This window comes from Conger conger, chromosome 2 (genome assembly GCF_963514075.1).
Source record: "Conger conger chromosome 2, fConCon1.1, whole genome shotgun sequence".
Classification (NCBI taxonomy): domain Eukaryota; kingdom Metazoa; phylum Chordata; class Actinopteri; order Anguilliformes; family Congridae; genus Conger; species Conger conger.
In genome coordinates, this window is record NC_083761.1 from 77,584,602 (window position 1) to 77,656,690 (window position 72,089).

At 45.2% G+C, this 72,089-nt stretch overlaps 1 protein-coding gene across 5 annotated transcripts; it reads right to left on the reverse strand.

The window, feature by feature from the left end:
* Positions 1–4,348: 4,348 nt before the first annotated feature.
* On the reverse strand, positions 4,349–38,307 carry LOC133112142 (KN motif and ankyrin repeat domain-containing protein 2-like). Of its 5 annotated transcripts, XM_061222865.1 has the most exons (13): positions 29,328–29,533; positions 26,362–26,572; positions 24,682–24,762; positions 23,188–24,468; positions 22,210–22,416; positions 18,676–18,781; positions 17,747–18,133; positions 16,018–16,105; positions 12,557–12,776; positions 10,718–10,860; positions 9,980–10,180; positions 8,318–8,416; positions 4,349–6,685 (listed from the first exon to the last, which is right to left on the reverse strand). In XM_061222865.1, exons 3-13 carry the CDS (start codon positions 24,716–24,718, stop codon positions 6,626–6,628), a joined length of 2,829 nt encoding a protein of 942 aa, XP_061078849.1. In that variant the 5' UTR covers positions 24,719–24,762; positions 26,362–26,572; positions 29,328–29,533; the 3' UTR covers positions 4,349–6,625. The 5 variants fall into 5 exon arrangements, 4 of the variants coding, with proteins under 4 accessions (XP_061078849.1, XP_061078850.1, XP_061078844.1 ...); XM_061222866.1 differs by lacking the exons at positions 26,362–26,572; positions 29,328–29,533 and adding an exon at positions 38,209–38,307; XM_061222860.1 differs by lacking the exon at positions 26,362–26,572.
* Positions 38,308–72,089: the final 33,782 nt, after the last annotated feature.

Here is a 72,089-nt window from a genome sequence, read left to right on the forward strand (position 1 = left end):
TTTTGGGGATCTGCTACACTGTAGCTTCATGTGGAGAGAGACGGGGCTCATTCCAGTCCCTTATTTTTCTCCTATTTTTTTTTTCTTGCTTTTTATCTACTCCTAGCTCCACCCATGGGAATGGGCTAATAAAAGTGACAAGAAAAATAAATTAAGAAGGAAAAGTCGATAATGTGAATTAGTCAAATGGAAATGCCCTTGCTCCATTCGAACGTCAGTTCAAAGCTGCGTCAGTTACAGACGTGGCAGATGGGGAGAGGTGGATCCACAGGTCGGTCTTTTATATGTCATGAAGAAAAATACTTCCGCAAAGGATGCGCTGATGTTTTTTGCTCAAAGGAAAGATTGGGAGTACCTAACATCAACTTCTCTCTTCTAGAAGGAACATTTAAGGGGTTGGAATGTCCTTAAAGATGGCGGACCTCTGGGACAGAGCAATAAAAGGAAAAGAGTGGAGAATGGTAAATGGTTAGAATTTATATAGCGCCTTTATCCAAAGCGCTGTACAATCGATGCTTCTCATTCACCCACACACACACACACACACACCAACGGTGATTGGCTGCCTTGCAAGGCACCAACCAGCTTGTCAGGATCATATGGGGGTTAGGCGTCTTGCTCAGGGACACTTCGACAGACGCAGGGCAAGTGAGGAACCCTCCGACCGCCAGACGACTGCGTTTACCGCCTGAGCCGATGTCGCCCAACGTCACCTCAGCCAATGTGGAGAAACATAAGAGAGTGGAACGGCCCCAGGGTTTCAGTGAGGACGACCATTTATCATCACAGAACAGAGACCCCCACTGGCCAATCAGGCACCGCGAGTCTGTACCAGCTACACAGGAGGGCAGAAAATGAGTCAGCCAGTCTAACAACATAGCCCTGCTACCAAAAGCTGGAGACTCCAGACGTAGAGAGAAAGCGCCCTCCCTGGAATTCTGTTCCAATCACCCGGATCTGCACATTAGCGCTAATTCAGGCTCATTATTGAAATAAGCCGAGTTGATCACATGGCAGGACTTTTATTTTCTGACCCCTGGACTTAGGGTGGAGTGAGTGCATCAGCCCATCTGTAGCAGCCCTTATATGGGCACGGGCCGCTCAGGCCTGACTCAAGACGCACAACTGGGCCGAGTCCAAATTTGGACAGGAGATGAGTCATGAAAATAAAAAAGGTATAAATAAATTGGCATAAACGGCAGCTCGAGTGAAAACCGAACAGCAGACCAATCTCTGCAAACCCTCTCCACCGTTTCACAGATTCAAATGAACGAACCCAAGATTACACAATGTCAACACCACTTTCAGGTAGTATTTATGAATTGCGTTGAGCTGTATTATCGTTATTATTAGTAGTAGTCATAGTAGTAAAAGAAGTAGAATATCCATCCATCCATCCATTATCTGAACCCGCTTATCCCGAACAGGGTCGCAGGGGGCTGGAGCCTATCCCAGCATACATTGGGCGAAAGGCAGGAATACACCCTGGACAGGTCGCCAGTCCATCGCAGGGCACACACACCATTCACTCACACACTCATACACTCATACCTATGGGCAATTTTAGACTCTCCAATCAGCCTAACCTGCATGTCTTTGGACTGTGGGAGGAAACCGGAGTACCCGGAGGAAACCCACGCAGACACGGGGAGAACATGCAAACTCCGCACAGAGAGGCCCCGGCCGACGGGGATTCGAACCCAGGACCTCCTTGCTGTGAGGCGGCAGTGCTACCCACTGCACCATCCGTGCCGCCAGAAGTAGAATATTATTTTTGTTATTGTTATTTACTTGTTTTGTATGTACCAATATTTTGATGCTAGGTGATACTCAGCCCATAACAATCATTTGATAAGGTACTGGGGCGATATTATTTCAGATTACTGTTGCAGAATTGAGAACTTTTGACCGAGCAGAAACGTGCGCAGGTAGTCTCCGTAATACTGAATGAAGATAAACAGGAACTCTCTGTAATACTGAATAGAGATACTCGGGAACTCTCTGTAATACTGAATGAAGATAAACAGGAACTCTCTGTAATACTGAATAAAGACACACAGGAACTCTCCGTAATACTGAATAAAGATACATAGGAACTCTCCGTGGTCCTGTACAAACCTGCACATGAACTCAGCTGTGCAGATGAAACCTGCGTGTGAACTGTCCGTGGTACTGAATAAACCTGCAGCTCTTCTGGACCGAGTGGGCCGCCATGCAGGAGCTCTCCATGGTGCTGACCAAAGCTGCAGACGGTCCAAAACACCTAAATCCAGGAAAAGTCCCCTGGCTATGCTCCAAAAGGGCTGGAGACATTTTTTCATTCAGATTGATCCGAAGTTCGCTGACAGAATGCAAATGCAATAGAAAAGGTTTCCACTGGGTTTGAGAAGCTCTAGAGAGAGAAAAAAATCTCTCTCTCTCTCTCTTTCTCAAGAAAAAACCTCAAATGGCTCCCACCAGATCACAAACATGTGACTAGAATGTACGTAATGTAACATTCTAATGCTGATGTCACAATGGCACAATGGCGTTCTAGTACACTAACATAGAATCTTTTCAACAACAAAAAACTCTGCAAAGGGTGAATGTCATGGCATGTCTGTCTCATCACTGGGAGCTGGGTTAGGAGGTGGACATGTCTCATCACTGGGAGCTGGGTTAGGAGGTGGACATGTCTCCCCCCTGGGAGCTGGGTTAGGAGGTGGACATGTCTCATCACTGGGAGCTGGGTTAGGAGGTGGACATGTCTCCTCACTGGGAGCTGGGTTAGGAGGTGGACATGTCTCCCCCCTGGGAGCTGGGTAAGGGAGTGGGTGAAAGACAAGCCAGTGTCTCCCTGTCCTCCATGTGGAGACCCACAGCAGAGTTCAACAGGAGTGAACTGTCCATACTGATTAGTGCTATGTCCCACTGTTCTAAAATGCACATTAATAGGGTAATGTATATTCTAATAATGTGAACAGAGGAAGATATAAGAGAGAGCAAGATGGGGAGAGAATGCGAGAGAGATGTGAGAGTCAGGGAGAGGGAGACGGGGAGAGACAGAGAGAGAGTGTATGCATAGGGAGAAGCAGTGTGTTCCACCCCCAGAATGGAACATTACTGCCTGTCTTTGCCCTTTCTGAATAATTCATGAGAGGCAGGGAGGGAGCGAAGTAGCGTGAGAGAGAGAGAGAGAGAGAGAGAGAGAGAGAGAGAGAGCTGGAGGAGAAAATAGAGAGGGAGCGAGGGGGGAGGGAGGCCATATTAGAGAGGAGGGATCTGAAGAGGCGGGGTTGTGGCTGAGAGTCGTGACCTCAGCCTCCGGTGCTCCACACCGGACCCGGGGTTCCACCAAATATCCGGCTGCAGGTCCGACTCCTGGGCCGGACTGAACCCGGAGTCCAGCTTAAATCCCGGGGGAGAGAGGGCGTGTGTTCCGTCCGCAGCGCTGGGCTCCTCTTTCACCCCCGCAGGTTTGAGGGGTCACCGACGCGTGATTGGCCTCCGACGGGAGACACGTTTATGTTCATACCTGGACATTCTATTGCTGATGAAACAATCAATCGCTCTGGTGACTGACAGCACTGGAGTTCTAGAACACCGAATTAGAACAGTGAAGAGAAACCATTCCAAAACACCTGCTTTCAAAGGGTTATATCACAGCCTGGCAATGTTCCCCTTTCCCACCACTGATGTGTTAAAAGTTTGCCTAAAAGCTAAATAGTATCTAGCACTGTATCAAGCCTGGTCTTGAAAGCCCCCAGTATTTTTACCTCCACTACATGTCCCGGCAAGATATCCTAATGTCTGTGTCTGTTCATGTTTTTTAATTTGCTCATGACCATGTTGGTTTTGCAGATTATGCCTCTCATTCCACCTCTTGTTTTATTATTGTTTTTTTACATTTTCATTTTTACGCATCAATTATATCTTTTATTTTATGTATTTGTGTAAAGCATCTTGCACAAGTGTGTGAAAAACATACAAGGAAAGTAAAGGCATCGTTGAACAAACAGGAGTTGGTGAACAAGCCCTGTAATTTTCTGTGCAAAAAAACCCCCAAAATGAGATCAGCACATGACTGCATACCACCGGATGAAAAAAAAGGTGGAATTTACACTCTGCACACTCCATGAAAACGGAGGCTGAGCCATTCTGATTCACGGATGTTATTGTATAATTCATACCATATAATTGGATTCTTTTCTCATTATTATCCATTCTGAGTCCAGGGCATTGCTTGAAAATATCTCCCGTGGTCAAATGAATGAGGTCACATTGTTATTAGCTCACCTGCTCTACCAGACCCCACACTCGGCCAAATTCAATCACAATGTTGGAGAAAAACAATACCCCCAAAAGCAGGGAAAGTACAAAACATTTATTTATCTTGGAAAAAAGAACCAGGATGAACTGGGACAGTACGAAAAGATCATTATTAAGTGACAATATCACATAATAAGTTGAATTAACATTGCAATAGCTGTACCTATAGATACATACTGGAGACAGTTGATAAACAGACAAAGATATAAAGTTATAGATAAATAAACAGATATAAAAGATTATAAAACAGATATATATTCAAAAACTTGTGGATAAGAAAGAAATGTAAAAACAAAAATCAAATTTTGCGTTCTTTATACAAATTTGCAGATGTTCAAAAATATATCATATTGCTTCGATTCAAACATTTCACCAGACACACTTTTCAACTGAAAATGTACTCTTGAGTTTTAACACATACCGCTCTTATTTTGATGTACATACTGCTCTTATTTTGACATACATACACTGTAACTTGTACCTCACATTTCTGCTTCCTGATAATGGCTAACGAGCTAGCACACCCTGAACATAGGCAGAACACTTTTACGGTTTAATGGTCTCTACACCCGAAAATGGTCTAAAATCTTTCTTTCCCATTTTCCAACTATGTTACCCTCCATTGCCATTGTCCCGCTGAGGGGATACCTCACATATCCTCCCGAGACTCGCAGAAGAACAAAAGTTTTTTATTCTAACTGACATAACACTAGTAAGTGTATTTGATTGTATTTGAAAAACGTGAAAAACTGTGAAAATATTATCAAAAGCATCATTTCAATTTATTTATACCAAATATCCCTTGTAATGCAGGTCTCGGCATAGTATAAAAGGTAAAACGGATGTTTCGGGAACGGCGAAAGCTAAATGTAAGCAAACTACGAGGCGGTTTAAATAATAAAAAATAAAAAAGGTTTAAATACATAGCTATATGCTGAATCGGACGGAATTTCAATTCGTAAAAACTTTCAATTAGTTTTTAGATCGTTGAGATAGGCTACAACTCAGTCTCCCATAATGCTTTCCCTTTTATAGTGATGACATTTCCACTACTGGACCATCCTAATGCCACCATTACATTACATTACATTACATGGCATTGAGCAGACGTACAAGGAAGTGACGTAACGACATACAATAACCGACAGTGGTGTTTGTACTCATCTATCGTCCCGATTTGTGCGATTTTAAAAATCCGACTTAAACTGCATATTAATTTATAAACTCGATTACAAATAGGATACATTTGTGTAATCAGTAGTTTATCGATGACAGCCAGCAACCGACATCAAGCGCAATTGTGCCTATGGGCGCAAATGTGTGCGTCCCATGAGACTTGTCAGCCAACTTCATCTTTGTTGTTGCGTTTGGTACACAAATCTGACCGTGCACTTGTAACTACGATATTTTAAGGAACTAGTGAAAAGCTGCATTGCGATAATTTGCGGATCATGTGCAGCCTTGTAATTTTGTGGTTGCAGAACGATTTAATACTTATTTGCATATATATGAAGTTGTCGCTGCTGCCGTCTATGATGAAATGCGCTACCGTAGAATTTAGATGTATACCGGAAATTATATTCTGTGGGACATCCGCTCTGCCTCCCCATAAAGGCTTCTTGACATTAGGACTACGGACCAGGGACCAGAGATGTACATCCCCTTCAGGAGACAAAAATGAAATGCCAGATCTCGGGAGGACATTACAGTTTCAACTAAAGCAACGCATCACTCTTTGAACTCTCAACCACAGATTTACACTCCTACACTCCAAAACTGACTCCATACACCCATAACACTTTGTCTACATCCACACACTCACCCTTATACAGACCCTACACACAACCTATGGTCTCCACATCACTGTACTAATCCCTACACACTTGCACTAATCCCTTAAACACCTTCACTAACCCCATACATTTCCGTTAACCTTTAAGAACTTCCGCTAATCCCTGACAAGGCTTATTACTATCTAGCTGGTCTGGATTACATATAGAACAATATGAGCATGGTATTCAACCAAATCTTTTTGCTTAAAAATTTTTTTTTGATGTGCCCATTAATTTGTTAAGAAATACAACCAAAAAAGTCACATATTTGAATAATACATTTCACAATTTATGGCAGGTTTTGGGCAATTTCTTTTTGTAATATTTCCACAACATTCAGAAGAAACCATTTCACTAACAAGAGTGTGACAAAAAAAAGTGTGCACACATACAAACAGACACGCGCAAGCACGCACACACACGCACAAACACGGGTGAAACGGAGCTCTGAGCAGGGGTGAGGCTTGATCCAAACTGTGCTGCAGTTACTTTCTTTCACCAGCAGGGGGAGGTGAAGTTCCCATTTGGTGGGCTTTTGGTGACACCTAGAGGAAAAAAGAGGCATGACACAGAAGCTTTAATTTAGAGCGGTGGAGATGCCAGACCACAGACGCATTGGGACCAGGGCGGCTCATAATTCACACTGTTACATGAGCACATGAGCTATGCATTTTCCTTTCTATACCATTCGTGAAGGATGAACTTGGTGTGAACCGAGTGTGTATCGTTTCCTGCGACACCCTCACCTCTCCTCTACCCTGTAAAAATATGTACCTACCTATATCCTATAACAAGAGCAACAAAGAAAGAGCAAAAGAGAGAATATGGGAGAGAGACAGAGGCAGTTGTGCTAACATCTGTTCCCACGACAGAAACATCTCAAAGACGTTGCCAAGTATGACTAAATAGTCCCAGGCACAAGTGTGAGGGTCTCAGCTGGCAACACCGCGATTTAAAATCTGTGTCGATACGCAAATGCGCTTAAACCGGCCGCAGGAGGCACGCCCTGAGCTGCTAATTCCTGTGTCACGGTGTCTAAGGAGGCGAGGCGAGTCACAGGAAGATAAGAAAATGGCAACTGACTGACTGACTGACTCACTGTCTGACTGACTGACTCTCTGACTGACTCAGTCATATTTAGCAGGCTGAAGATTCTCCACAAGGGGGAGCTATTAGCACATGGTGCTGTGTCCTTGTTAAAGAAGAGAGAGAAGGGTGTCTGGGTGGCGCAGCCTGTAGAGCACTGACCGCATGCTCATTGCGAGCCGCGACGTCGGCGGTTCGAATCCGACCGTCTGACATTTGTCGCATGTCTTCCCCTCTCTCTCGCACCCATTCTTCCTGTCTCTCTATACTATACTGTCCAATAAAGCTGAAAAAGGCCTAAAAAATATCTTTAAAAAAAAAGAAGAGAGAGAAGACAGCCCCCCTTTATGCATCATGTCTGTGTGCAGACAAGGGGGACGCAGGGAGGGCACCATGGGGGAGATCTGACCCACCTTTGTGACGTCATGCCTTTTGTTGCCAGAAGTGGCCAGGGAACACCACACACACACACACACACATACAGCTGTTTGTACAGCTGTTTGTCTCATGTGTTTGTCATTTTAAGAATGTGGGATGTGGCTCGGGGCACATTAGCACAGCTTAATCGGGTTGGCTGCCTTACATCTCCTTCAGCTCCGCCCTGTCTGAGCTTCCCAGAATACACACTGCAATTCCATAAAACCACTTCCTATAAACAAAAAATTCCAGGAAAACCAAGCATGTGTGTGCAATACATGCCTGATGTGTTGACATTGCTGGCTTATATTGCTCAGGTCGAGTTGCATTTTACCACATCCTGTGCTCATAAATATACATATATGTGTCCGCTAAATGTAATGCAATGCAAAAATGTAATAAGTACAGTGCAGTCCTTAAGTATATGGACAGTTACACATTTTGTGTTGTTTTTGCTCTGTACTCCAGCAAACACACAGCTGAAATAAAACAGTCACAAGTGCAGACTCTCAGCTTTAATTTGAGGGTGAACAGTGTCGGAACTGTAGAACCTGTTGAGTCCATGTACCCTAAAATTCTGCTCTAGGACCTGTTGAGGGAATACCCTTAAATGCTGATGCCATTGAGAGTATACCCTTGAATGCTGATGCCGTTGAGAGTGTGTAAACACTTACGGGGGAGGGGGGCTTGGCGAAGTTTAGGTGGGCGTACAGGAGAACTGCGATGTCATTCTGACAGGCTTCCAGGGCAATGGAGAGAGCAGTACTGCCGTCCTGGAACACACAGACACAAGACCTTACCAACCCTGGACCCCAGGAGCACTGGACACACACACCCCACAACCTTAGGACAACCAGAGACCCGGACCCCACAACCACAGGGAGAACCAGACACCTGGACCCCACAACCATAGGAGAATCAGAGACCTGGACCCCACAACCACAGGGAGAACCAGACACCTGGACCCCACAACCATAGGAGAATCAGAGACCTGGACCCCACAACCACAGGGAGAACCAGACACCTGGACCCCACAACCATAGGAGAATCAGAGACCTGGACCCCACAACCACAGGAGAACCAGAGACCTGGACCCCACAACCACAGGAGAACCAGAGACCCGGACCCCACAACCATAGGAGCATTAGAGACCTGGACCCCACAACCATAGAAGAACGGAGACCCCAAATCCACAATGCCAGGGGCACCAGAGAGGAAAGGTCATATAACCAAAGTTTCACAGAGAGATTGAGCCAGACAACACATGGAAAGAATCACTCGGTCCTCAGAAAAAATGTAAGCAGCATTTTCAGTGTTTCTTCACTTTGACAAACATGCAGACACACCCGACAGGGTGGAGAGACAAGCATTCATGCCTGGATGCAACCCATATTTGCTGCATAAACACTGACTTGGAGAAAACGCAAGTGGGAAAGCTGAGTGAAACATTCTGTTCACTCAACCTGCCAGACAGCGCTTGTGAAGAGAAAGATAAGGAGGGAAGAAAAAGAAAAGGAGGGAGCTGCAATTTTTGACCCTAAGGACAAGGGGAGTATACAGAATGTTAAGACTACACAAGGGTTGAGAGAGGGTAAAATAATTTTACATTGGCTCATCTGTGTTCATTGTTAATACTGAATAGTTTCTTATTGTTACAATATAAAGAAAGGGGCTCTTGGCCTGGGTTTGTCTGTCTGTGTATGTATGTGTGTGTATGTGTGTGTGTGTGTGTGTGTGTGTGTGGGGGGGGGGTTATTATTATTTGCTATTTGCACTTAATGTATCTCAGTGCTTTTGCAACATAGTCTGAGTCTTGAGATACTGAGAGACAGAGACAGAGAGAGAGACAGAGAGTGAGAGAGAGAGAAAGAGAGACAGACACAGAGATAGAGAGAGACAGACAGAGCGAGAGACAGATAAAGAGAGAGACAGAGACAGACACACACAGAGAGGAGAGAGAGACAGACACAGAGAGACAGACAGTGAGAGAGACAGACACACAGAGTGAGAGACAGACAGAGAGAGAGACAGACACACAGAGTGAGAGACAGAGAAAAAGAGAGAGAGAGAGACAGACACGCTACGTGCTGAAGCTCACGTTGTCGGTGATGGTGGCGTCACAGCCGGGCGCAGAGAGAGAGAGAGAGAGAGAGAGAGAGAGAGAGAGGGAGAGAGACAGAGAGAGAGAGAGAGAGAGACAGACACACAGAGTGAGAGACTCACGTTGTCGGTGATGGTGGCGTCACAGCCGGGCACAGAGAGAGAGAGAGAGAGAGAGAGAGAGAGAGACAGAGAGAGAGAGAGAGAGAGACAGACACACAGAGAGATAAGCTCACGTTGTCGGTGATGGTGGCGTCACAGCCGGGCGCAGACAGGAGCTGGCGCACGATGTCCACGTGGCCGTGTTCACAGGCGCACATGAGCGCGGTGGAGCCGTCCTCGTCCCGCACGTTCACCTGCGCCCCGCACCTCAGCAGCGCCCGCACCATGTCCCCCCGCCCGTGACTCACCGCCAGCATCAGGGCCGTCTGCCCCGCCTGCCCGGAGACAGGCACGCACGCCCAATCAGAGGAGAGTTAGAGCACTCCCGTCCAATCAGGGGAGAGTGAGAGCACTCCCGTCCAGTTAGAGAAGAGTTACATTAATCACATCCAATCAGAGGAGAATTAGAGTAAATCCATCCTACTGCAATGTAATGAACAGGTGAGAGAGAGAGAGAGAGAGAGAGAGCTGGAGAAAAGGAGAGAGAGAGAGAGCTAAAGAACAGGAGAGAGAGAGAGAGAGAGCTGAAGAACAGGAGAGAGAGAGAGAGTTGAAGAACAGGAGAGAGAGAGGGTTGAAGAACAGGAGAGAGAGAGGGTTGAAGAACAGTAGAGAGAGAACTGAAGAACAGGAGTGAGAGAGTTGAAGAACAGGAGAGAGTAAGAGAGAGAGCTGAAGAACAGGAGAGAGAGAGAGAGAGAGCTGAAGAACAGGAGAGAGAGAGAGTTGAAGAACAGGAGAGAGAGAGGGTGAAGAACAGGAGTGAGATGGTCTGACTGACATTGCAGCAGAACCTTCCAGAGGAGCGGTACCTGGCTGGCCTTGGCGTTGACGTCTCCAGAGTGCAGCAGCTGCAGGATGGTGCGCAGATCGCTGTCCGAGTGGAACGCAGCCAGCGCAGTCAGCATGATGGCTGTGTATCCTGCCCTGTTCTGCTTATCCGCATTACACAGACCTGAGGAGAGACAGAGCTCACTCACTTACACACACACTCACACCTCACACACTCACACACTCACACACACACACACTCACACGCACACACACACAGACCACACACACCACACACACTCACACTCACACACACACACTCACACACACAATCCTGCCCTGTTCTGCTTATCCGCATTACACAGACCTGAGGAGAGACAGAGCTCACTCACTTACACACACACTCACACCTCACACACTCACACACTCACACACACACACACACTCACACGCACACACACACAGACCACACACACCACACACACTCACACACTCACACACTCACACACTCACACACACACACTCACACACACAATCCTGCCCTGTTCTGCTTATCCGCATTACACAGACCTGAGGAGAGACAGAGCTCACTCACTTACACACACACACACACACACACACACACAGACTCACACACACACACACACACACACTCACTCACTTACACACACACACACACACACACTCAGACTCACACACACACACACTCACACTCACACTCACACACACAATCCTGCCCTGTTCTGCTTATCCGCATTACACAGACCTGAGGAGAGACAGAGCTCACTCACTTACACACACACACACACACACACACTCACTCACTTACACACACACACACACACACACTCACTCACTTACACACACACACACACACACACTCAGACTCACACACACACACACTCTCACACTCACACTCACACACACAATCCTGCCCTGTTCTGCTTATCCGCATTACACAGACCTGAGGAGAGACAGAGCTCACTCACTTACACACACACACACACACACACACACACAGACTCACACACACACACACACACACACTCACTCACTTACACACACACACACACACACACTCAGACTCACACACACACACACTCACACTCACACTCACACACACAATCCTGCCCTGTTCTGCTTATCCGCATTACACAGACCTGAGGAGAGACAGAGCTCACTCACTTACACACACACACACACACACACACTCACTCACTTACACACACACACACACACACACTCACTCACTTACACACACACACACACACACACTCAGACTCACACACACACACACTCACACTCACACTCACACACACAATCCTGCCCTGTTCTGCATATCCGCATTACACAGACCTGAGGAGAGACAGAGCTCACTCACTTACACACACACACACACACACACACACAGACTCACACACACACACAGACTCACACTCACACACACACACTCACACTCACACTCACACACACAATCCTGCCCTGTTCTGCTTATCCGCATTACACAGACCTGAGGAGAGAGACAGCTCACTCACTTACACACACACACACGCTCACACACACACACTCATACACACTCACACACACACGGCCTCTCTCTCCCACCCTCCCCACCTCTCTCTCTCACTCTCTCTCCCACCCACCCTCCCTTCCTCTCTCATCGTCCACCAGCTCCTGTCTGCGCCCGGCTGTGACGCCACCATCACCGACAACGTGAGTCTCTCTCTGTGTGTCTCTCTCTCTCTCTGTGTCTGTCTCTCTCTCTCTCTCTCTCTCTCTGTCTCTCTCTCTGTGTGTCTGTCTCTCTCTCTCTCTGTCTCTCTCTCTCTCTCTCTCTGTGTCTCTCTCTCTCTCTCTCTCTCTCTCTCTCTCTCTCTCACCTGTGTCGAGCAGCTGCTTGACCACGGGGAAGTTGGAGTGGGACACGGTGTAGTGCAGAGCCGTGTTGCCGTTGCCGTCGGCCATGTTGACCACAAACTCCAGCAGCTGCGGGGAAACTGAGGCGAAGGCGTCCATGTAGGCTCTGACCACGGCCGTGTCCGCTGCCCTGTGACATGACACACGCAGCCACTCCTGCAGCACCGAGCTGTAGGCCGACTTCTGTACAGGGAGAGGGAGGGAGAGAGAGAGGAGGAGGGGGGAGAGAGAGGGAGGGGGGGAGAGAGGGAGAGAGAGAGAGAGAGGAGGGGGGGAGAGAGGGAGGGAGGGGGAGAGAGAGGAGGAGGGAGGGGGGAGGGGGAGAGAGAGAGGAGGGGGGAGAGAGAGGAGGGGGGGAGGGGGGAGAGAGAGAGCGAGAGAGAGAGGGAGGGAGAGAGAGAGGAGGGGGGAGGGGGGAGGGAGAGGAGGAGGGGGGAGAGAGAGGGAGGGAGAGAGAGAGGAGGAGGGGGGAGAGAGAGGGAGGGAGAGAGAGAGAGGAGGAGGGGGGAGAGAGAGGGAGGGAGAGAGAGAGAGGAGGAGGGGGGAGAGAGAGGGAGGGAGGAAGAGAGAGAGAGGAGGAGGGGGGAGAGAGAGGGAGGGAGTGAGAGAGAGGAGGAGGGGGGAGAGAGAGGGAGGGAGGGAGAGAGAGAAGAGGAGGGGGAGACAGGGAGGGGGGATACAGAGAAGGAGGGGGGAGAGGGAAAAAAGAGAAGGAGGGGGGAGATAGAGGAAGGGGGAGAAATAGAAAAAGGGAGGAGAGAGGGGGGAGAGGAGGGGGAGAGAGTGAGAGAAAGTTTCTTATGAAAATACATTTTCTAAATTATACTGTTTAATTTACATTCATGTTCTAATTATTTATAGATTTCACTGTGTACACTTTGGCAATATTTATAGTATTTGTAATAATGTATTTCGTGCCAATAAAGCATTTTTAATTTGAATTTGAGTGAAACAGACTGAGAAAGTTCAAAGTATAGTCCCTCATGAATCGCTTTGGCCCAATGCTGAAATATTAACAGACTACCTTCCAAATCAGGGACTTGGGAAGTTCTGGGGATTTCCAAAGGAAGAAAACATGACTAGTAAACAGGAAACATGACTTTGGCACACATTTTGAAAAATTATGCGTCAAAGCATCATAAATATTAAATTATGGATCATCTTACCAAATAAATAATTATCAGCACCCACATGCCACTCTTACTAATTACTACAAAAAGAGTACATTTGTCCCATCATGGACTATTAAAACACTGTTCGAGATAAATGAACACTAAACATTTATCTGTGTGCAGTAACACAGTTCACACATGCAGTGTCACTGGCTGTTGCTGCCAGCATGTAAAGGGGCGGTCTTCATGAGTCACGCATCACATGGCTTTCTTTAGCGTTGTGCTCCGAGCACACAGTGCATTCGGATATAGGATGTAGCCAAAACTGAAAGAGAGAGAGAGAGGGAGAGGGAGAGGGAGGGGCGGAACGTAGGAGAGAGGACTAGAGCCAGCGTGTGACATGAAGGAGAGGAAGAGAGAGAAAAAAGAAAGGGAGGACAGGAGGAATAGGGCGGAGAAAGAAGAGAGAGAAAAGAAAACGGGGCGGGAAGAGGGAAGCGGGAGAAAACGAGGGGAGGACGGCAGAGACAGAAACGGAGAGAGAAAGAGAGAGAGACAGAAAGAGAAAGCAAGTGTGGGAGAGAGTGAGAAAGAGAGAGAGGGGGATGGATATACAGCAGAACTGCCTGCCTGCTGTCTCTCCAAAGCCCCAATCGGCAGTGACTGCGTCAGCCGGAAAGGCCCTGATGTTTACATTACATTACATTACATTCATGGCATTTGGCAGACGCTCTTATCCAGACTTGAGTGAAGCTCAACTATTAGACTAAGCAGGAGACAAGGGCCCAACGGCCGCGCGGCTCTTATTGCAGCTGGACCGGGGATCGAACCAACAACTCCGCGGGTCCCAGTTATGCACCTTAACCACTACGCTACAGGCCGCCCATATGTGGCTCAGAGTCCTGATGATAAAAGCAGACACACCATTTGTGCTCTTCATCCCCACAGAGACCACACCAGCAGGGCGGGATGTGTCCTCTAACCCTGGCCTCTCAGTGCGCTGTAATCTGCCCCTCTGCTCTGAGAAATCTCATGTCACTGTATTTATGCTCTTATTTAAGCACCTCTAACCCCTCCCTGGAGGGCTAGTTACTCAGAACTAATTCAGGGTAACAACCACGTCCATCACGGTCACTATACGTGAATTAGTTCTGGACTGGATATTAAAACTCTTTGACACGGTCGTGTACGGTCGTGCAGGAAAGCTGTCTGAACTCAAGCGACACCATTATAAACATAAGCAAACGTCATGATATGTCAGTCTGTTATTATCACAAAGAGAAAAAATTATGTGTCGTGCATGATCATTATTATTACGGTTAACATTACAGAAAAAATGTTCTGATATTTGCTGATATTTTATCTATTGTTTATATTATGATGATAATTATTATTGTGCATTTTTGTTATTTTATTGTTATAAAATGACATTTCTTTGACGGTTACCATGATTACAGATACATATTCACGCGTACATTTTGGCGACTTTTAGCCGCGAGTCTGGCGGTCTCGCGGGCGGCGCAGTCGCGCCCACCCCAGTTGGCGCGGCAACCGCCCGTGAACTGAGACGAGGGCTGTGAAGCCGCACCTCTGCTCGCGTTCCGGAAATATCCGCGCTCGCGCACCGCCCGCGGTCTGGACGGGAGGGGCGGAAGAAGACCGAGGACAGAAATAGACGCTGGCGCGATGAAAGACGCAAATTGCATAGGCCGCATCCGTCAAAAAAAAAAAAAAAAAAAACGGCTTCGCCTCTTTTTAACGTTCTCTGCGGGACACACACGGAGTCACGCGCGTCTGAATGGGAAATTCACTGAAATCAGCAGCGCCGCCCTGTTCTCTCCGGTTAGTGCGCTGAACGGTAACGCGGGAGCACGTAATCCATAATTCAGTGCCAGAGCTCCTGGGGTTTAATCTGGGAGAGCGCTTTCGGCTCCGCCGTCACGTCACGGTGTCCTGCCGTGAGCGGGCTGCTGTCATGTGCACTGCAAGACGGCCCACGTCTTCTTTCACAAAGTCCCATCTCCATCGGGGGGTCTGCCTGGATATGTGAAGATTAAATAAAGAAATGTGCGTCCCACGTCGACGATTTGTCAACTCGCGTCACCGGCAGGGATTATGGGCCCCGAAATACCTCACTTTGGACGGAAACACCCAAGGCCAACCCGATCTGTGCACACTTACAGCACATTATTCTGCATCAGGGCACTCGGAATCGTCGAATAAACGGGCGCATTTAAGCTGTGGAATGGTGATGAATGGTGGAATGGCGAATGACGACAGGTTAAGGAAAAGCTGTCGAAACAGGACCATACCGCCTCCTGCTGGCTGAAGAGAGTCGGCTGGCGCAGGGCTGTCTGGAGCACACGCAAGGACGCCATCATGCCCTCGCTCAGCTGCAGCCTGCAGGAGAGAAAACCCAGCCACACTGTATCACAGACCAGCTTACTACTGTAACACTGCATCACAGACCAGCTTACTACTGTAACACTGTATCACAGACCAGCTTACTACTGTAACACTGTATCACAGACCAGCTTACTACTGTAACACTGTATCACAGACCAGCTTACTACTGTAACACTGCATCACAGACCAGCTTACTACTGTAACACTGCATCACAGACCAGCTTACTACTGTAACACTATCACAGACCAGCTTACTACTGTAACACTGTATCACAGACCAGCTTACTACTGTAACACTGTATCACAGACCAGCTTACTACTGTAACACTGTATCACAGACCAGCTTACTACTGTAACACTGTATCACAGACCAGCTTACTACTGTAACACTGCATCACAGACCAGCTTACTACTGTAACACTGTATCACAGACCAGCTTACTACTGTAACATTGTATCACAGACCAGCTTACTACTGTAACACTGTATCACAGACCAGCTTACTACTGTAACACTGTATCACAGACCAGCTTACTACTGTAACACTGTATCACAGACCAGCTTACTACTGTAACACTATCACAGACCAGCTTACTACTGTAACACTATCACAGACCAGCTTACTACTGTAACACTGCATCACAGACCAGCTTACTACTGTAACACTGTATCACAGACCAGCTTACTACTGTAACACTGTATCACAGACCAGCTTACTACTGTAACACTGTATCACAGACCAGCTTACTACTGTAACACTGCATCACAGACCAGCTTACTACTGTAACACTATCACAGACCAGCTTACTACTGTAACACTGTATCACAGACCAGCTTACTACTGTAACACTATCACAGACCAGCTTACTACTGTAACACTGTATCACAGACCAGCTTACTACTGTATCACTGTATCACAGACCAGCTTACTACTGTATCACTGTATCACAGACCAGTTTACTACTGTAACACTGTATCACAGACCAGCTTACTACTGTAACACTGTATCACAGACCAGCTTACTACTGTAACACTGTATCACAGACCAGCTTACTACTGTATCACTGTATCACAGACCAGCTTACTACTGTAACACTGTATCACAGACCAGCTTACTACTGTAACACTGCATCACAGACCAGCTTACTACTGTAACACTATCACAGACCAGCTTACTACTGTAACACTGTATCACAGACCAGCTTACTACTGTAACACTATCACAGACCAGCTTACTACTGTAACACTGTATCACAGACCAGCTTACTACTGTATCACTGTATCACAGACCAGCTTACTACTGTATCACTGTATCACAGACCAGTTTACTACTGTAACATTGTATCACAGACCAGCTTACTACTGTAACACTGTATCACAGACCAGCTTACTACTGTAACACTGTATCACAGACCAGCTTACTACTGTAACACTGTATCACAGACCAGCTTACTACTGTATCACTGTATCACAGACCAGCTTACTACTGTATCACTGTATCACAGACCAGCTTACTACTGTAACACTGTACCCAACACCAGTTTACTACTGCAACACTAAAACACAGCCACACTGTATCAGATGAGCCCTGGACTGCCTGAGACCCAACGCAGACCAGCTCTCCTGTGTGCTTTACCTGGCTTCCTGAGTGGTGCACGGTCCCGAGATGCCTTTCCCAGGTACCTTCTCCTGGGTCTTAACAGGTGATTGGCTGGCACCCTGTTTGGGGGCGGAGACGATGGACGGAGACACTGAAGCACCAGGTTTAGGGGCGGAGCCGGCAGGTGGTAACTGATTTGTATTCTGTTTGGGGGCGGAGCCGTCGGGTGGTAACAGGCTGGCATGCTGTCTGGGGGCGGAGGCGGGGGCGGTGGATGGTGATTGGACGGTCCCCTGCTTGGGGACTGATTGACAGTGAGTGGGGGTTTCTGGGAGCCTCTCTCTGGCCTCGTGGTATTCGCTGGCATCGCTTTCCTCATCGGAGCTCTCACTGCTGCTGTCCTCTGAGGAGGACGACCCGCACCTGCAGAACACCACACAACACCTGCAGTTTACACCTGCAGAACACCACACAACACCTGGAGTTTACACCTGCAGAACACCACACAACACCTGGAGTTTACACCTGCAGAACACCACACAACACCTGGAGTTTACACCTGCAGAACACCAAACAACACCTGCAGTTTACACACACACCTACAGAACACCAAACAACACCTGGAGTTTACACACACACCTGCAGAACACCATACAACACCTGGAGTTTACACACACACCATGTACTGAACACCATACAACACCTGGAGTTTACACACACACCGTGTACTGAACACACACCCTCAATTTAACTCTCACACTTTGGATTTAACACAAACACTCTGTGTACTGAACACACATACACTGGATTTAACTCTCAAACTCTAGTAGATTTTGCACTGTCATGCAACACCTTTTTCAATTGAATATGCTTAATTTTTATCATAACACACTTATATGCTCAGGCTCAATAGATAATCACACTCGCACACACACACACATACATACTGCAGTACACACTCTCACCCTGTGGGGGCGCTGTTGAGCTGCAGGTCCGGCTTGGCGGAGAGGGTAGCCGCTTGGCTCTCTGCCTTGTGTTCCAGCACTGGACACAGGGGGCGCTGTAGCACAGCTGAGGAGAGAAAAGTAAAGAGCCTGATGAAAATGGAAGAGATTTACGCACTCAAAGATGAGCAGGATATCATGCAGTAGAATGCTCCCTGAAAGGCCAAAGCATACGCATTTTAAAGAAAACGACAAAAATATTTAAGAAATATATATAAAATGTAATGAGAACAAACAGAAAGGGTAGCAGAAACAAAAGAGAGGATGAGAGAGAGAGTTCAAACAAAAACTGCTTCCTCTGTACAAACAAATTTGTCGGTTTTGTGTGTTTGTTTGTGTCTGTTCTTCTTCCCGTCCCCTGATCGGCCATTTCATCTCTGTTTGAAAGACGCGGGTTGCCATTTAACCGGGGGGACACTCGCTTAATGTGACTCACTGGTGAATTGTGGATTTACTTTGTGGATTGTGTGTGTCTGACCTTGTTTTGTTCAGTTTGACTTTGATTCTCATCCAGCCCCTTACAGATCTTTTGCTGAGTGGTTTTTCCGCATTTGACCTCATTCTGCTCGATTCAAACTCAACTCATAGAGGTTTGACATAGAGGAACTCCAGCTAGTTTAGTGATCTAAGCTGGATCGCAAATCCTTTGGGACACTACTTTGTTATTTTGCCTTATTTTACCTTCATGTCTGCAAGTGAATCTGGGTGGAATTCTAAATATACACTAGCATACACCCCCCTAAACAGGCTAAACAGGCTTAAGTTTGCCCTGGCAATAGCCATGTCTCTTACTCAATTACCTTTCACATTATTATCTTGATACGGGCAGACCTAGACCTGTTTCATGAAGCCAGATTACTGACTTAGCTGGATAACTGCACAGAGTAAAACCTAGAATGACTCTTCTTACTTCAGTCCACGTTCCAATTTTATGAGGCTTCCAAACTTTCCAAAGTGTGTAGTCATCCGGCTAACTCAGTAATCCTGCTCAGTGGAATATAGCAGGTTATAATGCATAGAAAAAATACAATAATCTCAGAAGACAATAAAGCTGCTTTCACATGACAAGAATCAAACGTTGCATTCAACGCCAAGTAAGGTGGTGACAGCATATGGGAGGAAGTGAGGGCTGGCAGTTGTTGAAACTTGCCGTCATCCATCCAGGAAGCAGTTCATTAAACTGTGACAAGCCACAACAATATGTGATAATGGCAGGTTGTCTGCGGGTGTAAAACGCTAAATTGTGTACTCGCTTTGTGAAAACAAACATATTGCGCTCATATTGGGTTTAACCCGAGCTAACTCAGTTAGCATGAAATGGTTCTGCCCGGGCTGCGTGTTAGCATAGGCTACATCTGTCCCCTTCATAAAAAAGCTATGATGTGATTAGACAACCTAGGAACTGTCAGCTTCCAACAAGGTTTAAAGGACTGGAACCCGGATGGCTCTCAGATTGGTTTTATTCTGGGCTGTGCGCTACGCCGGGCAAACCGTACCTGGCTTCAGCACTCGCTCCATAGGAATACCATGGCTTGTCGCCACATTACATTACATTAATGGCATTTGGCAGACTCTCTTATCCAGAGCGACGTACAGTTAATTAAACTAAACAGGAGACAATCCTCCCCTGGAGCAATGCAGGGTTAAGGGCCTTGCTCAAGGGCCCAACGGCTGTGCGGATCTTATTGCGGCTACACCAGGGATTAGAACCACCGACCTTCCGTGTCCCTAGTCATTTACCGTAACCACTACGCTACAGGCCGTCCCATGCAACTGCGTCAAACTGTTTCGACGCAGATCACGTGAAGGCAGCTTAAAGCTTGATCTCACATTTAAAACACACAAAAAAATAGAAGAGTGAGAGAACAAAAACGGCTTCCTCTGTACAAACACATTTGTCGGTTTTGTGTGTTTGTTTGTGTCTGTTCTTCTTCCCGTCCCCTGATCGGCCATTTCATCTCTGTTTGAAAGACGCGGGTTGCCATTTAACCGGGGGGACACTCGCTTAATGTGACTCACTGGTGAATTGTGGATTTACTTTGTGGATTGTGTGTGTCTGACCTTGTTTTGTTCAGTTTGACTTTGATTCTCATCCAGCCCCTTACAGATCTTTTGCTGAGTGGTTTTTCCGCATTTGACCTCGTTCTGCTCGATTCAAACTCAACTCATAGAGGTTTGACATAGAGGAACTCCAGTTAGTTTAGTGATCTAAGCTGGATCGCAAATCCTTTGGGACACTACTTTGTTATTTTGCCTTATTTTACCTTTTATGTCTGCAAGTGAATCTGGGTGGAATTCTAAATATACACTAGCATACACCCCCCTAAACAGGCTAAACAGGCTTAAGTTTGCCCTGGCAATAGCCATGTCTCTTACTCAATTACCTTTTACATTATTATCTTGATACGGGCATAACCTAGACATGTTTCATGAAGCCAGATTACTGATTTAGCTGGATAACTGCACAGAGTAAAACCTAGAATGACTCTTCTTACTTCAGTCCACGTTCCAATTTTATGAGGCTTCCAAACTTTCCAAAGTGTGTAGTCATCCGGCTAATTCAGTAATCCTGCTCAGTGGAATATAGCAGGTTATAATGCATAGAAAAAAGACAATAATCACAGAAGACAATAAAGCTGCTTTCACATGACAAGAATCAAACGTTGCATTCAACGCCAAGTAAGGTGGTGACAGCATATGGGAAGAAGTGGGGGCTGGCAGTAGTTGAAACTTGCCGTCATCCATCCAGGAAGCAGTTCATTAAACTGTAACAAGCCACAACAATATGTGATAACGGCAGGTTGTCTGCGGGTGTATAACGCTAAATTGTGTACTCGCTTTGTGAAAACAAACATATTGCGCTCATATTGGGTTTAACCCGAGCTAACTCAGTTAGCATGAAACGGTTCTGCCCGGGCTGCGTGTTAGCATAGGCTACATCTGTGCGCTTCATAAAAAAGCTATGATGTGATTGGACAACCTAGGAACTGTCAGCTTCCAACAAGGTTTAAAGGACTGGAACCCGGGTGGCTCTCAGCTTGGCTTTATTCTGGGCTGTGCGCTACGCCGGGCAAACCGTAGCTGGCTTCAGCACTTGCTCCATAGGAATACCATGGCTTGTCACCACATTACATTACATTAATGGCATTTGGCAGACGCTCTTATCCAGAGCGACGTACAGTTAATTAGACTAAACAGGAGACAATCCTCCCCTGGAGCAATGCAGGGTTAAGGGCCTTGCTCAAGGGCCCAACGGCTGTGCGGATCTTATTGTGGCTACACCGGGATTAGAACCACCGACCTTCCGTGTCCCCAGTCATTTACCGTTACCACTACGCTACAGGCCGTCCCATGCAACTGCGTCAAACTGTTTCGACGCAGATCACGTGAAGGCAGCTCAAAGCTTGATCTCACGTTTAAAACACACAAAAAAATAGAAGAGTGAGAGAACACATTTTCAGGGAGAGAGATGCCACGCCCCGCTCATCCCCTAACCTGGCTGTGACGCGGCCGCGTGTGATTGGCCAACCGGCGGCGGTGACCCCTCCCTCCGCGACGCCCCGCTGCTGGACTTGAGGTCCGCGGTGCTCAGCCTCTCCGCCGCAGAGCCAGAGACGGGCACAGACCTGGACACCTCGCTCCTGTGCAGGACCCCTTGCACCTGCCTGGAGCAGACAGTGAGAGGAAGTGCAGAGGTGGATTCTTAGAGGAGAGAGAGGGGGAGAGAGAGCGACAAGCACCAGGTTACTGGAAGCAACCTCGCTTTTATTCTTCGTATTGTTTCCTTTATTTTTCCAGGAAAATCCAATTTCCATATACACTTTTTTTTTTCCTCATAAAATTTCTAGGCAAGAGGGCAGTGTCAGATTCATTCCAACTGGAGAATCAGCACCCAGAATGCTGTAGAAGCCGTTACTCTGCGAAGTGACCACCTCAGCCAGCAGAGGGCGCCAGGATCACTTTCACAGCTGATAGGAATGTGCTGTAACGGGCTGAACACACAATGTGGTGTGTTATGGCTTTGCCTTTCATTCAGGGCACGGTCAAATTCAGCTTTGACGTGAGGAATGCTAGAGTAATGTCTCTCTGATTTGATAAAAGAAATCAATGTGATTTCTTGAGATTCAAAAGAATATTTCATAGTGGACACAATTTCCCTTTGTACACTGAAAACCTGTTCCCGGAATGGTAATTAAGAATGCATGAAAAGGGTGAAAGGGTTTAAATGCTAAAGACGCACACACAGGCGAACACACACACATACACATATACAGACAGACAGATACGCACACATGCACACATGCAGCCAGTCGGACAGACCCGCATACACACACACACACACACACACACACACACACGCAGACAGACCGACAGACCCAGACACATGTACACACACACACAGACACATAAAGACGTGCATGCACGCACACACACACACACACACACGCACACACACACAGTCGTGTGCCGTACCTGTTGACCTGGCCTCCACCCGGCCGTTCTCAGTGGGCGGGGCGGTGGCTCGCATGCGCGTGGGCTGCTCTAGCGTGTACACCTGGACCCCCACGCTCCTCTGCTCGCGCCGCTGAGGACTCTGGGTAAAGCTGAGCAGCGACTGCAGCGCCGGGGGCGTGGCCGCGGCCGTGGCTCCGCCCAGGAGCTCACGCCAGCCCACGCTGGTGGCCCGGACGGCCGGCTCCGCCTTAGGGGGCGGGGCCTCCGCGGCGCGCAGCTCCTGGAGGGCGGTCTCCAGCTGCCCCACCCTCCTGCGCAGGGTCTCCGCCTCCGGGAGCAGCCCCAGCTCCGCCTCCTCCACGCCGACGCCCACCTCTCGGCTCCGCCCCTCCGCCTCCGGCCCCACCCCCACCGACCTCACCGCCACCTTATCCCGGGCGGGGCTCGCAGGGCCCGGGGTGGGGCTGTTGGATAGTGGGGCGGGGCTAGTGGGTGTCGGGGCGGGGCTGGCAGCGGTTGGAGCCTCGTCCTCAGGGATGTGGATGTGGAGTTCGCCCCTCTGGCCCCGGGCCCTGTTCAGAGCCAGGCTGGGGCCCAGGAACCGGTGGCTCTTCAGCTGGACGCTGAGCTGCCTCTTCTCCTCCTGCAGCACGGAGATCTTGACCTGCAGCACGGGGATGGTCTTCACCTGCTCCTCCAGCTGCCGGATCTTCCGCAGGGCCAGCGCCATCTGCTCGCGCACGTGCTGCAGGAGGGCGGGGCTGGGCGCCGCGGGCGTGGACAGGCCCGAGGACCCGGCCGCGGGGCCCCTGAGGGCCAGCCCGTGCGCGCTGGACAGCGAGGTGTTGGAGCCCGCCACGCTGCTCCGCATGCTGCCCAGGTTGGAGAACTTGCGGCCCTCCTTCTCCCGCTCCCGCTCCTCCTCCAGCCTGCGGCGGGCGTCCAGCAGCGTGCGCTCCACCCGCGCCACGCCCCCCGCCGACGGCCGGGCGCCGTGGTAACCGGGCAGGCAGCAGGAGAAGGACGACTGGCGGCTGTCGGCGCTGGCGTTGGAGCACAGCGACTCGGTGGAGGTCCACCAGGACCCCGTGTAGCCGTAGCCCCGCGGCAGAGAGCCCAGCCGGGGCCGGCGGTGGGCCGCGGCCGGCCTCCTGCGCACAGAGCCGCCCTTCTCGATGTCGTCCACGTACTTCAGGAAGTCCAGGTCCAGCCGGTAGCCATACGGGGTCTCCACCGAATACGGGGGGTCCTCTTTGCCCAGGAAGGACGGCGTGGGGGTGGGGGTGGGGGTAGACTTCCCTGTTCGGGAGGGGGGGGATGTGATAAGTTGGTTGTCTGACAGACAGCCTGGTGCTGAATGCATAGTGATGATCCCTATGCCAAAAGAACGCACTGACGTATATTGTAATGATAATGATAAATATGAAATATATGGTTCTGCAATACATTTTACTTTGGGAATAATATCGGACAGGGCAGGAGGAATACTGGTGGAGAGGCAAGTGGGTGTACCTGGGAAGTTGGAGTCCATTTGCAGCACCTGGGTCATGTTGAGTGTCTGTGGTGGTCACTTCCTCACCTGTAAACTCTTACCTGGAAGACAGAAGCATCGTGCACACCTGTTACAGGATCTCACAGAAGCACACTTAGTACGAGGGTTCTGTGTGGAGATCCACTCAGATTATCACACACACTGTCTGTTCCGCAAAGACATGCACAGCAAGGCACTTCATATTACACACTGAGTCAGTCAGTGTAACACTCACCACCATTTTACACACTGAGTCAGTCAGTGTAACACTCACCACCATATTACACACTGAGTCAGTCAGTGTAACACTCAGCACCATATTGCACACTGAGTCAGTCAGTGTAACACTCACAACCATATTACACACTGAGTCAGTCAGTGTAACAATCACCACCATATTACACACAGAGTCAGTCAGTGTAACAATCACCACCATATTACACACTGAGTCAGTCAGTGTGTAACACACTCACCAACAGTATTGCACACTGAGTCAGTCACTGACTCACAGTGCGTGACGAACACATTCAGAAACAGTTTCTCCCAGAGACACAGTCACTCACAGTAAGGCAAGCAGGGTGGTAGAGTGACATCACATGCATGGAATCCGGGGAGAGCGGGAGTGTGGGAGAGAGGGAGAATGAGAGGAGGAGTGTGGGACAGAGGGAGAGAGAGAGAGAAGGAGGACTGTGAGAGGGGGGTGTGGGCAGGCCTGCTAACGTCCTCAGCTCCCCTCTTCCGAACGCGGACAGCCTTCACACAGCGACCCGAGTCTGGGGAACGAATCCTCAGCCTCGCCCTGTTCGCTCAAAGCGGCTCCGCACAGGACGTCCCCGCCAGACACCGGCTACGGATGTTTAAATCCCACCCCACCCCCACCACTGACAGGGGGGTTTGTGTGAGCGGGATAGGGGGTTGGAGGGGGCAGATTGGGACTAGCCCTAAGGCATGGGGGGCGGGGGGTGGGGGGGGGGTAATTCCGTTTGGGGGTTTTGCAGCGTTTTGGTAAAGTAACGGACAACGGCCCAAAAAGAACAGACTCCTTCTCTCCGCCTGCCTGTTCTAAGGAAAGCCAAGTCTCTCCCTCTCTTCAAGGGGATAAGAGATGGATTCTTTTAATTCAGCTGCAATAAATCAGCCATTAAAAATACAGATCCAAACAGCCCTGAGAATTACAGACTTTTAAGATCTTCACTTCCTTTCAAAAATGCAACAACAAAAAAAAAAAACATTGGCTGAGTTTATTCGATGAGCGCATGAAGCAATTAAGTCTGCCAAGAATTTCCACAGGATGTAAGCACTGATAACTGTATTCACTATTATGAATATACCTCTGAATATATAATATAATATATAAGCTCAACCTTTGCCTGCCTATTCCCATGCTCTGTTTTCAGTATGTTGTTCTGTTAAAAGGTTGATTATGAACCATTCATTTTCTGGGCCCGGTTTGTGTTCCAGAACACTCCGTTACTTTCAGTGATTTTCTCTCATGATCTCACACCACTCACAAAGGGTTGAAACTTGAAACTGCTAAATCTGTCTCTTAGAAACAAGCCTCAGTACAAGAGAACAGCCTGTCTTCTCCTCCCCAAATGTTTTGCCATGGGATATAACCAGATTAGGATCAGCTAGACAGCGCCGGGAAGCAAATTAGTTACCTCTGTCCCATGGACTTCTCTACCGCACTTTTAGGGTATCTCCACTGTAAAGATGAGCCAAAGAATCTTCCTCCCAAAGCGAAGAATAGGGAAAACCAGCAGGAATCACGGCCCTCTGGGACTGGAGTTTAAGATCCCTGATTATCGGCCATGCACGTCAACCCAAAGGTCCTTCTGCGGTCTGCAGTCTCTGAATGGCTTCCTGAGTGTGCTACACATTTGGAAAGGTTATTGGGAAGCAGGGTGGCAGTTTAACCTGGAGTGCAGCTGACTCAGGTCCCGGTGATATGAGAGGAAGCATTATCAGTGGAGATGCTAACGACACTAGGGAATACTCTCTTTAAGAGGGAAAGCTGGGGGTAGAGTGTTTATGTCTGTGGTTGGAGTGGGTGGAGAACAGATGATAAGAAACAATTAATGTCTGCATTTCCGCTGAACAACAGAACATTGCATTGCTCTCAGCGGGTACCCTGCAACTATACTTCACTGTGCAAACTCTCTCGCAGGCATGCATGTGCACACATACACAGGCAAACACACACACACACACACACACAAACATGCATGTACCCACACACACACACAAGCACACACACACACAGGTAAACACACAAAAAAGGACACATAGTGACACATGTTTTGAGGTTAAACATGCATACTTTATCTCTCCTTCTCTCTCACACACACACACACACACACACACACATTCTCAACAGCATCACGCATGCGTTCTCACACACAGGCAGATGCAAAAAAGTCTTCAGTGTCCAAAGCATCATCACAATCCAAGTAACTGGGTCTCCTGCCCCCGCAACCCTAAAAATCCACACCCCTCCAACACAACCCCGCCGACCCACACCCCCGTCAAACTAATAACACACAACCCCCAGCACAGGCCTAATAACCAGGCCCCCCACCAGGACCCAAATAACAAACACCCCCTGCCAACATCAATATGACTGACACCCCCGTGACAAGCCTAATAGTGCTCACAGATCCCCACAGGCCAACGAGCCCCTACCCCATGGCCTCCACAACAAAACAAACAACACAGCACTACCCCTCCACCACAGCCCTAATTACAGATGGACCCACCATGACCCTAATGACTTATGACCCCGTAACAGCCCTAATGACACAACACCGCCAACACATCCCGAAGCCACTGATATTTCAAACACATGCCAAAATAACTAACACACCCCAAAACAGTCCAAATAATACACCCAAGACAACTGAAGACCGCTAACATGTAAAACACATCTCAAATAACGAACACACCTCAAAACAGTCAAAATTCTACCCGCCCATACAACCCAGCGCGAACTAAAATGACTAACATTTCAAACACATCCCAACTGACAAATAATACCTCAAAAGCAACCTAAAATCAGTAACACCTCCAACATAATTACACTACAAATCACTATCGTCCCTCGCACACGCCAAGACGACAGACGACAGTAGTTTAGGGTCATTTATGTGTGATGAATCTGCCCCTTCTGCGCCACCCCTGCCCCCACCATCCCGACCACTTCCGTTTCACCTCCCTGCCATTCCGGACCATCGGAAGTGCCACGTCCCTGAGGAACGCCCCCGCCCACCCTCGGACCGCTAAGATTACAGGTCGAATAAAAGCGGATTCCGCAGATTATCTGGGACTTTATTCCGGGCCTCGGGCGGTCAGTCCTCCGCGCGTTTCCCCGGTCAGAACCCCGAGACGGAGGAGGCCCTGGAACGCCTTTCTTTAGTTCGCATTCATAGACCCACGTCACCGCTTCAAGGAAAAAACAACAACTCATCTCTACTTGAAGAAGGCTGGGGTCAATCAAGGGTGTGAAATGTTGTTTTGATAACTTCTGTTTAGATTCAACTGAGTGTCCCTGGCGCATTTCGACTGAACTTACTAAACAAATCGTGCCACTGCATTCTGCTTTGGGAATACAGGCGGAATATTTCTCTGAGAAGCGCAGCGATCGGCAAGAATTTCGGTGTTTGAAGGGCTGAAGCATCTGAGATAAGGCGTTCCTCCACAGGTTTCCCAGGGCTCAGGTAACCTCCGCACCAGAGGGGGCGCTCTCGAGCCTCGAGATAGGACTAAACCCTGCGGCTGCAGACAGTTACAAGCTAGCCAAAATGGCGCAACCTCACTCCTCTGTGGTGAGGCATTTTCACTTATCCACAGACAGGCATTTTCACTTATCCACAGACAGGCATTTTCACTGATCCACAGACAGGCATTTTCACTTATCCACAGACAGGCATTTTCACTTATCCACAGACAGGCATTTTCACTTAACCACAGACAGGCGTTTTCACTTATCCACAGACAAGCATTTTAACTTAACCACAGACAGGCATTTTCACTTATCCACAGACAGGCATTTTCACTTATCCACAGAGAAGCATTTTCACTTAACCACAGACAGGCATTTTCACTTAACCACAGACAGGCATTTTCACTTATCCACAGACAGGCATTTTCACTTATCCACAGACAGGCATTTTCACTTATCCACAGACAGGCATTTTCACTTATCCACAGACAGGCATTTTCACTTATCCACAGACAGGCATTTTCACTTATCCACAGACAGGCATTTTCACTTATCCACAGGCAGGCATTTTCACTTAACCACAGACAGGCATTTTCACTTATCCACAGACAGGCATTTTCACTTATCCACAGACAGGCATTTTCACTTATCCACAGACAGGCATTTTCACTTATCCACAGGCAGGCATTTTCACTTATCCACAGGCAGGCATTTTCACTTATCCACAGACAGGCATATCATAGCGCCAATGCTGGGAAACAACCTGGAATACGCCAATAAAGCCAAGCAAATTCATTATCCGGTATCCCATGAGAAAACGGAGAGCAGGCGGTGGGAAAGAGGGGTCGGGGGGAAAGAGGGGTCGGTGGGAAAGAGGGGTCGGGGGGAAAGAGGGGTCCGATTTCTTACCAGATACACGCTTCACCACAGCTGTGCAGCCTGCTCACTGCATCTCTTTGGCTTTGGCTCTCCCTTTTTCTATCGCTCTCGAAAACTTATTTTTCTGGTGTCCCTCCCTCTTTGCTCTCTTCTTCTTTTCATCAAAACTCTCTCTCACTCACACGCACACACACACACACAGCACCTCGATCACCTAGGGCAGTAGGGAGAGCAGATTCAAGAGAGCTTCCTGTGTGAAAGAATGAGAGGAAAAGATGCAGACTCTGAACAGGATGAACAAAAGAGACCAAAGAGAAAGAGAGAGAGAGAGAGAGAGAGAGAGGGAGGGAGAGAGAGAAAGGGAGAGAGAGATTGTTTTGTCTTGACTCATGGAGCAATCTGTTCATACTGTACACATACAGAATTGAGAATCGAGCTGGCCTGGCCTGTACACACAGTCTCTAGGAAACCAGCTTCTCCTAAACAGTTTCATCAAATCTGTTAAGTACAATTAGATCACAAATTAAACACTTCTTTTCGGGCTGTTGAAACCTGTCAAGGTCTGTACTAGAGTAGACTTACAGACAGGATCTATAACACTAACACAAAGATCCCTCAGGGAACCTAGTGTAGTCCACCAACCCCCCAACCCCTTTCCACTGGCCCTGTGAAAACAGTGGACAGTGAGTTGTCCCTTGCCCTCCATGGTCCAATGCAAGCCAAATCACATCACCAATGAATCACATCAGACTAACTTTCCATTTGCTAAATCACACCAGAGCGCTGTTCCATGAAGCAAGATCACTGATGACTGCACTGAGCAAAAGCCCGGACCCTCCCTAATCTGGAACAGGGACCAAAGTAAAACGAGCTGTTCTGGTGAAAGGAGGGGGGAGCAGACTGACACAGCTCTGGGGTCGCCCCGGCCAGCAGACTGCAGCTTCTGGTGGGCCGACGGGGGGATAGGGGCTGTCTGGGGCGGGTCACCTCAGCGTTGGCCGGCAGTGCTGCAGGCTACACCCCTCCATATTTAGACTCAACGATCACCAACGGAGCTTACTGCCAGCCGACACACCCCACACTCTCATCACAGCCAAACTGGTCCACAGCGGAGGAGGTCAGGGCGTCTGAGCTAAAGCCTGCCCTGACCCTCCCAAAATGCCAACTCCCCCCTGTGCCCCATGTGGGAATGAGCAGGATCCAAGCCATTAGCCCACCCGAGGACCGGCCATTCAGAAGCAGTACTGAGACAGGAATTACACAGGGCTGACCAATCACAAGCGGCACTCCGGCAGGTCACGCAGAACGTTAACCAATCAGGAGCAGAGTGCAGAGAGAAAACACAGGAGCGGCCACCAATCCTGAGCAGCATTTGGGGTCAGCCTGGAATTTACATTATTTTTGGGAATTCTTTTTCCTTTTTTTAATTAAAAAGGCAAAACACTGGAAAATAAAGGCCTCTCAAAAACGGTCCCACCTGAACAAAAATAAACAAATACCTTGGCAAAAACATTGATATAATTTCTGATCAGGCAGAACACAAAAGATGATTGCTCTGATTGAATAGTTCAAAGAGCTGGACTGAGAACGAAGTCCAAAGCAAAGCTACCACACGGTTACTCAAAACCACCAGCTCAGTGCATCAGCACGTGTGACTGCACCGTGCAGGCAAACGTATCCGAGGGGCCTGAACATGCAGGGAAAGCACGCTCACTGCCAACATGGAGAATGAGCCAAGCAGCTGCTCACAAGGGCCAAAGGTTATCCTGCTTCAGTCCAAGCAGGTCGGACATCTGTAGCCTGGTACCCATGCAAAACCAGAACTGATGTAAAATCATACCAGCTGTAGTCTGATAGTAATCTAAGATCGGACTTGCTGTCGTCTGATGTTAATAATCGGGGACTTTTCACAAATTAAACTAGTGCTTAAAAAGAGAAGGACAATTCAGTGTCATTTGAACCCTGGACCCTCTGATTAAAAGGCCGATGCTTCGTCAACTGAGCTAGCGAAGCCAAGTTCATACGATCTGCTTTGGTGTTATCTACTATAATCTGATCTACAAAATCAGATCTGCTATGGTCTGATACTAATGTAAAAATCAGACCCGATGTTGCCCAATACTAATGTTGAATCCGGTCTGTTAATTTCAGTATAATCACACTGGCAGGAATTTAGAACCACACTGGAAATACATGTTTTGTGGTTTTTGGCTTTGGTGTGCCCGGAGCCCAAACATACATGAGTACGTATGTATTTAAACCCAAAATAAATTCTGCTCCAGTGTAGGTCCATACCTGCCATACTCTCTATACCATGCCAATAATACACCCGCAGATCTGCTGCTGGCTGGCTGGCTTTAGATTAGCATCAGCAGAGAGGGTTACAGGAAAGAGGGCCCCACCCCGGGCCTCCCAGGGGCCCAGCTCTGCCATTTCCTCTGGCCCCGCCCAGCAGCCCCAGAGTGAGCTGCAGCCTCACTGACCTAGCCTGTTCCACACCGCACACTAAACCCCACACTAAACCCCACATCAAACCCCACATCAAACCCCACACTAAACCCCACATTAAACCCCACACCAAACCTCACACTAAACCCCACATTCCCCAACCCCAACACATCCTAGCCTGTTCCACACCGCACACTAAACCCCACACTAAACCCCACACTAAACCCTACATTCCCCAACCCCAACACATCCTAGATTGTTCCACACTGCACATTAAACCCCACACTAAACCGCCCACTAAACCCCACATTAAACCCCACACTAAACCACACACTAAACCCCACATTCCCCAACTTCAACACATCCTAGCCGGTTCCACACGGCACATTAAATCCTAAACACATTAGAAGCGCTGTTGTTGTCGTCGTTGTTGTTTACTCGAGAGAAAAGAGAAAGCGAGAGAAATAAAGAAACAGTGACGGAAAGAGAAAAGTAAGAGACAGTAAAAGAAAGCAGTATGTGTCTTTAGTTTAATCCACTCATTGTTTTACATTTACTTTTTAGCACAGCTGGCCATCCACAAAAAAAATAAAAAAAATAAAATCACAAAAAGAATTTGCTGATACACACGTTGCACAGAGACGGTCACAGTTTATACACCAGGCCTCGGTCTGAGAGTGCACGCACACACACACACACACACAGCATAAACACACACACAGGCGCACACACTCTCTCTCTCTCTCTCTCTCTCACATACACACACTCACACACACACACACACACACTCACACACTCACACTCACACACACACACACACACACACACACACACACACACACACACACACTCACACACACACACACACACACTCACACACACACATACACACACACTCACACACACACACAGGCAGAGTAAGACCTGTTGCGAAACGAGGGCCGGACTGTAGAACTTTCCGCAGCAGATGGCTCCAGCGCTGCGGAGCTCCGGAGGACAGACGGAGGAGACGGAGGGGTCTGGCCGCTCTCCAGACAGACGGTGCCTCGCTCCCCCCCCCACCCCAAAGCCCAAACCGAGCCTGTCAGGGTGACTCAGGGGCTCTCTGCTGGGCCCTGTAACCCTCCCCACTGTGAGTCACACCAGGTTAATACCCCACGCTGGCATCCCAGCCGCGCCCGTGGGAATCTCTTCTTTGTTATTGAACTCTACCGTTCCAGAATCCAGGGATGGAAAACAAAATGGCGCCACACCCTGCCCTGGTCCACCACCCAGCTCCCGCTGAGCACTTTTACCAAATCAACACGCTTCAAACTGCCACCCCATTTCATTTAAAGGGACAGTTCATCTTCACCAGATAAATACATTCATATGTTCACAAGATTCATACAATGAGGTACTGGATGTCACTGGTCCCGTCACTGACTGCCCCGTATGACATTTTTCTTTTTGTGTGTTGAATAGTCAATCAAAAAAAGCATTTCAACATGTCCAGCCACAATTCGGCACTAAAATCTATATGAAATACCGGAAAAAAATGTAATTAAAACCATGTGAGAACAAGTCTCTTTATTTGCATCCATAGAAATGCATCCCCTTAAATGATCTCACTTTCAGAGCAAGTGCACATGATATGACACTGTTTACGTAAAGTCAACATTCTCACATCCAGTTGGTCTGTACGGGGGAAAAGGATTCCTAAACAACTGCAAGAGGTAGAGGCGCTCCCCCTACTTTATCCAGTGCCTCCCAAGGCTCCTCATATCTTCATTCCTCACCCCCGTCACCCCTGGCTTGCTCTGCGGGGGTTTAAGCCTGGGTCCATCGTAAACCGCGTTGCGACAAACCTTTGTGAAATGCGCTCTTGCATACAGTATACAGTAGGGCCCGTAAGTATTTGGACAGTGGTATAATTTATGTTCTTTTGGCTCTGGACTCCGTACAATGACCATGAGGTCATGCAGACTGTCACCTTTAATTTGAGGGTATGTACATCCATATTGGGTGATCCGTGTGGGAATTACATCCCAGTTAATACATAGTCCCTCCAATTCAATTGCTTCCTTAGTGCAGGCATAAGAAAGCTTTTAGCGTCAAATGCTGATACTAGGATTTTGGTTGCCTGTGGAGTCAGCATTACGAGGTTACCAAGACATTAAAAATTACGAGTGCGAGTGAGATCATAAATATGGCATTAGAATGTTCTTAACTGAAAAACAAAACGACTGAAAGCAAGTTCTAGAACACTCAGTTAGAATTTTGAAAAACCTTCCAAAAAAACAAACAACTTTTCATATGGTTAAATCATGGCCCCGGCCAACTGGGGATTATGTGTTCTTCGGCTGGTCATGAGACGACGACCAGCCCCCAGCCTAATCTCCCTCTCCCTGATCAGAGGGTCCAGAAGACGACTCCTTTAGGCTGACGGTGTCGAATTGGCTGTCCCACAACCACTGCTGCTGTTGCACTCAGTGCATTTCAAGCCTTTTTCCACTGAATCAATCCTGACTCCAGGCATATTATTATTATTATTATTATTATTATTATTATTATTATTATTATTATATTATAAATACTAATAATAATAATCATTAAATAATTATAGTAAAGCAATAGTGGCATTATTGCATAATAGTTGCAGCTGGAAAGTTCCCATGGCCATTGTGCCCACAAGCAAGGTGCTTAAACTGGGCCCCGCTTCACGTACATGGCTTCGACAATCCAGGATAATGTGACCCGTGCTGTACCAAACTACCTCGAGAATTACGTTTGGGTTCACTGCATTTCACAAACGTGAATCACCATTTGAATAGTTAGCAGGATCGTGTAACCGGCCAATCAAACATTGCCAGAGCGGCTGAAATCAAAGAGGAAGCCTGGCACTGAATTGCAGATAAATGAAATGCGTGAGAAGGCTTTTATTCACTTAAGAGTGGCTAATCTAATTCTGCTCAATCATAAAGCGGTGGTAAGCCCCTAATTGGACGCTGGTCCTTTCTGATAACATCGGCAAATTCATACACGAAATGATACATTTCTTTTTACTGACCTCCCAGGGAAAAGACACAAGTCATGTTGAGAGCAGTTACAAAAGGTTAAAAAAATGTATATATGTATATATATATATATATATATATATATATATATATATATATATATATATATATATATATTAGATATATAACAGGTAGCCTCTTTAGTGCAGTTCTACATTCTCAACTAGATATAGCAAGTATAGCAAGTGACCCCGGACCAGATCTGTGCCGGTACCAGCAGACTTCGGGCCAGAATCGGGGCATATCTGCCCCGGAGTCGCTAGTAATGACGGGAGAGACAAACGACAGCAAAAAAGGCTGAGGTGAGGAAGACTGTGGGGGCAGGATCAGGCGAGGTCAAGCGTTAAATGCATCCATCGCAACACTCCTAAAGCTGACACGACGCACTGCGAGCTACGTGTGTGCGCGCGTGTGTGTGCGCGTGTGTGTGTGTGCGTGTGTGTGTGCGTGTGTGTGTGTGTGCGTGTGTGTGTGTGCGTGCGCGTGCGTGCGTGTGCGTGAGTGTGTGTGTGCGTGTGTGTGTGCACGTGTGTGTGTGTGTGTGTGTGTGCGTGCGTGTGTGTGTGTGCGCGTGTGTGTGTGTGTGTGTGTGCGTGAGTGTGTGTGTGCGTGTGTGTGTGCACGTGTGTGTGTGTGTGTGCGTGTGTGTGTGTGTGTGCGTGTGTGTGTGTGTGCGTGCGCGTGCGTGCGTGTACTCCCAAACCACAGATAATTTCAGTCAGTATAAACGCTGGTCATTAAGCAACAGAACCACCGGGCACCACAGACATCCGCTCCCTGTGCCATCCTACCTACTTAATGCAGGGCGTCAGACTGCATTCCCGGAGGCTTGCAGTCTGTTGTTTTTTGCTGTGGTTCAGCACGAGTGGCAGCTCTCCTTGCGACTAAAAGTTTTCGATTGGCTGAGGAGTCCATACACCTTGTTCTCACGACCTTAATTGACTGCTGATTGAAAGTAAACCAGAAATACCTGCAAACACTGTGGCCCTCCAGGACTGTAGCTTGACACCCCTGACTCGCAGTGCACTCAATGGCAAACCCAGCTGCCCTGGGGGCATATCGTCCTCTGACTGCCTGCTGTCTGCAACACCAAGAAGCAGGATTACTCAATCAGCCGGATAACTGCGCAGAGTGAAACCCGGAACAGCTGTTCTAACTTCAGTCCGTGTTCCAGATTTGGGAAGGGGCCCGGGTTTTATTCAGTGCTAACTGGGTACTCCTGCTTCGTGGCCACAGTGCTACCCTCACAGGGTTCCACACCTGAAGCCCCAGCCCCGGTGACGGGGTTCGGCTGGCCTGCGCGTGACCCCTGCGTGTGACCCCTGCGCTAACCGCAGTTAGAGCCTGGCATTCCAACGAACCCCACCCTTTAAAGGCTTATAATGGAGGGTCTCAGAGGGTGGTACTGCGCACCCCAGCTGTGCTCCCAGAGAGAGAAGGGGGGGGGGAGAGAGAGAGAGAGAGAGAGAGAGAGAGAGAGGGATGGAGGGAAAGAGAGATCGAGGGGGAGGAAGAGAGAATGGAGGGAGAGAGAGGGATGAGGGAGGGAAAGAGAGAGAGGGGGGACAGAGAGAGAGATGGTACAGCAATAACGCGGTTTGTTTGTGTTTTTTCACTTCATGCACGAATACACAGAGACACACGTAAAAACATAGAAGACAGGGAGGGGGGCAGCCCTTAAAATGCCACCATTAAAAGAAACACAGCACAGTCCCAGTGCTACCTGTGAAATCCCTGTGCCCCAATGTAAAGACACACCAACACAGAGCAGAATCCCCTACATTGGGAACAACAAGCTATCCTGCCTGTTGCGCTTTCCATAGAAACATTGTCCAGAAGTACAGCACATTTCTTGCCAACCGTTTTCCCACCCATTCCGGTTTAAAAAAAACGAACGAACAAAAAACAATCACAATACCTATTCAAATGTGCGAACCACATCATTTACTTGCACTCAGTATATTCGTGCATGAAGGGGAAAAATAAACACACACACACACACACACACACACACACACACACACTTTTAATAGATTTAAAATGTCCATGCACCGGTTCGCATCCGAATGACACACATTATGAAATATATTGCATTATAAATGCTACATGTTGTTTCGACAAAGATTACTAAGCAGCACACATATTTGTATAGATGATGGTGATTTCAACAAGTATTTAACGCTTATTCGATGTTTTAAACATAATAACTACATGCATTTGATTTTTAGTACAATTACTTGGAAACATTAAGTGAACTACACTTGCAGAGACTAATGAGCCATATGCACTGCATGTATGGTAATTGTTTTTAATTCACAAGTATAATTATAGCCCCATATCATATAGCATTGTGCGCTCACATCTCACTAGAAACAGCCATTGTTTATTGGATGCCCTTGTTGTTGTTTCCCCCATCTGGAGATACAGATAATTATTTTCAGAACGCTTAATCAACGGCAAGGGTTTCAAATTTGATCACCCGTTGTGTAACCTAATTGCAATATGCGTCACACACAAAAACATCGCAAATCGGGAACATCTGTAAATAACGGTGACTCAGAAAAGAAACAGACCCACCCTCTCTCCTGTGTTGGGAATAAAAATGAAAAAAATTAATAAATATATATATATATATATATATATACTTTTTCAATGTTCATCGTCAAAGCAGCTTCAAATTGCAATCTGAGTTTGCTTCTTGAACATATAACCTACACGTTAATTTCCGGACAGAGAATATAAAAATACAAAGCGTAACCTATGCTCCGTAGGCACTGTAAGTGACGCTGAAACGTTTTTTTTTTTCTTTCATAGCTAGGCTACCGAATTGAATACCGTCGCGACTCGACTATGGATTATATTTAAACGTCTGTTATTATTCTGTGACATGCGGATCAACCGATATCCCAGTGAACAGAAAATAGATTCCCACTATCCTCGTCACATGAAAACACTGAATATTTTAACAGTCTGAGTTATCTACTGCAGGAGTCGAGAACAGTAAACGTCGGAAGATTTACTGCTAAACCCATCACCCGTATTGTGCGTATCCTTTCATTTTTCTACCCCCCAGTACACGCAATCACAGATATCCCAGCACAATTTCCTAAACGATTTTCACGTTGGGGTAGCAAAAAGAAAACACAAGTTACTCCAGCACACGTGGACGTGTGTAAACAAAGGGAAGCGGGTCGGAGAATAGAGATATCCCAGCTGAATGGGAACAAGCGGATACCGTTCGACTACATCCACCCGTCTCCGGCAAATAGCCGCGAGTGGATGGAGAAAAAAATCTGAATGGCTGATTGTCAAAATTCGAAGAGTTGCCTAATTCGTCACTCCGTTTATTTTAATATTTCAACGCAAACCGATTTTGAAGTTAAGAACGGATTTCCAGATCGCCTTACCTCTCCTTTCGCTGCGCCTCCGTCATTGCCGACCACTCACTCGAGCGCTAGCTAACTGACAGGGAGACAAAACAGAGCCGCAGCCCAACTGAGCCCCCTCCTCTTCGGCTCTTAAAGGGCCACCACGCGGCTTCGGCCTCAGTCCACGACGCGCTTTCCGCCCGTCCACTCCTCACAAAGACTTTTCGCGGGAAGCTAAAATTAAAATAGAGTAGGCAAAATAAATAAATACTTTTCGCTGACAATCTGCTTGGCGTCGCCTTGCTAATGAGAAGCCGGCCGGCAAATAAGGTGACCTCATCGGGGTTGCCGGTCACTCTGGTTCCCAACCTCGAGCTTGGGGACGCCCTGTGCATGTGTGTATGCTGGTTTTCGTTCTGACCACAGTTGCAGTCCTAGAATTTTAACAAGCTGTTAATTTACCCTCGTAAACCACATTATGTCAGAAATAGCTGAGCATTCCATGAACAATTTGACGTTCACGATGTGCTGATTAGCCTATGATATATTGCAAACAATTGCAAAAAAGAGATAACACATTTATTTAACTGATCAAATTAAAGACATCCAAAGCCAGAGTAAATCATGAGACACACATAATAGGAATTAATATATCCCTGTCCCTTTTTCCCTCTTTCTTGATTTGATTGACTTATTTTTATACGATACTTATATATATTATATTATTTGTTTTGTTTTATTTTGTTTATTATTTTGATTGCTCAGCTTGTAAGTGAATATTTATGCATGCAATATTGATTTAATATGTGCCTTGATTGTTTGTTCATAACAAGTGCTTAATAACAAAAGAATACATTCATAAATGGTACACCAAAAAAACAAAAAGTTGCTTGGGGGCGTGATATATTATGGCATTATGGGATATTCCTGCCAGTATAGTGTCCAATGTTCGCATATGCTCTATAATTCGCTAACTATATATTCACAGAATATAGAATATAATATAGTATCCTGGTAGTTTTAACATACCATTCCGTGCAAATATGTTTTCTGACATACTGATACTATTTTGACATACTAAAGCTTGTATGCGATTTGAGATGCTGCCTGTTTTTTCAGGATGAATCTCGCTGCTAACCCAAGTTTCCCCTGTACGTCTGTATGAGAGTTTTGACGTATTTTAATTGAAAGATCAAGTCAAAACCAAGTGACACAGACTTTGAGCTCCGCTAGGAATTGATTTATTTGCGTTATTTTGTCAGATCCCAATTTTCCCCCAGTTTTGGAAAATGTTTGCGCTATTTTTGTAGCCATTGGGGAGAGTGCAGAAAAGCAGACAGCCTCGTCTAAAATCCTGTAAATCACATGACTGTTCTCTTACGCTTCTGTGGGTTGGCCAGGAGAGGTCACTGCTGAGCGCGGAGACACTCGCTAAATGGCTGATGTGATTAATTAATTTATTTATTTATTAGGTATCTGCCGTTTTTGCACTACACATCACATTTCAAATCCTTCTCATTCACCCAGAGATCATTCATTTGTTCATGTGTCTTTATTCATTAATCAATTATTAATTTATCTGGAGTCACCTTTATTATCATTATCAGATAAGATTGTTCTGTACTGACCATTAAGATCCAGACCCATACCCATAAAGGCTAGCATTATTTCATTAGCCAAATCATTTACATGATCTGTAATTTTTCATCACATGCCGTGATACAAACAGCAGCTGATAGATGTTCTTTTCTTGTAGTATTTTATTGTGGTCTAATTTACGAGTGAATCGGTCATGTTGCTTATGGCCAGGGTAATCTGCATACACACCGGCTCTCCAGGACCGGAGTTGCCCATCCCTGTCTTAGATCATGTTTCCTCAGTCAAAATCCGTCATGAGCTAAAATTAATCCTACTATGGAGTGCTTTATAAAAATGGACCTAGGCTTTATAGGAGAATTCATTATTTGATAGTAAGTAAAACAAAAAAACCCCCACATTGTGTGGTGATTCTCAAGGTCAGACTGTAAGCTAATGCAGCGTTTTTATATCCAGTATGAGGTAAAACCTGGCCTGGAGGCCAATTTAAAGAGGGGAAGGATCAGGCAGCTCTCTTGAGCCGATGTTGACAGTGGAGCGCAGCACATCTGCTTTGCCGCCTGCAGGGGGAGACAGAGAGCTGAGATCAAATCTGTTGCACTGCACAGGGAAGGCTCTTCATTGACTCTACTTCCATAATTAGGCTTACCTACTCGGAGTTAATTCAACCATAACAGTGTTTTATCAAAGTCGGCACTCTGCAGGAGACTAAAATGTACTCTTGTCAGAGTACAGAGTACAGGCAGCAGTGTAATAGGCTATAATCACTTCACATGCGCTTTATTTCTTACTTTTCTGTGGGTGATTTTGATCTTTATGTGTGTGAGATATGTGTGTATATGTGTGTATGTATAAGCTACTGGATGCCTAAAATTTCCCTTGGGATGAATAAAGTATCTATCGATCTATCTATCTATCTATCTATCTATAATTGTTCAGGAACTGAATCGCTTCAGTAATTATCCCACTGTATAAATCAGGGATGGACACTGCAGTTCATATCTATTTCTGGATTTCAGACAAACTTCTGCTCTTACTTATATTACTAGCCCACTAGTTTAAATGATTTAAACTTTTTCAGCACATTTTGTGATATATACACCTGATAATAATAATAATAATAATAATAATAATAATAATAATAATAATAATAATAATAATACTAATAATAATATACTTTAGTGAAACTTGATAGCATCATAGGTCAAGACAGAAAAGAAAACATTAAAATGTCAGACCTCTTTTCGTGATGGTCGAGTGTTCTTGTTAATTAATGTTAATTAATGTCCTTGTCTTGTAGCATTTTACTCTGGACTTATTCACGAGTGGATCGGTCATGATGCATACAGTATGGCTCATTATCTGATTGGGCCAGGGTAAGTGGTGGCAGCACTAAAAACAAACTGACACAGGATGGAGGCGTATAAACTGGTACTGGTATAAACATATAAATGTGTGAAAAAATGCAAACACTGTATAGGTTTCTCTGAATGAAAGAGTCTGCTAAATGCCTGTGGTGTAGTCCTATTTGAGATTTATCACATACAAATATTAAAACTTCAGTTATAGGCACAAGGGGTTACACTGTTAATCCACTCCTCCTACCACACAGAAGCACTGAAATACTACCCTTCAGCCCACATTGATTTTTAGGTATTCTTAGAGGCATCTTCCAGCAGGGGGCGCTGTGTTCCTCTGTGCTCTGTCTCACTGTTACCGCCGGGTCACTTCAGGTCCTGTGTGACACAGTGAGGTGGATTCCCCATCACCCACATGCCGAGGTGTAAAGGCTCTTTTAGACTGGCACAGTGTCCTCACAGTGTCAATCAGCCGTGACTGCAGTGTCCACACACAGCTAGCCCCAGTGCTGTTCAGTGCTCTGCACACACAGCTAGCCCCAGTGCTGTTCAGTGCTCTGCACACACAGCTAGCCCCAGTGTTATTCAGTGCTCTGCACACACAGCTAGCCCCAGTGCTATTCAGGGCTCTGCACACACAGCTAGTCCCAGTGCTATTCAGTGCTCTGCACACACAGCTAGTCCCAGTGCTATTCAGTGCTCTGCACACACAGCTAGCCCCAGTGCTATTCAGGGCTCTGTACACACAGCTAGCCCCAGTGTTATTCAGTGCTCTGTACACACAGCTAGCTCCAGTATTACATTATTAGTTTGTCCCTCTTTCCATCTGAGCAAAGATGAACAAGTCTGCACTGACTTTGTTAGTAAGTTCAAAACTTTTAGTCATGCTCATGCCATATGTCATAAAAATGAAACATTATATTTTGCTCACAATGTATTTCGTTACCTTCAGAAATATCAATATTTCAATGGCTGCACATCAATAAGATATTTTCTAATAAAGCTTAAAAGACTCATTTTACTTTGTTCTTATTTGACGTGTCCACACACAGCTAGTCCCAGTGTTATTCAGTGCTCTGCACACACAGCTAGCCCCAGTGCTATTCAGTGCTCTGCACACACAGCTAGTCCCAGTGCTATTCAGTGTTCTGCACACACAGCTAGCCCCAGTGCTATTCAGTGCTCTGCACACACAGCTAGTCCCAGTGTTATTCAGTGCTGCTCTGTACACACAGCTAGCCCCAGTGTTATTCAGTGCTCTGTACACACAGCTAGCTCCAGTATTACATTATTAGTTTGTCCCTCTTTCCATCTGAGCAAAGATGAACAAGTCTGCACTGACTTTGTTAGTAAGTTCAAAACTTTTAGTCATGCTCATGCCATATGTCATAAAAATGAAACATTATATTTTGCTCACAATGTATTTCGTTACCTTCAGCAATATCAATATTTCAATGGCTGCACATCAATAAGATATTTTCTAATAAAGCTTAAAAGACTCATTTTACTTTGTTCTTATTTGACGTGTCCACACACAGCTAGTCCCAGTGTTATTCAGTGCTCTGCACACACAGCTAGCCCCAGTGCTATTCAGTGCTCTGCACACACAGCTAGTCCCAGTGCTATTCAGTGCTCTGCACACACAGCTAGCCCCAGTGCTATTCAGTGCTCTGCACACACAGCTAGTCCCACTGTTATTCAGTGCTGCTCTGTACACACAGCTAGTCCCAGTGTTATTCAGTGCTGCTCTGTACACACAGCTAGTCCCAGTGTTATTCAGTGCTCTGCACACATAGCTAGTCCCAGTGTTATTCAGTGCTCTGCACACACAGCTAGTCCCAGTGTTATTCAGTGCTCTGCACACACAGCTAGCCCCAGTGCTATTCAGTGCTCTGTATATCAATATTTCAATGATATAAATAAGAGATTTTCTAATAAACTCATGAGACTCAATAGACTCATTTTACTTTGTTCTTATTTTATGTTTTCTACTGTGTATTTATGTATTTATTCATTTGCTTGAAAATGCAGGGATGGGTATGGTCATTAAATGTGTTTTTAAATTTAAATTTAAACTTGAATACAGGAAGAGTAACAGAACTATACAACACTTTAATAATGAAATAACACACTTTAATATCTAATTTAAAACACATGCATGCAGACACATGAAAGCCTATGTCAATTTGCTGTATCAAATACAAGATTCAGTGAGCTGACCTAGAAAAAACACAACGCAATCAAAGGTAACTAACTTAGACTAACATCACAAATGCAGCCTTGGTGCATGAGAAGATCAGGTTCGTTACAGTCTAAAGGCACAGCAACGTCCTGTTCACATTGAGAGCACCCCAAATAAGGATTTCCCCTCCTGCAAGCCGAGGGTCATCACAGAGAAAACTAATCCTTTAAATTCACAGCCTTACAATTTCACATAAGCCCACTGCTCCAGCTTCTGTGAGAAGTACCACATGTTAAATGTCCATTTCCACAGTCCCGTCAGCGTAATGGACAGCTGCTTCATTAGACGGCCCTGTACATCAACAAACACGTGTCAACACAACAGATGAACAGTGCTGCAGCCTGAAACCTGACTCATCACTTTCAGAGGGTAAATCCCCGGAAAAGGACATCACCTGGTCTCCTGTGCCATTTCACACACAGGACGATGGTGGCCAGCAGGAAGGGAGCAGCAGCCAGACCGCACATCATTCTGCCTGTGGAGAGACGCAGAGATTACTCTTTTTATTTTTATTTGGTGCCCAATGAAGGCCTGAGTATGTCCGATTCCCACCCCAGTTTGGAATGACCTATCACTGCAACTGCAGCCGATGAAGGGAGGAGGATGTATGTTTTGCCGTCAGCTGTGACACTAGCTATAATTTTGTTGTTAGTAATGTTTACACAGGTACATCTGTAAATCTCAAGCTGCGTGAGGCGGGAAATTGCTTCGTAACCAAAGCTGATTTAGTGGAATTTCAAGATAACAAGTCCCCTGAAATATCTGAATCAAACTCTCAAATTGCAGGGAATTGCATGATTATTTAAAAAAATGCCATTGGGGTCCACCACAATGGGTGACAGTCTCTCTGGTGTACCGTGGGCGCCATTTTGGCTCTACAGCCAGAGTGGACTTAGGCAGTAGTGTGTAAGCAGACAGACTGGGTCTCTGTTACATTTTCATTTGATTGACTATGGAGATAACAAACCACCCAAACAGAGGGACAAATAACCAGGGCAGTTGGGATTATATTTCTAATTATATTTAGAAAATATTCTCAAGAATAAACAATGGAAAAGCTCTTATGTTCACAGTTATGGTATCAGTATGGGACTAAAAGGTAAATGGTTGGAATTTATTCAAATCACCATTCAATTAATGCTTCTCATTTACCCATTCATACACATACGGCAATTGGCTACCATGCAAGGCACCAACCAGCCGTGCATTTGGGATGTAGGTGTCTTGCTCAGGGATACTGTGAACCGGCAACCCTCCGACTGCCAGACGACCGCTCCTATCGCCTGAGCCAATGTCGTCTAATAAAACTTCCCATGCATTATGGGACCTTGCAGGTTTTAAACACTCTAGAATACCAGTCAGCACTCACCTGTCATCTGTATGTGGTGGGGTAACTGTAGTCTGTTTAACAGCACTCACCTGTTACCTGTATGTGGTGGGGTAACTGTAGTCTGTTTAACAGCACTCACCTGTTACCTGTATGTGGTGGGGTAACTGTAGTCTGTGTACCAGCACTCACCTGTCACCTGTATGTGGATGGGGTAACTGTAGTTTGTGTACCAGCACTCACTTGTCACCTGTATGTGGATGGGGTAACTGTAGACTGTTTAAAAGCACTCACCTGTCACCTGTATGTGGATGGGGTAACTGTAGTTTGTGTACCAGCACTCACCTGTCACCTGTATGTGGACAGGGTGACTGTACTCTGTGTACCAGACTGGGTTCCCTCTCCCTGCTCTGCAGCTGTACTCCCCGGTGTGTGCATAAGCTGCAGCACTGAGGATGTACGAGCCTTCCGCTGTACTGCCAATGCCATCTGATCCATTGGCTTTGTACCAGTAATATTCCCAGCCAGCAGAGGTCACTGTAACCTCACAAGAGAGATTGACGGATTCTCCTGCATGAATCCACCCATGTGGAGAGACAGTCAGGACAGGCCGGGGTTTCTCTGTAAGAGGGAGAACATGTTTCTCCCCATGTTCATAATAATGGTCTCATCAAATATACAGCGCAAACTGGCTTCTTCAGTAGAAGACATTTTGCTTATCCATGTCGTGCATTGTAGCCATGACTCGAGAGAGATAATCATGTTCTGATTAAGGTTACAATAAAGTGTGCCCTGGGCCAGATTACGTAAATGTGTTAAATATGGTCTCTGTGGGACTAGTGAGAAACCTATGTTCACCTGATGACCAGTTTTGACTCACCTGACACGTCCAGTGTGACATTATCACTGTGGGAGCTGGAATCGGCGCACCTGTATGTACCACTGTGTGCAGTAGTAACAGGTGAGATGGTGTAGGTGTGTTCATGGGATTTGTGTTTCAGCATCCAGCCGTTCAATTCAAATTTAACCCATGCGAACCCGGTGAGTACGTCTGGCTGTCCTGAACACCTGAGTGTAACAGTTTCTCCAGTGAAAAACAGGGGCCAGTTTGGCTGCACAGTCAGTGCAGTCTTGGGGCTCCCTGTACAAACAGCACATCGACTGTGTAAGTACATGACTTTTAATGCTCGTGTCAAGATTACAGATCAATGCTATGTTTTCATAGAACAGGAAAGATCTGCTTATTACCGGGATTAGAACCACCGACCTGGTGTGTTAACCACTACGCTACAGGCCGCCCACAAACTCTTTTGCACAGTACTGTATTTTCACCTGTTGACCAGTTTTGACTCACCTGACACGTTCAGTGTGACATCATTACTGTGGGAGCTGGAATCGGCGCACCTGTATGTACCACTGTGTGCAGTCGTAACAGGTGAGATGGTATAGGTGTGTTCATGGGATTTGTGTTTCAGCATCCAGCCGTTCAATTCAAATTTAACCCATGCGAACCCGGTGAGTACGTCTGGCTGTCCCAAACACCTGAGTGTAACAGTTTCTCCAGTGAAAAACAGGGGCCAGTTTGGCTGCACAGTCAGTGCAGTCTTGGGGCTCCCTGTACAAACAGCACATTGAAGGTGTAAGTACACAAGTTTTAATACTCATGTCAAGTTTACAGTGTCCTGATCAATGCTATGTTTTCATAGAACAGGAAAGATCTGCTTCTGTTTGTGACCCATATTTTATGATGGCATTAGACACTACTGTTGACATATGCAGTCAGATCAAACACCTCATAGTGCTGTCATACAGTCATTGTGAATACTAAAATTTTGTTATCAGTTATGAATTTAAGCACATCATAATTCCCATTGCTGTTTGAATACAGTTTAATGTAAATCTTTAGGTGACAGAAGGTGGTGTTTGCTTGAGAATCTGTGAACACTCACCCAATCTGGTCATAAGACTCAGCACTGCAAAATAGAACAGTCAGGAATCATCGGCAGAATCAATATGCGCAAGGAAAAACAAAATTACAATTATGTTTAAAATTTAAAATTGAACAGCCCACACCCTCATTGTTGATATCTGTTCTCATGATATCCCCTGAATGCTGGGCAAACTCAGGCCCCGGCCAGTGAGGGGGTATGAGGCTTAATGGTCAGTTAATGGTCAGTGTGGTTCCATGTCTGTATTCGCATATTTGAATATATTCCACACACATCACTTTCTGTCCATTCTACTCTCCACTACTGTCTACTCAGCACAACATTAAAAAAAAGTGCTTTATCTGTGTTCTTCCCCATCACACCATTGCTCTCTCATACTCAGTAGCATGTGTAAAAATACAACCTCCCTCAGTTATAATTTAAAAATTATATTTCCATTCATTTTCATGTTCAATAACAACTCCTTGCTGTTGTTCCTCGGCAACTAATTCTGAAATGTGTTTGCTTGTTTTAGAATCATGTGACTTTCTAATAGCAACTACACACGCAGTGTTTCATGAATTGAATTCAGCTATTGTTTTAAAACACTATAGCTCAGGCCATTAACATTATTTGGTCCCGTAACACTGTGGCATTGAACACTGACTTCAGTTTGGTTCAATTAGTTATACACTTGCATTATTTTACAGAGACACGACCACAAAGATGCAGGAAATAGGAAATATTCAACTGCCCCAAAACCAGTAAGTTACAAAGTAACAGCAACAAACTACCAATCTGTTTCTCACCACTAAATCAAAGATGCAACAAATCTGACTCTTAATATGATCCAAATCGAAGTCAAACACATTACATCTAGAGCTAATACAAAACTGTGTCTCCATTTGATTATCATTCAAGGTACTTCATCTGCTGAAGAAAAGGCCGATTTCTTCACTTCACATATTTTTCTTCTTTCCCCGTAATGCAGGTCAATACAATGTTTCCCTGATTAATGACTATTTTTGGGTGTGAATTTTAGTGCTAAGAAGGTCACATCAGCTGCAAATGCATTACTATAGGATCAATCAAACGTAAACTTCATCCCAAAAACATGCCTGTGTGCTAAAAATCTTTACATTGCAAGACATTTGGCAGTACTCACAGATCAAAGCAAACCCTATGTTTGCCTGCATGATGAGGCAATTGAACGTCACTGGTCAAATGGTGATACAAACCCCTGGTGGTTTATTTAAGCACAGAAGGTGTGATCTTTTATTTCCTGTTTCCGATGTCAGCAAACCCAGTACGCAGACTATCAGATCACTGCTTTAGCTTCTCTTCTGCTGGAAATTACAGACGTAACTCATTCAGTGTCAATTAAAGGTCAGCCGACTCAGGATGCAGTAATTCCAACTTATTCAACACATATTTCTCATTCATCTTGCAAATTTGCATATATATTCCACAAGGGACAAGCCTTCACTTTCACTTAAATCACAACTCATACTCAGTGGCATGTGTAAAAATACAACCGCCCTCATAGATAGATCCTTTTTCTGATATTAGAAACCTAAAATGTATGCTTGGAGTAAGGACCTTCGGTATACGTTTGTGAAACAAACTCTGCAAACTATCATGAAATAAATTAGTGACGAAATGTTGGTTTTCACTCCACTTTTGGCCTACAAACCTGTACAATTTTGTTAAAATATTCAAATTGTTCAATACACTCTGCTGGATAGACATACCAATTGACAGAGTGGGATCTTTGTACTTTTTGTTTTACAGTACTATTACGAGGGGCAGTTGACTGGTTAAAGCTGTAGAGCTCTGCTTCTGGGATTTCTATAACCTTAATGTCATGCAAATAAGTTTAAGTACAACAACCAATGTGGGTTTTGCTTCATATGTAAAATTACATAGAAACCTACTTAACTACACATTAATGTTCATATTCTTTGAGATATTAAGCAAACTAATCATTAGAATTAAGTTAATTCAACTGGGAGTCTTTTTCTCTTTCTTTTTTTCCACAAAAATATTTTGCAGATTGTTGCTTCAGTATTTCTTATGAATTAATTGTCCATTTTCACGACCAGAAGCAGCGATTTAGATGATTTCACCTTTTTAATCTTGAAATGCTCAGCTTGGCTATCCACGACACACTTAGACAGTCTGTCTTGTGGTTGACAAGTGGCTGCATGACCACTGTGGCTAGCCAGATTAGCGAGCGGACCGCTACATTTTCCACCCAAGGCCTCTCAGCCCTAGATGTCTCACCTTATTTTTAGTGATACCTCTCTCGACATAGACCTGAGCTCACTTCCTGCCTGCTCCTTGCAGAAGTCATGAGCTGCCCTGCTGTAAAACCCAGCTATGCCAGCTCAACCTGTGTGGAAATGGAGCCTGTCAAGCTGGTCATCAACTACCAGCTGTCTCAAAACATAGCTTGAACTGCTTTCAGCAGGGTATGTTGCCACGGAAAAACAAAGTTGACAAATTAAAAAGGCAAAATCCACTAAATGAAAGTTTTTTCTTGATTAGTCAGAAAAGTGTAATTTATAAAAACATACTGAAGCAACTATTTGAAATATGATGTAATTCCTGACATATTGAGTAGCTGAACTGTGCTTCTCTCACTTAACCCATCCCTCTTCCCTGACCTTTGTGCTTCAACTTCAGTGGTGAAAATGAAAAAATACAGAGAGCTAATACACTGTACAATACAGCCAGTGTGTTCTTTTCGGATGCACTCCTTTGGTCAGTAAGTTGCAAATAAATTCTCTCTAGTCCTCCCACTATTGTGGTAATTATAATGAAAATACAGCATAGGGTGTGGCCCGTAAGTATTTGGACAGTGACACAAATGTATTGTGTTGTGCTCCAGCACAATGAGTTTCAAATTAAACCGTCAAATGAAGCCATCATCGCCCAAACACAGACCACATTGGGTACCTGCTGAAGATCACCCACACGTTTCCTGTCTGAGAAAAAAGCCACCAGCAACCCACAGGTGCTCAGAGAGTGCAGCAGAAAATAAATTATCCAAAACTTGCACATGAGCGGCATACAGAACATACAACAGGTAATAGGTATTTTTGTGCTAAAACATACCATTACAAGACCATTGTAAATCCGTTCCTAACAGCTAATGGTGTGTCAATGTCAGTGCGTTCACAGAGAATAATAATAATAATAATAATAATAATAAACTTTATTTATAAAGCACATTTAAAACAACCATGGTTGACCAAAGTGCTGTACAAAACAAAACCAGGCAATAAAATTAAAGATAAAGAGAAGGGGGTGGGATAAACAGTGTTGTGGTTTGAGCGTGTTTGTTCCTCTCTTGACCGTTAGAAGTCCAAAATACCATATTGTACCCTTACAAAAACGATACTTCTGCACCTGTTCCTCATAACCAATCATGCACTCCTGGGACACCACTCTGGCCAATCATCTGCTGCTCTGTGGGTTGACTGAGAGTGCATGATTGGTTAATATGTTGAACAGGCAGTACATGATTGGTTAATATATTTATATTATATATATTTACATATAGATATATGTGTGTGTGTGTGTGTGTGTGTGTGTGTGTGTGTGCGCGCATGTGTTATTATTGTACTATGAAAAAAAATCTGAATAAAAAAATCTGAAATCCAATGTACTGATTTGGGGTAAGAACAATGGAAAGAGCTGAATAACACAGAGTCCTACCTGAGCAGATCAATCCAGCATCCTGTCCATGATCACAGAGTATCCTTGTGACACACACTTTATTTATTGTGGATGCTGATTCTCTGCACAACAGAGCTTCCATCCATATTCTCCCAGACTCTGAGCACCCCCTAGTGCATCTGCAGGAAACCCATCAAGTGCGACGGAAAAATGGCAGTTGGCCTACTTGTGGGCCTGGAAGTAGGTAGCAACATGTCTGCCGCGTTTCTAGATCCATAACCTAGTTTTGAAATCCGTATTTGGACCATAATGTAATATTTTCGAATTAAGGAACAATTACACATGAATGCGGCCTGTTTCTCCGCAACGTGACGATTCCTCTGTGACAGCTCACAACGCCGCATCTGCGTCATAATTCCGATTTCAAACGAACAGAAGTTCAGTGCAGGGTTTACATTTGAAACGCTTCTAACAAGTAAAGCTGTGAGTTCATTACTGCGTTCTTTGGTATACAGGTTGTTATTTTCTCGTCTTATCTTGGTGAGTTTATACAATATACTAGCATTTATAAATCGGATTGCGTCCCAAACAGCCAGTATGCCACTTTGGCGTTGGCTGTTCTTAATTCCGGTCCTTAATTTAAAGGTACCGCAATACGTCGTGATTCTTGAGGATCCCAATCAGTTTTGCAGGGACGAGTATGACGGTAAGAGTAAAATGCTGTATTACATTACATTACATTACGTGGCATTTAGCTGACGCTCTTATCCAGAGCGACGTACAACAAAGTGCAAATCAAACACAAGAACACGTGCAAAAGTGGACCTGAGAGGACAGTACAGTTCCGAGTCCTAGTGTAAACATAAAGAAATTCAGAACCCTTGAAGAGTACAATCAACTTTCAAACTAGCATACCACAGTTGGCAGCTAGAATACAACAATACAACAGCCAATAAAAACAACCTATACAACAATACCTATACAAGTAACGATATCTATACATAAGTGCCATGGATAGATCCAGTGACCGGGGCACAAACTACCACGGGGATTTTGTGTTGATGACATTTCCGCTAGAATAGTGGGTTTGTTTCACTTACGTGAATCACACAAGTTATGTGAAATAAGCCCTACAACGGTTTCACCGTTCTTCCCTCCATTGGAAGGACTTGGTACTGCATGTGGTGAAATCTATGTAGGAATAGATCCCATACATTTTGAAATATGGCGGGTTGTTTTTCTTTTCTTTTTTTATGTGAAAAATGGTCCTGGAGCACCTGTTAAGATAGACTTGATCATGAACACAAGTACATACCAAGATATTTAAATAACAAAACAATGCACCCAAAGCACATACAAAAATAGTTTTCTCATCAGTTTGTCTCTGCAGTGTCATCTGGGGAGTGTTATTTTGTCTCTAAGGTGTGATTTGGGGAGTGTTATTTTGTCTCTAAGGTGTGATTTGGGGAGTGTTATTTTGTTGCTGCAGTGTGATTTGGGGAGTGTTATCTAATCAGAGTGATTTTGTTCTTTTCTCAGTGATTCTGCACCCCAGGACAGTCTGCCATCCGGATGGCCAGCTTGTGAAAGACCAGAGCATCTTACAGATAGGAAGTGTAAGCTACACTGCACACCTGCGTTAATCATATTTGTATTTTCCTGCAGTTCCCTGGCAATTTTCAAAAACACATGGTCAAAGTGTAAAGTCAAATATCAAAGAACTGCATTAACAAATTTGGTTAAAATACATGATTCAGTTTACTGTGGCTGAAGCAAAACAAAAAGAATCTAAAATCTAGAAACAGATATAGCCTCCAGGAATTGGGAATCCATTTTGTTCTCACAAAATCCCATTCTTTCATCATTCATTTTTCAGGAAATGGATTTTGCTGGTGAAAACACAAGAAAAAGCACGGCGTTAGTTCCCATGGGCACGCCCAAAATGCACCTGGACGTTTTCCCATTGCTGTATATCTGTGTTGTATCACATCGCCCATTGACAGGTACCTGCTTCCTGCTACAGCTGTTTCAGTCAGACAAGTCACCAGGAATTTAGCCATGTTTATTGAGGTTTAATGTTTTTATGTTTATTGAGGTTTTAATGTAAATATCTGCCTCTCATCATTCCCTGCTGTTATTAATGGCTGGCATTTATATAGCGCCTTTATCCAAATCGCTGTACAATTGATGCTTCCCATTCACCTACTCATGCACACGCTCACACACCGATGGCGATTGGCTGCCATGCAAGGCACCAACCAGCTCGTCAGGAGCATTTGGGGGTTAGGTGTCTTGCTCAGGGACACTCAGACACACCCAGGGATGGGATCAAACCAGCAACCCTCCGACTGCCAGACGACTGCTCTTAGCACCTGAGCTAATGTCGCGCCAAATTGAAATGCACCTTCTTTGTATTCAGGAACAGTGTCACATGATGAAATGGCTGAGATGAAGGACAGTGTGTCCTCACCGAACTCTGTGACTCTCACCAGTCTACTCCTTCAGATGGAGCTGCATATCCATGCATACTCAGCAAAGGTAATGACTCGCCCTCTTTTATATCGTGCGCATTTCTAGTGTTGTGTTTTCCGGCGTTATCGTTACCCGAGGGGCTTCATGCCATAAGAAGCCTCGGCTAATGGAAGACTCCAGTGACCTCTGACCTCTGACCCCGGTTGTTCCTGTTCAGGTCATCAGCATGCTCCCGCATGATTGGCCGCCCGGCTCCGTCTTCTATCAGTGGGCAAAGATGCTCATGTCCATGACCCCGGCTCTGGATGCACTCATCATTTTGGTCTTTATCTGGAGAAAAGTAAGCGTTTCTTTCATTATTACCAGTGTAAAGTGTCTCTCAGTTCCCACCACATATTGTACTGCATGAAGATCCTTCAGCTGACCAGGATGCTCTACACCCACTTTCACTTTAATGAACATGTCATTTTTATTTAATTTCTATATTTATAATGAATATATTTCATTTGTTTTTCTGATCCCTCCTTTCCATTATCTTTCCATTTCCAGTTTAAAAGCAGGACCAACCAAAGTAAGTTTCTCTATTTTCATGATAGTGTTTAAATGTCAGCCATCATTTCCTGATTTAATGTCTTATGGGCCTGATTACTGTGTGCCAGAATCTCTCATTGTGTCTTTCTTTCTATTTCCATTTCTTAGTGACCAACAATGAAAATCATATGAAAATGTCAGCCCTGAACAAAAAAGTAAGCTTCAGTTTCATTTTATCCCGATAGAAAGTCTTGGGAACACTTGTATTTGTCATAATCAACATGTTTTTACATTTTAGATTCGAGACACGAAAGAAAAAATTAGAAGGACACAAAGATTGCTTCTTTCCTCCCACCGTTATAACAGAAAGCTGAGGGTGAGAAGCAAAACTGAGCAATTTGTCAACCGAATATCGGCCAACACTATCATATACTGTAGACGTGTGTGATTTCTTTCAGATACTTTCAGAATGTGACTTTCTCATGGAATCTATAGCTGACATAGTCCACTTACTGCAACAGCTCCAATTGGAAATGGGCATTCAAACAAAGTTTTTATTTCATATTTCATCAAGGCACGTGTCGGGGAGCTCGACAGGACGTGCAGAAAAACAAGAGAAGAGAGAGACTCACTCAACAGGATGGTGAAGGAGAGAGATGAGAGAATCAGACTGGAGCAGGAGACTTTTAAAAAGGCGTTCAGACAGAGCGAGAAGGATCAACAGCAGTGAGTACCCGGCTGGACGCTGTAACGTCACGTTTCCACCTGGCAGGTGTAGCACTTGTCCCTCCAGCTAGTCTCGCTGAAATAAGCTATGTAGCATTTTGCTAATATTTGCTGGTGAAGCAGATGCTTCGTTCTGTGTCTTTCAAAGTACCAAAAACTGACATTAAAAAAAAAATGTGAACAGTTGCGTGTCTTTCCAGATATTATCCCGTGCTTGAGCGTGTAGATTCACAGAATTGACTGGTGGAGTGCAGCGTTTTGTAGTCTCAATATAAAAACTTGTTTTGCAACTGACTAAATTAGCACGACAGCTTCGAAATTCAAGATTGAGATGTTAACATGGTGTAATTTATGTCACAGAAATGACACCTGTTAAATTTCCCAAGCACAAATTTCAAAGCTGCCATGTGAATGCAACTGGATGGATAGATAGTACTGTGGGTACATGGATACATACCTTTATTAAATTTTTGGATGAACCGCCCCCTTTTATAACACACAATAGCTCCACCCACTGGGGAGCTCATGTAATCATATCCCCATGGTTACAGTAACAGCCGTAGGAGAGGAAAGGTCATGGTTTTGCCTGTAATTTTAGCCGCAGTCATCCTCATGAACAATGGATGGATGCTTATGAAAAAGACACAAGCTGAAATGAGGCTGGAATGATGAAGCGTTTGCTGACGTGCTGGTTTTTATGGAAAGCAGATGGAGTACTGCTGGCTCTGGCCCAGTGTGGGACTGAAGCCGTGTTCTCTGCCCTGCAGGAAGCTGGTGCAGCTGGAGCAGGACTGGAGAGCAGAGCTGAAATGGGCGATGGAGGACAGCAGGGAGTACGGACAGCGTGTGAACAAGGGGGTCCAGGCTCTGCAGGCTGGGCTGTGTACGGTGGTGTTCAAAAATCTGCGCATCCCTGCCCAAAATAACTTTTTCAGTTAGTTTCAGTTCGTAAGTGAACAAAAGGGAATCTGACCTCTAAATGGTACATAGTTAAACATAAATATTAAAGGAACATTACGTTTTATTGACTTTTTTTTACATTTTCAAAATAATAAAATTATTTATTATTATAATCAAAGTGTGGGGCTTTGTAACTCCTCCTTGGGCAGCCGTAACAGCTTGTAAACGCTTCCTGCAGCCGGAGAAGAGTCTTTCAATTCTCGCTTTTGGAATTTCTCCCCGTTCTTCCTGGCAGAACACCTCTAGTATTTCTTTGGTCTGCTCATTAAATGACCATTAAATACTTTTGGGAGGTAAAGCAGAAGTACTACATTTCCGGTACACTGCTTAAATAGAACAGCGAAAGCGAAATATAAGCAAGCTTCGTAGCGTTGAATACCATGGGTTTTCAGTTTGTTTTTAAAGTCCTGTTTTGTGTTTTTAGATCGCTGTGATGGTCTAAAACTTAGTCATCCATAATGCTTTCCGTTTCACAGTGATAACATTTCCTCAATTGGACCAGCCTAATGCCACGTACGATTTAAAAACCCGGCTTAGCCGGAATGACTTTGGCTTAGAAACGTATATATTTGTGTAATCAGTAGCCTGTCGATGTCAGCCTGCAATGGATGTCTAGCGCAATTGGGAAAAAATACCCTCACGGGCACAAATGTTTTTGGTACGTCCCATGAGACTCCCCCAAGATAGATAACGTCATCTTTGTTGTTGTGTTTCAATGGTAAATGTCAAATGTCTGGCATTTATATAGCACCTTTATCCAAAGCGCTGTACAATTGATGCTTCTCATTCACCCATTCATACACACACTCACACACCGACGGCGATTGGCTGCCATGCAAGGCGCCGACCAGCTCGTCAGGAGCATTTGGGGGTTAGGTGTCTTGCTCAAGGACACTTCGACACAGCCTGGGCGGGGGATCGAACCGGCAACCCTCCGACTGCCAGACGTCAGCTCTTACTGCCTGAGCCATGTCGCATGTTTGGTTCACAAATATGACCGTGCGCTTGAAATTACAGTATTTTTAAAAAAGCAATAGAAAGCCGCATGTCGATCACTAGCTTGTGGTTGCAGAACGATGTAATGCTTCATTTGCTGATATGAAGTTGTGGCTGCTGCAGTCTATGATGAAATGTGCTAGCATAGCATTTAGCAGTATACCAGAAATGCCATTCAGTGGGCCATCCGCTTTACCTCATAGTCGCTTTACCTTCCCATCGGGAAGTCCAAGGTACTATCTTCCCTCAGTGACACCAGGAAGGCAGCAGCTTGTCGAACTAAAAAACACATTGCGACATGTTTAGAGAACTAGCTAGTTCAGTAACATAAATACAGATATATTTCATGAAAATATAGAAAAGCTGCTTGCAAAGTACTATGTACACATAACCTGTGGTTGGACTGGACTGGACCGGGCTGGACTGGACCTGGTGCATTCCAGGCGTCACTGAGGGAAGGAGAGAACCGTGGCCCACTGGGATGCAGTCTAATTATACACTGGGAAGCAGTGTTACCCTGCAGTGTTATGAAGCCCACCCCCTGGTGGTCGTTAGGAGAATTGCTCTGATTGGCAGCCCACTCTCAATGTGGAATGAAGGTGTATGAGAATAGTGCTGCTCACACATGGAGACAGATGGGAAAGGAGATGCTTAGAGACCAATGTGCAGCTCGGCCATGAGCGCCAGGAGCATCGTGGCAGAACCAGAACCAGAACCAGAACACAGCTAGATCACACGGCTCCTGCAGACGATTGACAGCAGTGCGGAGCAGAGGAGGTCCCAGCTGCAGGAGAGGAGACATCAGAGAAGATCCAGAGGGAGGTGGGTGAAGAAAAGAGCACAAAGGAGGGAGGAAGACTCCGGGGCCTGAAAGGGAATATTCACACTGCATTTTGCCTCTGCGCTCTCCTCTCCTGGATGATGTCACTCTTCTGAGCTGCATATTCATAAGCACAAGCTGTGTGTATCTTGCCAGCTGGTTTCACACCTCAGGTGAAACTTCAGCAATGGTGTGATGGTGAAGAACACAGATAAAGCACATTTTTATGTTGTGCTGAGTAGACAGTAGTGGAGAGTAGAATGGACAGAAAGTGATGTTTGTGGAATATATTCAAACATGCGAATACAGACATGGAACCACACTGACCATTAACTGACCATTAAGCCTCATACCCCCTCACTGGCCAGGGCCTCAGTTTGCCCAGCATTCAGGGGATATCATGAGAACAGATATCAACAATGAGGGTGTGGGCTGTTCAATTTTAAATTTTAAACATAATTGTAATTTTGTTTTTCCTTTCGCATATTGATTCTGCCGATGATTCCTGACTGTTCTATTTTGCAGTGCTGAGTCTTATGACCAGATTGGGTGAGTGTTCACAGATTCTCAAGCAAACACCACCTTCTGTCACCTAAAGATTTACATTAAACTGGATTCAAACAGCAATGGGAATTATGATGTGCTTAAATTCATAACTGATTTGCTGTTTGTACAGGGAGCCCCAAGACTGCACTGACTGTGCAGCCAAACTGGCCCCTGTTTTTCACTGGAGAAACTGTTACACTCAGGTGTTTGGGACAGCCAGACGTACTCACCGGGTTCGCATGGGTTAAATTTGAATTGAACGGCTGGATGCTGAAACACAAATCCCATGAACACACCTACACCATCTAACCTGTTACTACTGCACACAGTGGTACATACAGGTGCGCCGATTCCAGCTCCCACAGTGATAATGTCACACTGAACGTGTCAGGTGAGTCAAAACTGGTCATCAGGTGAACATAGGTGTCTCACTAGTGCCACAGAGACCATATTTAACACATTTACGTAATCTGGCCCAGGGCACACTTTATTGTAACCTTAATCAGAACATGATTATCTCTCTCGAGTCATGGCTACAATGCACGACACGGATAAGCGAAATGTCTTCTACTGAAGAAGCCAGTTTGCGCTGTATATTTGATGAGACCATTATTATGAACATGGGGAGAAACATGTTCTCGCTCTTACAGAGAAACCCCGGCCTGTCCTGACTGTCTCTCCACATGGGTGGATTCATGCAGGAGAATCCGTCAATCTCTCTTGTGAGGTTACAGTGACCTCTGCTGGCTGGGAATATTACTGGTACAAAGCCAATGGATCAGATGGCATTGGCCAGATTGGCAGTACAGCTGAAGGCTCGTACATCCTCAGTGCTGCAGCTCATGCACACACTGGGGAGTACAGCTGCAGAGCAGGGAGAGGGAACCCAGTCTGGTACACAGAGTACAGTCACCCTGTCCACATACAGGTGACAGGTGAGTGCTGTTAAACAGTCTACAGTTACCCCATCCACATACAGGTGACAGGTGAGTGCTGGTACACAAACTACAGTTACCCCATCCACATACAGGTAACAGGTGAGTGCTGGTACACAGACTACAGTTACCCCACCACATACAAGTAAAAGGTGAGTGCTGTTAAACAGACTACAGTTACCCCACTGTAGGGACTACAACTTCCACATTCCCACAGGAAAAATTCTACGACGTCCACCACGAATGACGTCTAACTTGGTTCAGCTAATCCCGTAATGGCGGGAGCAATAAACGGTCCCGTATAAGAGCAAGACACGTTCTTGGGATCTCTCTCCTGCTTTTTCTGCTTCTTCTGCTTCTCCTCTTCGACGCACCCTTTTTTTTGCCATTCGCTTCAGCTCATCTGCTCCGAGACTCGGACAGAGGCTGAAGGCTGCACAGCGCACTACCAGGCCTACGGACACACCCAGTTACCTCGCGGTAACTACGTGGCCTATAGTGAGTGGAAATTGTTGTACGCGGAACGCTACATCAGTTTACCCCAATAAAGCTCAACAACGAAACAGCAACGAACTTTTACACCTGGAAAAGGACCAGCGGATCAGACGACAACGCGCTGCTAAGACGGGAACACCCCAGCCTGCGCATCTCTCCCGGACACCATTCACAGCACCATCGCCGCTTCTACAAGGACAGCATGTCTTTTGGGTCCAGCAATGCGTATGGACTCAGTAAGAAAACAAACATTCAGGCATAGCCAGTGTTTAGTTTAGTCTTAACTGTTTTTGTGAATCTGTGTTTCGATATTTACCATCCAACCATTGTAATGTGTTTGGTTAGCTACATATATATGTACGTGAATTGATTCGCCGTCTTTTGTGCACATATAGAGTAAAACTACGCAAGTAGTCCCTTCTCACAGCTAACTCTAACTCATTACCACACCCAGAACTCTAGCGACACGCGCGCTTGCGCGCGCCACACACACGCACACACACATACCCAACTAAATTTCCTTACTAACTTCCCGTTAGTTTATCTGCTCTGTGTTTTACGTTTGTTTAATAAATATATTTTATTAAACCCCGGTGTCCGTTTTGGAATCGCATAGACATGAGAGCCGAGTTAAAGCAGTCTTTCGAAGAACTTCCAACCTTCAGGTTATCGGTATGTTTAATCATTAATATTGGTTATTTTAATTATTAATTAAAATACTAAATTCGTGGTTAGATATTCCTGATAATAGTAATTTTATGAGACTGATTACTTTTTGCAGTTATACTGCTACACAACGTTTAACTGGCGCCCCGGTTTCGTAGAGAGTAAAATCCCTGCGTTATTTGGCGGCCGGTGCGAGGACCCTACATAATTTGGAGTCCCGTGCGAGGACCCCTACACCACCACATACAGGTGACAGGTGAGTGCTGACTGGTATTCTAGAGTGTTTAAAACCTGCAAGGTTCCATAATGCATGGGAAGGTTTATTAGACGACATTGGCTCAGGCGATAGGAGCGGTCGTCTGGCAGTCGGAGGGTTGCCGGTTCACAGTATCCCTGAGCAAGACACCTACATCCCAAATGCACGGCTGGTTGGTGCCTTGCATGGTAGCCAATTGCCGTATGTGTATGAATGGGTAAATGAGAAGCATTAATTGAATGGTGATTTGAATAAATGCCAACCATTTACCTTTTAGTCCCATACTGATACCATAACTGTGAACATAAGAGCTTTTACATTGTTTATTCTTGAGAATATTTTCTAAATATAATTAGAAATATAATCCCAACTGCCCTGGTTATTTGTCCCTCTGTTTGGGTGGTTTGTTATCTCCATAGTCAATCAAATGAAAATGTAACAGAGACCCAGTCTGTCTGCTTACACACTACTGCCTAAGTCCACTCTGGCTGTAGAGCCAAAATGGCGCCCATGGTACACCAGAGAGACTGTCCCCCTGAAGTGTGTGGTGGACCCCAATGGAATTTTTTTAAATAATCATGCAATTCCCTGCAATTTGAGAGTTTGATTCAGATATTTCTGGGGACTTGTTATCTTGAAATTCCACTAAATCAGCTTTGGTTACGAAGCAATTTCCCGCCTCACGCAGCTTGAGATTTACAGATGTACCTGTGTAAACATTACTAACAACAAGATTCTAGCTAGTGTCACAGCTGACGGCAAAACATACAAACCCCTCCCTTCATCGGCTGCAGTTGCAGTGATTGGTCATTCCAAACTGGGGTGGGAATCGGACATACTCAGGCCTTCATTGGGCACCAAATAAAAATAAAAAGAGTAATCTCTGCGTCTCTCCACAGGCAGACTGATGTGCGGTCTGGCTGCTGCTCCCCTCCTGCTGGCCACCATCGTCCTGTGTGTGAAATGGCACAGGAGACCAGGTGATGTCCTGGGATTTACCCTCTGAAAGTGATGAGTCAGGTTTCAGGCTGCAGCCCTGTTCATCTGTTGTGTTGACACGTGTTTGTTGATGTACAGGGCCGTCTAATGAAGCAGCTGTCCATTACGCTGACGGGACTGTGGATGCTAAATGCTATGCTAGCACATTTCATCATAGACTGCACCAGCCACAACTTTTTAGAAGCAAATTAAGCATTACATTGTTCTGCAACCACAAGCTAGTGATCGACATGCAGCTTTCCATTGCTTTTTTAAAAATATTGTAATTTCAAGCGCACAGTCATATTTGTGAACCAAACACAACAACAAAGATGACATTATCTATCCTGGGCTGCCGAGTCTCATGGGACGTACCAAAAACATTCGTGCCCGTGAGGGTATTTTTTCCACAATTGCGCTTGACATCCGTTGCAGGCTGACATCGACAGGCTACTGATTACACAAATATATACGTTTCTAAGCCAAAGTCATTCCGGCTATGCCGGGTTTTTAAATCGTACGTGGCATTAGGCTGGTCCAATTGAGGAAATGTTATCACTGTGAAACGGAAAGCATTATGGATGACTACGTTTTAGCCCATCACAGCGATCTAAAAACACAAAACAGGACTTTAAAAACAAACTGAAAACCCATGGTATTCAACGCTACGAAGCTTACTTATATTTCGCTTAAGCTGTTCAATTTAAGCAGTATGCCGGAAATGTAGTACTTCTGCTTTACCTTGCAAAAGCAGTTAATCGTCATTTAATGAGCAGACCGAAGAAATACTCCTGAGCTAGAGGTGTTCTGCCAGGAAGAACGGGGAGAAATTCCAAAAGCGAGAATTGAAAGACTCTTCTCCGGCTGCAGGAAGCGTTTACAAGCTGTTACGGCTGCCCAAGGAGGAGTTACAAAGCACAAAGTCCCACACTTTGATTATAATAATAAATAATTTTATTATTTTGAAACTAAAAAAAAGTCAATAAAAAGTAATGTTCCTTTAATATTTAAAATCATGTTTAACTATGTACCATTTAGAGGTCAGATTCCCTGTTGTTCACTTACAAACTGAAACTAACTGAAAAAGTTATTTCAGGCAGGGATGCGCAGATTTTTGAACACCACCGTACACAGCCCAGCCTGCAGAGCCTGGACCCCCTTGTTCACACGCCGTCCGTACTCCCTGCTGTCCTCCATCGCCCATTTCAGCTCTGCTCTCCAGTCCTGCTCCAGCTGCACCAGCTTCCTGCAGGGCAGAGAACACGGCTTCAGTCCCACACTGGGCCAGAGCCAGCAGTACTCCATCTGCTTTCCATAAAAACCAGCACGTCAGCAAACGCTTCATCATTCCAGCGTCATTTCAGCTTGTGTCTTTTTCAAAAGCATCCATCCATTATTCATGAGGATGACTGCGACTAAAATTACAGGCAAAACGATGACCTTTCCTCTCGTACGGCTGTTACTGTAACCATGGGGATATGATTACATGAGCTCCCCAGTGGGTGGAGCTATTGTGTGTTATAAAAGGGGGCGGTTCATCCAAAAATTTAATAAAAGTATGTATCAATGTACCCACAGTACTGTCTATCCATCCAGATGCATTCACATGGCAGCTTTGAAATTTGTGCTTGGGAAATTTAACAGGTGTAATTTCTGTGACATAAATTACACCATGTTAACATCTCAATCTTGAATTTCGAAGCTGTCGTGCTAATTTAGTCAGTTGCAAAACAAGTTTTTATATTGAGACTACAAAACGCTGCACTCCACCAGTCAATTCTGTGAATCTACACGCTCAAGCACGGGATAATATCTGGAAAGACACGCAACTGTTCACATTTTTTTTTTAATGTCAGTTTTTGGTACTTTGAAAGACACAGAACGAAGCATCTGCTTCACCAGGGTGAACTACAGCAAATATTAGCAAAATGCTACATAGCTTATTTCAGCGAGACTAGCTGGAGGGACAAGTGCTACACCTGCCAGGTGGAAACGTGACGTTACAGCGTCCAGCCGGGTACTCACTGCTGTTGAGCCTTCTCGCTCTGTCTGAACGCCTTTTTAAAAGTCTCCTGCTCCAGTCTGATTCTCTCCTCTCTCTCCTTCACCATCCCGTTGAGTGAGTCTCTCTCTTCTCTTGTTTTTCTGCACGTCCTGTCGAGCTCCCCGACACGTGCCTTGATGAAATATGAAACAAAAACTTTGTTTGAATGCCCATTTCCAATTTGAGCTGTTGGACTACGTCAGCTATAGATTCCATGAGAAAGTCACATTCTGAAAGTAACTGAAAGAAATCACACACGTCTACAGTATATGATAGTGTTGGCCAATATTCGGTTGACAAATTGCTCAGTTTTGCTTCTCACCCTCAGCTTTCTGTTATAACGGTGGGAGGAAAGAAGCAATCTTTGTGTCCTTCTCATTTTTTCTTTCGGGTCTCGAATCTAAAATGTAAAAACATGTTGATTATGACAAATACAAGTGTTCCCAAGACATATGCTTTCTATCGGGATAAAATGAAACTGAAGCTTACTTTTTCGTTCAGGGCTGAAATTTTCATATGATTTTCATTGTTGGTCACTAAGAAATGGAAATAGAAAGAAAGACACAATGAGAGATTCTGGCACACAGTAATCAGGCCCATAAGACATTAAATCAGGAAATGATGGCTGATATTTAAACACTCTCATGAAAATAGAGAAACTTACTTTGGTTGGTCCTGCTTTTAAACTGGAAATGGAAAGATAATGGAAAGGAGGGATCAGAAAAACAAATGAAATATTTCATTATAAATATAGAAATTAAATAAAAATGACATGTTCATTAAAGTGAAAGTGGGTGTAGATCATCCTGCTCAGCTGAAGAATCTTCATGCAGTACAATATGTGGTGGGAACTGAGAGACACTTTACACTGGTAATAATGAAAGAAACGCTTACTTTTCTCCAGATAAAGACCAAAATGATGAGCGCATCCAGAGCCGGGGTCATGGACATGAGCATCTTTGCCCACTGATAGAAGACGGAGCCGGGCGGCCAATCATGCGGGAGCATGCTGATGACCTGAACATGAACAACCGGGGTCAGAGGTCAGAGGTCACGGGAGTCTTCCATTAGCCGAGGCTTCTTATGGCATGAAGCCCCTCGGGTAACGATAACGCCTGAAAACACAACACTAGAAATGCGCACGATATAAAAGAGGGCGAGTCATTACCTTTGCTGAGTATGCATGGATATGCAGCTCCATCTGAAGGAGTAGACTGCTGAGAGTCACAGAGTTCGGTGAGGACACGCTGTCCTTCATCTCAGCCATTTCATCATGTGACACTGTTCCTGAATACAAAGAAGATGCATTTCAATTTGGCGCGACATTAGCTCAGGTGCTAAGAGCAGTCGTCTGGCAGTCGGAGGGTTGCTGGTTTGATCCCATCCCTGGGTGTGTCTGAGTGTCCCTGAGCAAGACACCTAACCCCCAAATGCTCCTGACAAGCTGGTTGGTGCCTTGCATGGCAGCCAATCGCCATCGGTGTGTGAGGGTGTGCATGAGTAGGTGAATGGGAAGCATTAATTGTACAGCGATTTGGATAAATGCGCTATATAAATGCCAGCCATTAATAACAGCAGGGAATAATGAGCCTTGATGCCATTTACATTAAACCTCAATAAACATGGCTAAGTTCCTGGTGACTTGTCTGACTGAAACAGCTGTAGCAGGAAGCAGGTACCTGTCAATGGCCGATGTGATTCAACATAGAGATACGCCAATGGGAAAACGTCCAGGTGCATTTTGGGCGTGCCCATGGGAACTAAGGCTGTGCTTTTTCTTGTGTTTTCACCAGCAAAATCCATTTCCTGAAAAATGAATGATGAAAGAATGGGATTTTGTGAGAACAAAATGGATTCCCAATTCCTGGAGGCCGTATCTGTTTCTAGATTTTAGATTCTTTTTGTTTTGCTTCAGCCACAGTAAACTGAATCATGCATTTTCACCAAATTATTAATGCAGTTCTTTGATATTTGACTTTACACTTTGACCATGTGTTTTTGAAAATTGCCAGGGAACTGCAGGAAAATACAGAATAACCATATTCAATTATGATTAACGCAGGTGTGCAGTGTAGCTTACACTTCCTATCTGTAAGATGCTCTGGTCTTTCACAAGCTGGCCATCCGGATGGCAGACTGTCCTGGGGTGCAGAATCACTGAGAAAAGAACAAAATCACTCTGATTAGATAACACTCCCCAAATCACACTGCAGCAACAAAATAACACTCCCCAAATCACACCTTAGAGACAAAATAACACTCCCCAAATCACACCTTAGAGACAAAATAACACTCCCCAAATCACACCTTAGAGACAAAATAACACTCCCCAGATGACACTGCAGAGACAAACTGATGAGAAAACTATTTTTGTATGTGCTTTGGGTGCATTGTTTTGTTATTTAAATATCTTGGTATGTACTTGTGTTCATCATCAAGTCTATCTTAACAGGTGCTCCAGGACCATTTTTCACATAAAAAAAGAAAAGAAAAACAACCCGCCATATTTCAAAATGTATGGGATCTATTCCTCCCTAGATTTCATCACATGCAGTACCAAGTCCTTCCAATGGAGGGAAGAACGGTGATACCGATGTAGGGCTTATTTCACATAACTTCTGTGATTCACGTAAGTGAAACAAACCCACTATTCTAGCGGAAATGGCATCAACACAAAATCCCCGTGGTAGTTTGTGCCCCGGTCACTGGATCTATCCCTGGCACTTATGTATAGATATCGTTACTTGTATAGGTATTGTTGTTTTTATTGGCTGTTGTATTGTTGTATTCTAGCTGCCAACTGTGGTATGCTAGTTTGAAAGTTGATTGTACTCTTCAAGGGTTCTGAATTTCTTTATGTTTACACTAGGACACGGAACTGTACTGTCCTCTCAGGTCCTCTTTGCACTTGTTCTTGTGTTTGATTTGCACTTTGTTGTACGTCGCTCTGGATAAGAGCGTCAGCTAAATGCCACGTAATATAATGTAATGTAATACAGCATTTTACTCTTACCGTCATATTCGTCCCTGCAAAACTGATTGGGATCCTCAAGAATCACGACGTATTGCGGTACCTTTAAATTAAGGACCGGAATTAAGAACAGCCAACGCCAAAGTGGCATACTGGCTGTTTGGGACGCAATCCGATTTATAAATGCTAGTATATTGTATAAACTCACCAAGATAAGACGAGAAAATAACAACCTGTATATCAAAGAACGCAGTAATGAACTAACAGCTTTACTTGTTAGAAGCGTTTCAAATGTAAACCCTGCACTGAACTTCTTCTGTTCGTTCGAAATCGGAATTATGACGCAGATGCGGCGTTGTGAGCTGTCACAGAGGAATCGTCACGTTGCGGAGAAACAGGCCGCATTCATGAGTAATTGTTCCTTATTTCGAAAATATTACATTATAGCCCAAATACGGATTTCAAAACTAGGTTATGGATCTAGAAACGCGGCAGACATGTTGCTACCTACTTCCAGGCCCACAAGTAGGCCGACTGCCATTTTTCCGTCGCAGTTGATGGGTTTCCTGCAGATGCACAGGGGGTGCTCAGAGTCTGGGAGAATGTGGATGGAAGCTCTGTTGTGCAGAGAATCAGCATCCACAATAAATAAAGTGTGTGTCACAAGGATACTCTGTGATCATGGACAGGATGCTGGATTGATCTGCTCAGGTAGGACTCTGTGTTATTCAGCTCTTTCCATTGTTCTTACCCCAACTCAGTACATTGGATTTCAGATTTTTATTCATAGTACAATAATAACACACACGCACACACAGCCAAGGCTGTGTCAAAGTGTCCCTGAGCAAGACACCTAATCCCTAAATGCTCCTGACGAGCTGGTCGGTGCCTTGCATGGCAGCCAATCGCCGTCGGTGTGTAAGTGTGTGTATGAATGGGTGAATGAGAAGCATCAATTGTACAGCACTTTGGATAAAGGCGCTATATAAATGCCAACCATTTGCCATATATTAACCAATCATGCACTCTCAGTCAACCCACAGAGCAGCAGATGATTGGCCAGAGTGGTGTCCCGGGAGTGCATGATTGGTTATGAGGAACAGGTGCAGAAGTATCGTTTTTGTAAGGGTACAATATGTTATTTTGGACTTCTAACGGTCAAGAGAGGAACAAACACGCTCAAACCACAACACTGTTTATCCCACCCCCTTCTCTGTGAACGCACTGACATTGACATAGCTGTTAGGAACGGATTTACAATGGTCTTGTAATGGTATGTTTTAGCACAAAAATACCTATTACCTATTGTATGTTCTGTATACCGCTCATGTGCAAGTTTTGGATAATTTCTTTTGTGTAGCGGTCCGCTCGCTAATCTGGCTAGCCTGGTCATGCAGCCAAAAGACAAACTGCCTAACTATGTGTCGACGTGTGTTGTGGATAGCCAAAGCTGAGCATTTCAAAATTAAAAAGGTGAAATCATCTAGATCGGTGCTTCTAGTCATGAAAATGGACAATTAATTCATAAGAAATACTGAAGCAATAATCAGCAAAATATTTTTGTGGGAAAAAAAGATTACCAGTTTAATTAACTTAATTATAATGATTAGTTTGCTTAGTATCTCAAAGAATATGAACATGAATGTGTAGTCATAAGTAGGTTCAATGTAATTTTACATATGAAGCAAAACCCACATTGGATGTTGTACTTCAACTTATTTGCATGAGATTAAGGTTATAGAAAACCCAGAATAAATATTTACAAAAAAGTGGAGTGAAAACCAACATGTCATCACTAATTTATTTAATGATAGTTTGCAGAGGTTTCTAATATCAGAAAAAGGATCTACCTATGTGGGAGGTTGAATTTATACACATGCCACTGAGTATGAGTTGGAATTACTGCATCCTGAGTCGGCTGACCTTTACTTGACACTGAATGAGTTACGTCTGTAAGTTCCAGCAGAAGAGAAGCTAAAGCAGTTTCTGGGTACTGGGTTTTCTGACATCGGAAACAGGAAATAAAAGAACACACCTTCTGTGCTTAAATAAACCACCAGGGGTTTGTATCACCATTTGACCAGTGACGTTCAGGGGCTTCATCATGCAGGCAAACACAGGGTTTGCTTTGATCTGTGAGTACTGCCAAATGTCTTGCAATGTAAAGATTTTTAGCACACAGGCATGTTTTTAGGATGAAGTTTACATTTGATTGATCCTATAGTAATGCATTTGCAGCTGATGTGACCTTCTTAGCACTAAAATTCACACCCAAAAATAGTCATTAATCAGGGAAACATTGTAATGACCTGCATTACGGGGAAAGAAGAAAAATATGTGAAGTGAAGAAATCTGCCTTTTCTTCAGCAGATCAAGTACCTTGAATGATAATTAAATGGAGAGAACACATTTCAGAATGAGTTGCCGAGGAACAACGGAAATGAATGGAAATATAATTTTTAAATTATAACTGAGGGAGGTTGTATTTTTACACATGCCACTGAGTATGAGAGAGCAATGGTGTGATGGTGAAGAACACAGATGAAGCACAGTTTTATTATGTTGTGCTGAGTAGACAGTAGTGGAAGTAGAATGGACAGAAAGTGAAAGTGTGGAATATATTCAAATATGCGAATACAGACATGGAAACACACTGGCCATTAACTGACCATTAAGCCTCATACCCCGTCACTGGCCGGGGCCTGAGTTTGCCCAGCATTCAGGGGATATCATGAGAACAGATATCAGATATGCTGTTCAATTTTAAATTTTAAACATAATTGTAATTTTGTTTTTCCTTGCGCATATTGATTCTGCCGATGATTCCTGACTGTTCTGTTTTGCAGTGCTGAGTCTTATGACCAGATTGGGTGAGTGTTCACAGATTCTCAAGCAAACACCACCTTCTGTCACCTAAAGATTTACATTAAACAGTATTCAAACAGCAATGGGAATTATTATGTGCTTAAATTCATAACTGATAACAGAATATTAGTATTCACAATGACTGTATGACAGCACTATGAGGTGTTGGATCTGACTGCGTATGTCAGCAGGAGTGTCTAATGCCATCCTACAATAGGGGTCATAAACAGAAGCAGATCTTTCCTGTTCTATGAAAATATAGCATTGATAAGGACACTGTAAACTTGACATGAGTATTAAAACATGTGTACTTACACAGTCAATGTGCTGTTTGTACAGGGAGCCCCAAGACTGCACTGACTGTACAGCCAAACTGGCCCCTGATTTTCACCGGAGAGAGAGTCACACTCAGGTGTTTGGGACAGCCAGACGTACTCACCGGGTTCACATGGAGTAAATTTGAATTGAACGGCTGGATGCTGAAACACAAATCCCTTGAACACACCTACACCATCTCACCTGTTACTACTGCACACAGTGGTACATACAGGTGCGCCGATTCCAGCTCCCACAAAATTGGTCATCAGGTGAACATGCAGTACTGTGCAAAAGGTTTAGACAGGTGTGGAAAAAATGCTGTCAAGTAAGAATGCTTTAAAAAATAGAAATAGTTTATTTTTATCAATTAACAAAATACAAAGTGAGTGAACAGAAGGAAACTCAAAATCAAATCAATATTTGGTGTGACCACCTTTTGCGTTCAAACCAGCATCACTTCTTCTAGGTACACTTGCACAATGTCAGGGATTTGTTAGGCATACAGTCAGGTGTGTGATTAACCAATTATACCAAACAGGAGCTAATGATCATCAATTTAATATGTAGGTTGAAACACAATCATTAATTGAAACAGAAACAGCTGTGTATGAGGGTTAAAACTGGGTGAGGAACAGCCAAACTCTGCTTCCAAGTTGAGGTTGCTGAAGACTGTTTAGTGTCTGAAGTCATACACCATGGCAAGACAGAGCACGGCACACAAGACAAGGTAATTAAACTGCATCAGCAAGGTCCAGAGTTCCAGATTGAATAAAGTAACCTTAATCAGAACATGATTATCTCTCTGTAGTCATGGCTATAATACACTACGTGGATAAGCGAAACGTCTTCTACTGAATCACAGTTTAAAACCAGTTTGCGCTGTATGTTTGATGAAACCATTTTGATGAACATGGGGAGAAACATGTTCTCGCTCTTACAGATAAACCCTGGGCTTTCCTGACTGTGTCTCCACATGGGCGGATTCATGTAGGAGAATCCATCAAACTCTCTTGTGAGGTTACAGTGACCTCTACTGGCTGGGAATATTACTGGTACAAAACCAGGGGGTTAGATGGCATTGCCCTCATTGCCAGTACAGCTGAAGGCTCGTACATCCTCAGTGCTGCAGCTCATACAGACACTGGGTTGTACAGCTGCAGAGCAGGGAGGGGAAACCCAGTCTGGTTCACAGACTACAGTTACCCCGACCGCATACAGGTGACAGGTGAGTGGTATTACACAGAGTACAGTTACCCCATTTACATAAAAGTAAAAGGTGAGTGCTGTTAAACAATCTACAGTTACCCCCTCCACATACAAGTAACAGGTGAGTGCTGTTACACAGAGTAGTCACCCCGTACACATACAGGTAACAGGTGAGTGCGGTTACACAGAGTGCAGTTACCCCACCCACATACAGGTAACAGGTGAGTGCTGACTGGTATTATTTAGCGTGTAAAACCTGCAAGGTCCCACACTACAGTGGGTATTACTGTGAAACCACATGATTTCATCCAACTTCTGGGATGTTTTCTCAGATTTTCAAACAAACATCACCTTCTGTCACCTAATAATTTACATTAAACAGTATTCAAACAGCAATTGGAATTTGTATCTGCTTAAATGCATAACTGATACCAGAATTTCAGTACTCACAATAACTGACAAACTGGCCCCTGTTTTTCACTGGAGAAACTGTTACACTCAGGTGTTTGGGACAGCCAGACGTACTCACCGGGTTCGCATGGGTTAAATTTGAATTGAACGGCTGGAGGCTGAAACACAAATCCCATGAACACACCTACACCATCTCACCTGTTACTACTGCACACAGTGGTACATACAGGTGCGCCGATTCCAGCTCCCACAGTGATGATGTCACACTGAACGTGTCAGGTGAGTCAAAACTGGTCATCAGGTGAACATTGGTGTCTGACTAGTGCCACAGAGACCATATTTACCACATTTACGTAATCTGGCCCAGGGCACACTTTATTGTAACCTTAATCAGAACATGATTATCTCTCTCGAGTCAAGGCTACAATGCACGACACGGATAAGCAAAATGTCTTCTACTGAAGAAGCCAGTTTGCGCTGTATGTTTGATGAGACCATTATTATGAACATGGGCAGAGACATGTTCTCGCTCTTACAGAGAAACCCCGGCCTGTCCTGACTGTCTCTCCACATGGGCGGATTCATGCAGGAGAATCCGTCAATCTCTCTTGTGAGGTTACAGTGACCTCTGCTGGCTGGGAATATTACTGGTACAAAGCCAATGGATCAGATGGCATTGGCAGTACAGCTGAAGGCTCGTACACCCTCAGTGCTGCAGCTCATGCACACACCGGGGAGTACAGCTGCAGAGCAGGGAGGGGGAACCCAGTCTGGTACACAGAGTACAGTCACCCTGTCCACATACAAGTGACAGGTGAGTGCTGTTAAACAGACTACAGTTACCCCATCCACATACAGGTGACAGGGGAGTGCTGTTAAACAGGCTACAGTTACCCCACCACATACAAGTAACAGGTGTGTGCTGTTAAACAGACTACAGTTACCCCAACCACATACAGCTAACAGGTGAGTGCTGTTAAACAGATTACAGTTACCCCACCACATACAGGTGGTGACAGGTGAGTGCTGACTGGTATTCTAGAGTGTTTAACACCTGCAAGGTCCCATTATGCATGGGAAGTTTTATTAGACAACATTGGCTCAGGCGATAGGAGCGGTCGTCTGGCAGTCGGAGGGTTGCCGGTTCACAGTATCCCTGAGCAAGACACCTACATCCCAAATGCACGGCTGGTTGGTGCCTTGCATGGTAGCCAATTGCCATATGTGTATGAATGGGTAAATGAGAAGCATTAATTGTATGGTGATTTGAATAAATGCCAACCATTTACCTTTTAGTCCCATACTGATACCATAACTGTGAAACTGCCCTGGTTATTTGTCCCTCTGTTAGGGTGGTTTGTTATCTCCATAGTCAATAAAATGAAAATGGAACAGAGACCCAGTCTGTCTGCTTACACACTACTGCCTAAGTCCACTCTGGCTGTTGAGCCAAAATGGCGCCCACTGTACACCAGAGAGACTGTCACCCTGAAGTGTGTGGTGGACCCCAATGCCATTTTTTAAAATAATCATGCAATTCCCTGCAATTTGAGAGTTTGATTCAGATATTTCAGGGGACTTGTTATCTTGAA

Excerpts from the sequence above, each read along its gene's own strand:
- LOC133112142 (XM_061222866.1), bottom strand. The coding sequence starts at position 24,718 with ATGACCCAGGTGCTGCAAATGGACTCCAACTTCCCAG. Across the intron at positions 22,417-23,187 it reads GGTGGAGGCCAGGTCAACAG|AATCCACCTCTGCACTTCCT; the intron begins GTACGGCACACG and ends CTCTCCTCTAAG. Across the intron at positions 6,686-8,317 it reads TCGCCAAGCCCCCCTCCCCC|GTGTCACCAAAAGCCCACCA; the intron begins GTAAGTGTTTAC and ends TTTTTCCTCTAG.